Consider the following 72,089-nt stretch of genomic DNA (forward strand, 5'->3'; position numbering starts at 1 on the left):
CTATTTCAAGGTTGATGGTGGTTGAAGATCACCCCACAGATCCAGGTAAATGCAGTTCAGGGCACCCAAAAAAATTAAATCATGAGTGCTCCCCCATAAAAGATGAAACCTGTGTATGTACAATGTTCTATCCTGACTGCGGTGTGTGAAGGAACGATGGAAACAAAGCCGCCCTGGCTTTGGTCTGCAAATGACTGCCCATTGGGTGTTTCCCTGTGTGGTTGGAAGTTGTTTGGGAAGTTTGGCCCCCTTCCCAAGCAGTCAATGCAATTGCTCTGGGCTTGATTTTGCTGCTGCTCAGTGCTGGTGTGAGCTGCTGGTGATGGTGCACTGTTGTCACACATGGCTTGGGTGACAGGTGGTGTCTGAGGGCAATGATGGCCCCTTGCTACTCATATATACCTCACCAGATGGGTGCCCCTTAGTGGAGATCACACAGGTACTGATGGGCATAGTGGATGTGCTGGGTGGTAGGGAAAGGAGGTCTGATACTGGACATACTGGACATGGTACCCATGCACCTTGACCTGCATTAGATCATTTGGGGACCCCACATAATAGCCAGGAAGAGTTATGGGTGGTAGAGAACTGGCAAATGTGAGTGGATGTAACCAGGTCCCAGGGTGATGGGCCTCGCAGGGCTTTTCAATTCCGCCAAACAAGGACTGTAGGAAGAAGGATGATTAGACATGGTTTAGAGTGAGTAGCATGGATACTCATCTATTGATGTAGCTCTCCATCACATGCAAGAACTTGTAATGATGTATTCCCCCAAATAAAAATCATAAAAATCAAAATTACAGATTTCAAACACTAGCCAGGTATGGTAGTGAGTTCCTATAATACCAGTGCCTTGGCAGACTGAGAATTCCAAGTTTAAGGTCAGCCTGCACAACTTAGACCAACTCAAAAAAATGAGGTGCTTATGTGTGTAGCTCAGTGGTTATGTGCCCCTCCTTGGGTGCAATCCCCTCTACTAAAAAGTAAAGACTAAGAAATACTTTAAAGAATATACATCATAAGAAATTTTATGCAAACTTTTACCCAATGTTTATCTCAATTCACTGGGGGAGAAGGTGGGGCAGGGTAATCTCGATTGAAGTTCTCACCTTTTCTCATGTCACCGTGTAGGACAGGTGGGGGATTTGGACATTGACAAAAGTGAGGTTTTGGAGCAGGAAGGAGATGCCCTCATTTCTGTGCAGCAGCTTCAGCCCATGTGACATTTCTGCTGTAATTCTAATGAGCATGTTTTTCCTGCAGCCTCCCTGAGATCTGAGGTCTCAATGACTGAGTGAAAGTCTCTTTGAGCTGTGTGTAGAGAGGGGTGGAGGAGGACAGATGTACCTGCAGAAGAAAAAAAGGTACTGCTGCAGTTTTGACCTAAACACTCCTTGTGAGCTCTCCATTCAGTTGAGGGCAAGAAAAAAACACACAAAGAAAAAAGTGAAAGTTAAGGTTAAGATGTAAACAGTACTGGATAGAAGTCTGGAGGACAAATGATGTCTCATGAAACCCACTGGCTCTTCCTGTCTTTCCAGGTGCTCCTACTCCCACAGCTAACTAAGCAGTTTCATGCCATTCTCAGTCATAACCATCCAAACTCCACACCAAACTGATGGGGATGGCAGAGTCTGGAAATCAAGAATAGAGAAAAATATCCAAAAGGGAGAGCATAGGTTGAGTGAGTGTGGATTCCATCACATTCCTGCCAAAGAGCAGTGTCAGCCCGAGCTATAAGTAACCATATTTAGGAATCACAGCGACAGTTGTTAGTTGGAAAGAAAACCAGAAAATACAGAACCACTGCCCTCTGCTGGATAAAAAGAGACACTGCGAGGCCTGAATACTTGCAAGCTGAGAAGATGGGGCACATGAGACAGGCAGAGGTAGGGAGGGCTCACTTTTGTGTGTGCAGGCGAACAAGGAAAAGGAAAAATGGGATGAGAACAGAAAAATACCAGGGATTGGGGGAGCTGATTTAGGACAACCCACTCGGCAGAAGTGATTTCTACTTAGTTTTCTATGACTTTCTACTGATTCTGCTCAGTGGTAGTGTCCTCATAGCCCTTCCCAGAATATGCAACACCAGAAATGAGTCACAGATACCAGGTACAGGTGCTTCTCATCTGTTATTGCTACAGCTGCCACACTGAAGAGCAGGTGCTAGTGTCAAGTCTGACTGTTTCTTTATGCCAAGAATGAGGGGTGGAAAGCAGGGCTCAGTACAAGAGCAGGCAACAGTGCAATGGCCAGTTAGTGAAATTTTTGATAAAGTAAAAACAAAAGTATTTTTAAGCCAAACTAACCTGCATACCTCTTCTATTACACGTGTAGCCTGTGAAGATAGCCATGAATCTAAGGAATTAATATAGAGGATCCTGATGTCCCAAGCTCCTGCATTCTCATCCCTGATTTGTAGTTCAGACTGGTTATAACTGAAAACTGACAGGAAGAGGGAAATAGTAACTTATTTGTAACTATTACAAATACTGTCACAATCACAATATGCACAGAGACCACCACACCTTTATACAAAAAATTCTTCTACAAAGATCTGCCCAACCATTTTCTGGAAAGTCTCAGATTGATGTCACTCTTGATTTTAATGATAGTGGACAAAGTTTAGTCTTTAAACAGCTATTCTAATCCTCATTGAAAGAACGAATGGAGACTTGCTGCCAGGAGAGGGGGATTTTTTATTAGAAAAGTTTGTTGCCTTATATACAGTCTCGGAAGGGAGCTAACTGTGCTATCTGCATAATGCCAGCGAGGCATTTGCCTATAGGTCAGATAGGGCCCAGGGTGGGGGTATTGATACCTAATTGGGTGGCTAAATGCACCAGCGGGAAGCAGACTTTCAGGAAGAGAAGACTGTTGGACGCCATTTTAAGAAAAGGGGGAGGGATGGGGGAAAAATAGAAAGGGAAATAATGAGGTAAATGGAGTCAATACTCATTATTTTTTCTTTAACTTTCTGTCTTTGTCTCAACCTCTTTGCCCACAATGTACGACAAGAGGCATATTACCACTGCAGCACTCAGGTAACATTATTTTTGGGGTGCCAGTTGGGGTTCATGTCCTTGATGTCCTAAAAAAAAACTAAGCAAGATGTATAGAAGTAACAGGCAAAGTACAGAGTTAATGCAGGTGAAGGTGCAGGCAGCACTCCTTAGGGTAGAGTGGAATGGGTTGAGTGAGAGAGAGGTACAAAGTCCACAAATCTAAAGTCTAGAAATCAGTGTCTTATGCCTAACTGTAAAGCATTCGTTTCCCTATTTAAAACTGCTACCACTGATTTCCTCCCATTGGTTATTTTGTAATACTTGATTGAAATAGTGTCTAAATTCCCCCCCCCCCATTGGTTACTTTAGAGAACCTAATTAGACTACTGCTCACTTCAGCCCCATTGGTTGTTTAGGAATGCTCTACCTGACGGGGGAGTTGCTATGCTGATGTCTTTAGTGGCGGGAGTTGTCAAGGCAATGGGATTTACAGAGATGTGATAGCTCAATTCCCTCTCCTGTACTGCATTGGCATTTTTCTTGTAACCTCCCTCTGCAATCTTGGAGTACCTGAACTCCTACCTAAAAATACCATCATTCCCAAATAATTATCTACCATTCCCAAATAATTATCATTATTCTTTGGAGATTTTTTTTTTCTTTTTCTGGAGACCAATAATTCCTATAGCATATTCCTCCCAATCCTATCCCTTCTCAGTTTTCTGAGTGGCTTCTCTTGTACATAATTTTTAACTTTGGTGTATTCTGACCACAAAAAAGATGTCAAGTACATGTGCTAGTTGGGGTGTGCAGTTGAGGTCCAGGTTTTTGGTTTTGAGGGTGAAGGTAAAAGCAGCATTCTGTGGGGTAGAGTGGAGTGGGCCAAGGAAGAGAAGCTAAAGACTCCCCAGTCTGCAAATTTGTCTTACTAATTTACTTACTTGTGAGGCATTCCCTTCCCTATGCAGATCTGATCGAAGGCGTCACCCCCTCTGCTCTCATTGGCTATCTAGTAACTGACTAGAATAGTGTCCAATATTCTCCCATTGGTTATTTTAGAATGCTAAATTTGAATACTGCACACTTCTTCCTCCTAGGTCATTTTATATTGCCAAACCTGAGGCAGGAGTTGCCGTGGCGATAAGTCCTTAGTGGCGGGAGTTGTCATGGCAAAGGAACTTATGCTAAATAAGGATGACATGACTCATTTACCTGGCTTGTCATCCAGTGGCATTGTGCTGGTAACCTGCCTCACCATCCTGGAGTACCTGAACTCTAACATCTGCAAAGTAGGAAGCAGAACAAAGTGATTCCCATAATTACATTTACAATATTATATTTAAAAATGGAATATTCTTCATACTGTGAGCTCTTTCCAAAACCTACAAGGGACAAAAAAAAAAAAAAAAAAAAAAAAAAAAAAAGGACAAGGGGGCCTGTGGGCCACACTCCGATTCTTTGGGACCTGAGATAGGCTGGGTTTTACCCAGATACTGCTGGTATTTCACAGAAGCACCCTCCCGCCTGCCTGCGCTGTCCTGGGCCCAGCAGGCACAGCAAAGCCCCATCCCACTACCCTGAGAGTGCCCCCTACCTCCTGGGAGGCAGGGTGCGCACGCGCATTGCACTGGGGCAGTGGTGCGCACAGGGGGTTCTCCCGGCAACCGTCCACATGGCAGCCCTTGGGTGGTGATGGCACCTTCTATGACCTGTGGATTCCACTTGAGTAGCAGCAGACTTTCAGTTTTCACGTGGACAGAGCCATTGTGCTGGTTTTCAGCGTGAGAGGCCTGCTGCAGGGCAGCCGAACGTGCGCCAAAGAGCTCTTCCTGGACAGGATGAAGAAGGTACTGTGCAATCCAGGACAGCCTTGCTCTCTGTGACCTTTCACCCACAGGCCATACTGGGGTTAAGCTTTGTCACTGTCCCAAGACCTTCTGGACAAGCACACCTAAGTGGGGTGGGACAGCTAAAACTCTGCATTCCCCAACTCCATTGAGCCTTGTTAGGCCGGAAATTAGGCGACTGTAGGGGGCACAGCTGAGCAGCTAGAACAAAGAGCAGCCCGCCAAAGGTGACCAGATAGTTCGCAGCAAGGTGGATGGAAAGTTCCACTGACCCTTCACACCCACCTGTCACTCAACAAGACCCCCTCCCATCCTAGTCTATAAAAACCCTGGGCAGCCAGGGCCATGTGTGATTTTTTCCGGGTCCCTATACCCCGGGGGTCTGGAAATTTCACCCGAGAGCCAAATTCCAATAAAACTTGCTTCGACCACTTTTCTGTCCCATTTTATTTGGCTGCTAACTGTGCCTACTGAGACCCGCCGAGTTTATATTTGGTCCCGCTGTTGAGCCCACCGAGCCCACCTGAGCTTACAAGCCTGATAAATGAAAACTACACCATCCCAGGGTAGGAGCGCTGGGAAACATGGATTATACAGTGTTGCAACCATTTCTTATAAGGTGAACTTGGAACAACACAGGGATTGTAAATGTAAGCTCATGACCCACAGATGATGGACGCAGGAGATGGGACGCAAACATCAGATCAGCAAACTTTCCTTTAATTTGCAGCAAGGTCAATTGATCAGGCACTGTTAGGGCCCATTTTCTGGGTATGGAGATGACCTGCGGGTTACAGAAGAAGTCTGGTTTTTATACTTTCTTTGGAGAATATGGACATGTAGTTTGCACAGTCAGGGACTTAATTGTGCAGGTTAAAATTTTAATTTAGGAAGGTAGTTGCAAAAAGGTTGAAACTCATTGTTATCTGGGGAGATAGGAGCCCACATACCAAAGAATGAGTCCTCAACACATCTTCTCCATTATTGTTTTTCTTCACTGAGATCCATTGTTTCCCAGAGTTTTGCTATTTGCTGTACCTCCATTTAGGACTTTTTCAATGGGGGAAAGTCAAGGCCAGCATTCAGTATCTGCCCCTTTCCTTGTTATTTCCATTGTTATTAGAAAAGGATTTACTGAGAGGTTAATGTTTTGCTAGTTTCCACTCCCTTTCCCAAACTGAACATCTCTCTGCTTTTCTTTGGGGGCTGTCTTGTAGGAATATTATTTTCCATAACCGTACACTCGCAAAAGCTAAAGAAAATGTTACCTGCCTATTATGGGTGAAAAATGGAGGTACTGAGAAATTGAGAGATTTGCCAATGGCATTGCAATTAGTTTGTATGTTTGTGTTTGTTTGTTTTTTGGTAACAGGGATTGAACTGGGAGGTGCTTAACAACTAAGACACATCCCCAGCCCGTTTTTATATTTTATTTAGAGACAGGGTCTCACTGAGCTGCTTAAACCTTCACTAAGTTGCTGAGAATGGCTTTGAGTTCTTAATTCTCCTGTCTTAGCCTCCCCATCTGCTGGGATTACAGGTGTGTGCCACCATGCCTGGCAGCCTTGCAATTAGTAAGTAGCAAATGAAGGGCAAAATTCAGGTCTTATGTTAGACATGGGCCCCTTTATGAGACAATCCTCATCATTTTTTATGGATAGGAAGCTGATCCAAATCAATAAACCTGTTTGAGAAAGGAGCTGGATGTGGGAAGTCAAGTCTTTTACCTAATTCCTGTAGCTAAAACACCCTGTGAGATTTGCTTTCCAGGTTTGTCAGTGGGTCTTGTCCTTCTTTCCTTCCCCTTTGACTTATTTTTCTGTGATGGAACTTTTTGCTTAAAATGTCATTTTTGTAATTGTTCATTATTTTTTCTAATTTCCAGAACATAGCAAAGATGAACTTAATGAAATGAATTCATCTGTGAGACCCATGGAAAATGTATTCACTGAAGAGAGTTTGCATGGTTCTCTTTGCCATTGCCAGTTCTCACTGTAAGTGTGAATGCATTGATATTTATATTAGAAATAGCATATAGAGGGAAGCAGTCCTCTTCATCATTGGTAATGGAGTAGAATTAATTTCTACTCATAACATTTCCCTTTAGGGATCATACCAATTGCTATATATTGAAAGATATGTTGTTCAGTATTTCTCCCTGGTTCCATGGTGAAGGACAATATTTAAACAATCCCAAACTGTTGTAGAACAATATTCATATAAAACACAATGAAAACGAATACATAGAAAAATGGGATAAAAACATCCAAGACACAATGCGAATCATATGTTGGTTTGTGTGCCACTGTAAGATGTTGTGCAAGTTTCTAAAGGTTGAGTCTCAACATCTTTGCTGAGTTTTTATGACCCAGACATGGTCTATACAGCCACACCTGCAGTCAACATGTGGAAGGACATCCCTCCAGAATATGGAGACCCTCCCATAGGGTGTCTGGCCAGAACTTAGCAGGGGAGTTGTTCCTCCCAAGAGGCCTGCCTGAGCGGTTTTTGATAGTAAATTACTAGCTATTCCCCAACACTGAAAATTCCAAAGAACTTCATTTATCTATCAATATTTGGCCTTTTGAGAATTAAAACTGGAATTTAAAAAACACTACATTCACTTAAAATATTGTGAACATATTAAATGTTAGCACACATAGTACTTATAGTAAAATATATATTGATCAACAAAAAATCAGTGGAAAGAGTGGTATTGTAAACTTTTGCAAATCTTGCCATTTGGCTCATTAGAATACAGCTGGATTCCCCTCTTTCTGTATTTTATGTTCGACTTGTATCATGTTACCTGTGGTAAATTCAATTATATTCTCCTCGGTGTTCTAGAACAAAAAAGGCAAATAAAATTTGGTATTACAATAAAACAACTTTGAACCTGTGGTACCCTAGAAGCAACGCTGGTGTTCCAGGATCTGCCTTGACAATGCTGCTCTATATTATTACATTTTAACATGTTTTATTGCTCACAGCAACTTGTTTTTATATAAACATCTTTTGTTATTGGAAATATATTTTGTTCATGTGGTTATCTTCCTATGCAAGCCTTTAGTTTCTTGGTCCCCTTTTTTAAAATTTAAACTTGTAATATATAACTTGTTGAGTTTTTCCATATACTTTACTGAGGTATAATTGATTATAATAAATTCCATGCATTTCAGTTGTGCCCTAAGGAAACTTCAGCCCTCCCAGGATGATAAATGAATCCATTTCCCCCAGAGGTTTCTTGCTCCCACTTTATTACCTCCTTGTTTGCAAGAAACTGCTGCTGTGTCTTTTCTCACTATAAAATTTTAATACATTATATTATCATATGTTTTTCATATTCTTGTCTATCTTCTAGCATAATTTTGACTTTTGCATCTTGTATTAATTTCTTCCTTTTCAGTACTGATTATATCATTGTGTATATTTAAATCTGTTTATTAATTCACTTATTCACCTCTGCTATATATGCAGAATATGCATGCAGAACTGTACTTGAATTTCTCTTGGTTGATGCCCAGGACTGGAATATGTTGACCATGATGTAGGTGTACAATTTAAGAATCTGCCAAGCTCTTTACTAAAGAGATGACAACATAAACATTCTCACCAGTGTGTACAAAGTGACAGCTGTTCCACATTGTCACCAGTCAATGTGCATGGTCAATCCTTTCATTTATTGTTAATGTCTTTTCTTGAAGTGAGAATTGAGCCCAGGACCTTAAGCCTGTTAGGCAAGTGCTGTACCACTGAGATACATTCAGTCCTCTTTTTCTTTTGTACTTCATAGCACAAATAAAACAAAGTTATTAAAAATTTATTCAAGACCTATTTTACATAGAAGTCAGTCAAAACCATGATTTTTATCTCTTCTTTTAAGAGTTTTTACACTTATATTTAGATCAATGATCATTCCCACTTAATTGGGCATAGTGTGTGAGGCAAAATTTGAGACCAAATTTTTTTTTCATATGATTACAAAGTTATTCCAATACCATTTGTGGAAGATTCTTCTTTTCCCATTGACATGAATGTTTGTCAAAGCTTGCTTGACCACTTAGGTGTGAGTCTCCTTTGTCCTCTGCTATCTTCACTTGGTCTCATTGTATAACACGCTGTGATGTTTTCTGAGGTTTGCAATAAGCTTGGAACTGGGTAGTGCTGTTCCTCCAACTTCTTTTCTGCTGTTTTGATTTTTCTATGCTCTTCCTTCTTTTACTCCATTTTAGATTCAGCTTTTTCACAAGGCTTGCTGGGGTTATGTTTACAGTTATAATAAATTTAAAACAATATTAAATCTTTTCATCTATGACCATGATATATGTTTCAATTTATTTAGGTCTTTAAATTTCTCTTACCATTGTTTTATGTACATAGTTTTCAGGTTATATGTCTTGAAAAATTTTTAATAACTTTGTTTTATTTGTACTATATAGTTTTATAATCCCACCAATATGTAAAGTGATTCAATTTCTCTGCCTTGTCACCAGAATTTTTCTTTATTTCACTGATTTTATTTCACTCTGATGGATATGGATGAGTTTCTTACTGAGATTTTTATTTCTATGCTTGAAGTAGCTAATGAACATTTCTAATGTCTTTACTTTCCCTCCTGCTTTCTTGAATGAATACAGTTGATCTTCCTCTAGATATTGTATTCCATGATCACATAAAAGTGATTTATTTCTTGTAGGAGCTTATTAGTAGATTATTCTACATAGAGAGTTGTGTTGATGCTGGACACAGCTTTCTTTTTCTTCAAAATCTTATTTTATTTACTTTATTGAACTTGATAAATCTTCCAGAACTTTTTTTTCTTTTCAGTGTGATGAGTTTTCATCATGAGTTGAATCAAACTGTGTCCAATGCTTTGTTTTGCATCTACTAGATGCAAAATAATAAATGATTACATATTAACAAATTAAAATAAGAAAATTATTTATTTTAAAAGACTGATTGAACCTTATTTCCCTAGGATAATTATCACTTTGTCATGATGTATTATCCATATTTCATATTGCCATGATCAATTCATTAAATTTTTAGAGTTTTTGCATGTCTTCTTTTTTTTTTTTGGGGGGGGGGTGGGGGTCCTGGGGTTTGAACCCAGGGCCTTGTGCTTACAACTGGGTATATTTTTGCACATCAGTAATCTCGGGTACTCTGGAGGCTAAGAATAGGAGAACTGCAAGTACAAGGCCAGACTCAGCAATTTAGTGAGAACTCTCAAAGTAAAAGCCACTAGGGATGAAGTTAAGTGGTGCAGTACTTGACTACCCTGTGTCATGCAGAGGGTTTAACTTTCACTCCAATAAAAAAATAGTTTGTTAAGTTCACCAATAAATACACTTAAGCCTAGATTTAATGAAACATTTCAGTCAATTCAAATTCTTTAATAGATACAGGGCTGTTCAGGTTATTTTTCTCATGTAAGCTTTTATATTTCTTGTCTTTTAGGAAATGTGTCTATTTTATCAAAGTTGCTGAATTTGTAGGCCTAAAGTTGCATGTAATTTTTTTTTTTTAATTTCTGTATTTTTTAAAGTTCATAGGATCTCTAGTGACATTCTGGTTGCACTTTCTAAATGTATTCTCTTGTGATTAGAGAATATAGTTTGTATAATTAGAATCCTTTAGACAAAGGTTTTGTCATGAAAGTGTTCTTCCTTATATCCTGGAAACCACTAATTGTCCTGTTGTTTTGGTGGAATGTTCCAAAAATTAAATTAGGACAAGTTTGTAAATCTTAAAATTTGTATCCTTAAAAATTTTCTGTTTACTTTTTAATTGAGAGGACTCAAAAAATAATTGCATATTTTTTCTTTCCTTTTTTTTTTGCACTGGGGTTTGAACTGAGCCACATCCCTAGCCTAATTTTGTATTTTGTTTAGAGACAGGATCTCACTGAGTTTCTTAGCACCTTGCCATTGCTGAGAATGGCTTTGAACTCACAAGGCTGGCTTTGAACTCATGATCCTACTGCCTCAGCATCCCAAGCTACTGAGATTACAGGTTTTCTCTTTATTTTTTATCATTTTTTTTCTTCATGTATTTGGCAATCTTTAGGAGAGCAATGTTTAAGATCCTTTTGTGCTCGTATGGATTGAAACCTTTTTCCCTAAATGAACTTCTTTATTCTTGATATAATGGTATATACCTAGAATTCTACTTTGCCTCATAATAAGGTATCAAGAGTAGCATCCCTAGGACTGAGGGACATTGTTATATAACTCCTGACATGACACATGAGTAGGTACCTATTAAATAGGCACTTAGTGCATGGGACAGCTCTGTCCTTTAGCACCTTCTCTATATTTAGGGATGGTTCCAGCTTTCTCATATCTTCACATCCTATGCTCTGGACCACTCTGCCAGTGGTGGTGTTTCCCAGTTTATAGATGATGAAATAATCAGGTGGGATAATCCTTGCCCAGTGGAGGACCCCTGATGGAGATCCCAGAATCTGACTTCAAAATCTGTTGGTCACATTGACCTATTCATAGTTCACTGCCTGAAGTGGTGAACTATGGGCTCATGATGTGTTTCCTTGACCGAAATAAATATTTTATTCAGAAGGGGAAGTCTCACAACCATGTCTTATGATTGCTTCTCAACTGAAATTAATCTGTGTAAATCTTATTGGTCAGCAGTGAGGAGCAAAGACCAATTAATTGCCTCAAGTAGTGTCTGCTTGATCTTTGCATTCAGGAGCCAGCCAAATGTGCCCTTCTGCATAAACATCATCTGCAGTGCCCTTGGAGTTTTCCCATGTTTGCTGGATAAGGCACTGTTTCTGTGCAGTGGCTGAACTTCCTTTTTTCCAATCATGTCAACAATAAACCTTGTCAATGCTCTATCATGACTTCTCTGTCACTGTAGGCTTACACAGTGGTTTATAAAATTGCCAACACCTATAATGTCAGTTTTAGTGGTTCACACCATCATTCAAACATGTGGGCTAGGTGGCATGTGCCCATGCATAGATGAGGGACTTAGCTTCAGTGGGTGTGTTTCCAGTCCAAGATCACTCAGCTAGGAAGAACAGGACTAGAGTAGGACCCAGGCAGTCTGAGTCCACATCCAATACTTGGACCATGATTACTCCTGCTTTACTTGGGATCATAGAATAGTTATCCTTCCCAGGATGCCCTGCATCAATCCTTTTGTAGAACCTGCTGGCTTCTAAGCTTCTTCTATGTTTTGTTTTTTTTTGTTTGTTTGTTTGTTTGTTTTTTGTTTTTTATCAAACAAACTTAAAAATTCATGAAAGCATGGGGAGATAAATTTCCATGTACCTGGTCCCTGCTATAGTAGAGATCACTACTTCTGGATTACATGTTTGACAGTTTCAACATGTAGTTTTAAAGGATAAGAATGCTTTTTTTCAGTAATGCTCACTGGGGATGGCAGGTTGGCTGGATGGACAGAAAGGGAGCAAAAGGAGCATTTCACCTACTATTGTACTTTTCTGTTTAACTGGTTGCTTGAATTAACATCCCACATTGTAGTTTGTTGAGCAGTATCTTTGTTCATCCTTCTCCCCTTATTATTTATTTTTTGATGCCAGGGATTGACCTTAGGGGTGCTTAACCACTGAGCCACACCTGCAACATGTTTTATTTTTTGAGACTTGTCTGTCTTTCTAATTTGCTGAGGGCCTTACTAAGTTTCTATCACTCACTTTTTCTCTCATTAATATTTTAAAGGAAAAATACTGGGTGTTATCATCCTTACCATTCTTCTAAAACTACTGATCCTGTTCTGAACTCCTCCTGGGAATCTGTCTCAACTTTTTGGACACAGAGAAGTGCAACAGAAGCTTCCTAATAGTAATAGCATTAACAGTATTGATAACTAACATTTATTGGCACAAGTTTGTTCTAGGGTGTGCATAAATAACCATTTGTCATGGATACAAAGTTCTTGGGATAAGTCTGATTTTGAAATTGCAATTAATAAAAAAAAAAGAAATTGCAATCTTCCTGTCTCAGCCTTCTATGCTGAGCTACTGAGATTACACGTTTTTTAAATTTATTTTTAAATAAATTATATAAATACAAACTGTGTATAATTTACAGTATATGTGGTTTTGAGATGTGTATACATACATACATGTACATGCATGTAATCTTCTGAAATGATTCTTTCTGGAAGAATCTCTTTTCTAGTAGCAAAGCCTGAGCCAAGAGTACCACTGGGAAACTTTTCCACCACCTACCCTTGCCCTGACCACATGTCTTTTAGGAAATCTTTGTGGATTGGGGATTTTTCTGTTCATGCAGACTTGGCCACCGAGAAATCAAGGACTTTTTTTGTCTGGCCAGTAGTTCAATGGAGGTTTGGTGCTTGATGGTCAACAATGGAGCTGAGAGTGTCTTCAAAGATATTGTGCTTTATTTTCTCAGGTATGTATTGGCAACAGAGAACTGTAAAGTATATTTACTCTCTTTACAAAGAATGAGTTTGCTGACTCTGACAACTTGATAAAAGAAAAAAAAATCACAGCATTCAAGATAGAACAGAACTTGAAGGAGTTACTTCATGGAAACCCAAAGATGTATTGAATATTCAATAGTAAGTTGTGTGTGTGTGTGTGTGTGTGTGTGTGTGTGTGTGTGAACGCACATGCAACTGAGTCTGAGAGAGAGAAGCAAACCAACATTTCACCACACCCAAATAATAAGACATGTGACTTAAATACTGTGGGTTTCAATTATGCATTTTGCAACATCAGATTAAGGTGGCCACAAAAGTCTTCCATGGTGAATATGAGCTGCTTGAAACTAACTCATATGTTCATCAGATATCAGCTGCATACCTCCTTGTACATTTAGTTTTGTTGATTTTAGGGGTAATGAGGAGAGTGGACTTCAGCCTTCATGTGAGGTTACAGTCATAGATGCCATAAAGGGCAGAAAATTTGGTGTTCTGGATAAATATGATATGGCAGGCCAGATCACCTTTCTTCCTGGAACCTTTCTCCTTTGGCTCCATTTCTGCCCATCCAGTAAACCTGTCATCCTCTGAGCATGCAGCTCTCTTGAGACTGCGTTCTTCTAAGTTGTCTTTGCCTGTCCAGTGCTGCTATGGGGTCCTCAATGATTTTTCTCATGGGTCTGTCAGTTCTGGTCTCAGACTCTCCATCTGCATTCTTCCCCATCATCTGCATTCCACTCTGTCACCTCCAGTCATTTTCATCTTTGGGGACTTTGTGTTTTGAATGATACTTGCCATAGTGCTTGGGCTGTGAGTTGAGGGGTTCCTAAACTCTATCCTGAGCCCCACCACTTGGGAGTTGTACAAGCTAATTTCCTTTTCTTGCCATGTTTTTGTCAATAAGAGGAAATAGGTGATGATGGGACCTGCCTTGTGGAGGTTGTGTGTTGGCAGTGTACAGTGCGGAGATGCACAGTGTGTGCAAAAGCATGACTACACTGCTTTCTGCTGTAACCATGACAGCTAAGACCACTATTTATTGGGAATCCAGCATGCTAGCATTGGTGGTAACAGATCTGAGGCCTTGGGTTAGTGAAGAGTGTGACATGTGGAAGAATAGAGCCATGTGGGCAGTGACCACCTCTACAGGGGCTTATTGTACACCGAAGTCTGGTGAGTGGTGTCCACTAGCATTTACAGGGACCCCATATGAGGGCAGAAGGGACAAGCTGAAGGTCAGAGGGAGAGGTAAAACTTAGCCATATGCAACAACCTCCGGCAGAAGGACCTTGTCCTACCCCCATGTACTATAAGATTTTTCTTTCCAGTTGGTCACAAAAGACCATTTTTTAATTATTGTTTTTATAAATCAAGGGGGGAAATACCTCTCTTCACAAGATCAATAGCTTCAATAGGTGTACTTCATGGAGACAGAAGTGGAATCATAATGAGTATCAGTATCAAATACTGTTACTGCCTATCACAATATAAAGACCTTTGAAAGAAGAAACACTTCTTTTCAAAGCTTTTCAATTTTTTCATGTATTGTTTTAGATGTTGATGGGGGACTGGGGAGATAGCTCAGTTGGTATAGTGCTTGCCTCTCAAGCACAAGGCCCTGGGTTCAATCCCCAGCACCACCAAAAAAAAAAAAAAAAAAGATGTAGATGGGTATATTACCTTTATTTATGTGGTGCTGAGAATTGAACACAGTTAGGCAAGCTCTTTTACCACTGAGCCACCACCCCAGCCCTGAAACATTAACTTTTATTTGAAGGAGCTGCATTTTCTTCTTTACACCCAACCCCCATCTGCCTTGAAACACTGATCCAAAAATCAAACCACAAAATCAGCTTATCCAAAAATCAGACCTTCAATTCAATTAGTCCAAGCACTGAGGCAGGTAGAAATGGTAGTCACATAGCACTACTAAACTCACCCAATGTCAAAGAGCTAGTTAGACTGTTTCAGACTATTGAAACATTCTGATTAAACATCTTTCTTGACACTAATTATTCTAGAATTTTCCTCCCTACAACTTCTGTCCATTTGTCTCATCTCTGCCATCTGAAGGAAGAATCAATGAACTCTGTTCTTGTATACAAATTGGGAACTACTCATATCTGTGGGCCAAGAAAATGTTGAAGTACATGTCAAAAGACAACATAATCAATCATTAAACATCAAGTGGAAATAGTGCCTGTGTGTTTCATAACCCTATGAAACACAACCTTTACTTAAATTTGCTGTGCACCAATCAGAACACTGCCTTCCATTACAAAGGGGAGAAAGGCAATTTTTCCAGATGTTACACCAATTACACTGTCAGACACATTGGAACCTCAGTGTCATCACACATGCTTCTCAAACATTCAATAAAACATAGTCACTTCAGTACTCATTCTTCACAGAACACCATAAATTACAAAATAACTCCAAAAATGCTATGTCTCCTGATGTCAGAAAATTGGTACCAGCACAAAACCTTATGTATGACAGAGACCAAATATACTAGAAGTAATGCTTTTATATACTTGAGTGCACTAGATAGATTTTCTACCTAATCAGGTAACTATAAAAAGAATAGCAAGGAATGAAAAAAAGCATGAAAAGTTTTAAAGGTAGAGATAAATTTTATACTTTATAATATAGCTAAAATTAAAATAACTACTAATAACTTAAGATTTCTTCAAATTATACCAGAACAAGAATTTTTTTTGACTTGAAGCTTCTCAGAAAAGTAAGGATATATTGCTACCAAAGCTCTCCTAAAGAACCTATAAACTTTTAAGTTGTACATACAATAATTAATGAACATGTTTTCTACTATTAATTATAGTAATGAGTTAACTTATTTCCTCTTCAGTCTGTACCTAAATAATTATATAATTTATATTGATAGCACATATTGATATCTGCCACAATACTAACAAAGTGGCAGTATTCTGATTTGACTTGTATTAATCATCTTCCACTGGAAATACATTTTCAGTCGTCATATTTTCTGATGAAAAGTCATGTTTCCTGATATACATATTCACTCCCTAACCCTAACCCTAACACAACTCCAAATCTAATTCTAACTTGAAATTTGCTCCTATACCTAATCTTCAACTTACATAAGTGCATATATTGAAATAAGAATAGTTATGAGTGTTTTGACTTATACCTTCAATTAACAAAGATATATTTGCATACATATAATTATATATTCACATATATATTTATACATGCATTCCCAAGGCTAAAAACATATCTATTTATTTCTCACATTAAAAGATTCCTTATTTCAAAACATATATACATTTGTATACTTATTTTCAAATGGAAATGTTTATGAATATTCATGTTTCACTATATATATACATATATATATATAGTCAATCCCTAAACATATGCAGAAAACAATAAAAAATGTAATACTGGGCTGGGGAGATATTTCAGTTGGTAGAGTGCTTGTCTTGCAAGCATAAGGTCCTGCATTCAATCTCCAGCACCATGAAAAAAAACCACATTATTTCGGTTCATGTGTATGTTTCTTGCACATATGATATTATGCCTTCAATTATATCCATGTAGCCTCAACTGAAAAAAGTGTGTATGATTCTTATGATTATTCATGTTTCCTCACATACATAATCATTCCCTAACTCTAATCCTACCCCAACTCAACAATTAATATTAATCTTTTTATCCCTATAACTAAAACTAATTTTACATGTGTATTTTGATATATATTCAATTATCAATAGTATATCTGCAAATGAATTTTTTCTATATTCATATGATATGTTCATGCATCCCATAATAAAAAATGTGTAAATGCATGGCTCATCTTATTCTCTTTCCTTTTTCATAACATATGTTTATATGCGTATTGCTTCTATTTTTTAACTCAAACTTTCTCATGACTATTTCTATTTATTCATTCTCTAAACCGAATTTTTAACCCTACTTAAAATTTAATGCTACACTGAACATTATCCCTATAGCAAAACCTAATTTTACAAATAGCATATATAGTCATATGTTTATTTATCTGAATTTTAACATATACTCAATTATTCATGGTACATTTGCATATATAAGTAAAATTTATTAATATGATATATCCATGCATCCACAAAGAAAGTAAAAGTGTGTTCATATGACTCACAATATACCTTTCCCTGTTCCAGAATCTATATTTTTGTAAGTTTTCATATCTTTGTTCCCAGGTATATCCTTATGAATAATTTTGTTTCCTGATATAAATATTCAGTTCCTCACCCTAACCTTAAAACAACCCAGTACATACTACTAAACCTAAACTTAACCTGATACCTAAGCCTACTTTTACATACAAGCATATATAGTGATATATGTATTGGTCTGTATTTTGATTTATATATTGAATTGTCAATGGTGTGTTTGCATATATATTAGGACATATTCATTGATATGCTATATCCATGCATCCCAAGTTAAAAAATGTGTACTTATATTACATTATACCCTTCCCCTTTTTCAGATTATATGTATGTTCATACATTTTCATACATATTTTCATGCCTACATTCTTGTGAATTCATGTTTCCCAATACTCATATTCATAAATTAACCCTAACCTAACCCTGACTATAAGTAACTCTAAACTTACTCCATAGCTAACAATAACTTACACAAAATCATGTAGGTTAGTATGCCTTATATTTTCAATTATCAGTGGTATATTTGCATATATAACTGTATATATTCATTTATTCAATATACCCACACATTTCAATTTTAAAAATAGTGTCCACATGACTCACATTATACTCTTTACTATTTCAGAACATATTTTTATGTTTTCATTCATATTTTCACAGGATTTTATCTACAATAATATTACTCTTTATTTACATTTAAATCTTATCACACATTTATTTACACATTTTACACAAATGGAGTAAAACTTTTGTTTCTCTAGTTGTACATGAAGTAGTCACATTTGCATAATTATACATGTACATAGGGTAATGATGTTTGCTTCATTCTATTAGATTTTTCTTTCCCCCACCTCTTTCTCACCCTTCATTTTCCTCTATACTATCCATCCTACCTTTGTTCTTGCCTCCCCTCCATACTGCATTATGTATCACCATTCACTTATCAGAGAAATCATTCAGTCTTTGGTTTTTGGGGATTGACTTTTTTCACTTAGCATAATATTCTTCAACTCCATCCATTTACCTGCAAATGCCATAATTTATTTGTCTTTATGCCTGAATGATATTCCATTGTGTATACATACCATAGTTTTTTATCCATTCATTTATTGAGGAACATCTAGGTTGGTTCCACAATCTAGCTATTGTGAATTGAGCTTCTATAAACATTGATGTAGCTACATGACTGTAGTATGCTGATTTTAAGTCCTTTGGGTATAGACCAAGAAGTGGGATAGCTGGGTCAAATGGTGGTTCCATTCCAAGTTTTCTAAGAAATCTCCATACTGTTTTCCAAAGTGTGCACCAATTTGAAACCCCACCAGCAATGTATGAGTGTATCTTTTTCCCCACATCCTTGCCAACACCTGTTGTTGCTTGTATTCTTGATAATAGTCATTCTAATTGGGGTGAGGTGGAATCATAGGATAGTTTTGATTTGCATTTCTCTTACTACTAGAGATGTTGAACTTTTTTTATAAATCTCTTGATTGCTTGAAGATCCTCTTCTGTGAAGTGTCTGTTCATTTTCTTAGTCCATTTATTGATTGGTTTATTTGTATCCTTGGTGTAAAGTTTTTTGAGTTCTTTGTAGATTCTGGAGATTAGAACTCTATCTAAAGTGTGTGTGGCAAACATTTTCTCCCACTCTATAGACTTTCTGACATTGTTGACTGTTTCCTTTGCTGAGAAAAAAAATTAGTTTGAATCTCTCCCAATTATTCATTCCTGCTTTTATTTCTTGTGCTTTGGGAGTCATGTTAAGGAAGTCTGGTCCTAAACTGACATGATGAAGATTTGGACCTACTTTTTCTTCTAGTAGGTGTAGGGTTTCTGGTCTAATTCCTGGGTCTTTGATTCATTTTGTGTTGAGTTTTGTACAGGGTGAGAGAGAGAGAGATGGGTTTAGTCTTATTTTGCTGCATATGGATTTCCAGTTTTCCCAGCAGGATTTGTTGAAGAGGATTTTTTTTTTTCTCCGCTGTATGTTTTTGGCACTTTTATCTAGTATGAGATATCTGTATTTATGTGGGTTTGTCTCTGTGTCCTCTATTCTGAACCATTGGTCTACCTATCTATTTTTTTCTCTTTTTTTGCCAATGCTGTTTTTGTTACTATTGCTCTGTACTGTAGTTGAAGGTTTGGTATTTTGATACCACCTGTTTCACACTTCCTGTTAAGGATTGCTATAGCTATTCTGGGTCTCTTTTTCTTCCAAATAAATTTCATGATGCTTTCTCTATTTCTCTGTGGTACATTACTGGGATTTTAATTGGATGGCATTGAATTTTTTTTTTCAGAGAAAACAAAAGCTTTATTAAAGTGTAAGTTTTTAAAACAAAGTTTTAGAAACTTTAAACAATTCAAAATAAATTCTATCATATTTGAAAACACATAAAACTGGAAAGAAAAATATTCCATTCAATTGCTACCTGGCACACTTTGAGAGTCACACTTTCTACCCAACCACAACAGGATATTAATTCCTAACCTGCTTTTTAAGCAGCAGAAATATGGCATATTAGTCAAAATATTCCATTCCAAAACAATCAGTGAAAGCAGCAATAGCTGACGTCTGTGGTTCTCTTTGCTGCCATCTGACATTTATAAAATAAGCAAACATCTCTTCTTTCTATAACTCAAGAGAAATCAGAAAACAAATACTTGTAAATTTCTACTACGTTAAGATGTCCTTAAGTTCTCCAGTGTAGGGAGACATCCCACACGACTGATAGCTTTCTTTGCAATAGAGCTCAGGACCTTGCCGCTTCAATCCTGCCAACACAGGTCCCCAGCATTTCACTTTTAACACTGCTGATCCTAAGACACAGGATCATACTGTATGGGCTCGTTAGTGTTGCCCTGGACAGAAAATCTTAACTTAGCATCTGTGTTGGACAGTAAGGAATCTTCTCTACCTCCACATAAATTCCACCTTTACCCCCTGTGGATGATTCATTCCACCCACACAACAGTTCTGACACATTACTGACCTTCAGCATCATGCCAGCTTGCTCATAAGCTTTGGCAGCATGAAAAAGAGCGCTGTTGTTTTCATGGGCAACAGCTTCCCTCAGGCAGGCATCTTTTGCTTGCTCAAACTGTTTGGCATTTTTGAAAGCAACAGCTGCTTTTCCATATTCAGAGGCGGCACTGTCATAGTCTGGCTTCCATTTTAAAAAACCAGTTTTCAGGTACTTCTCCGCCTTGGCCAGGTGCTCCAGCCCCTCCTTGATCTTCTGGGCCGCCATCGCCGCCCCGCTAATGCCAGACGCCCACAGAGCTGCCGCTTCCGCAGCCGGAGGCGCCGCGGGGGCCGCCAGGATGGCCTGGATGGCATTGAATTTGTATAGCACTTTGGGTAGTATGGCCATTTTGACAATATTAATTCTGCCTATCCAAGAGCATGGGAGATCTTTCCACCTAAGATTTTCTAAGATTTTCTTTAACTTCTTTAGTGTTCTGTAGTTCCCATTGTAGAGGTCTTTCACCTCTTTTGTTAGATTGATTCCCAAGTATTTGATTTTTTGAAGCTATTGTAAATTGGGTAGTTTTCTAATTTCTGTCAGAGGATTCATCACTTATGAATAAAAATGCATTAGATTTGATATTATATTAGTGTTGATATTATATCCTGCTACTTTATTGAATTGATATATGATATCTAGAAGTTTTCTGGTGGAATTTTTGGGCTCTAAATATAGAATCATGTCATTGGTGAATGGTGATAGTTTGAGTTCTTCTTTTTCTCTTCATATCCCTTTAATTTATTTTCTCTGTATGATTTTTCTGGCTGGAGTTTCAAGAACAGCGTTGAATAGAAGTTGTGAAAAGGAGCATCCCTTCCTTCTTCAGTTTGAAGGCATACTACAGTTGAAAAAACATATATATATATATACTCAGTATACACTTCAAATTTCAGAAGATATGTTTATATATTATTTTATACATATTTTCACCTCTACATTTTTATGAATATTTATTTTACTCTACGTACATATTTATTCCCTATACAACAAAAAATTTAACACTAACTATTTTTGTTTGCTTTATTCACACTGTGGATCAAACTCAGGGGCACTCAACCACCGATCCATATCCCCAAAGATATTTTACATTTTATTTAGAAACAGAGTCTCACTGAGTTGCTTAGTACATCATTGTTGCTGAATCTGGCTTTGATTTCTTGATGTTCCTGCCTCAGCCTCTCAAGCTGCTGGGATTACAGATGTGTGCCACTGAACACATTATCAAAAGTTAACACTCACTGTAATGTTAACACTATAAGTAAACCTAATTTCACATAAAAGTGTGTATACTAATGTGAGTGTTTACAGGTATTTTGACTTAAATGTCAAATTATTGATGCCATATTTGCACATACATTCTTATATATTCAGTTTTGTGTTATATTCATGTAGCCCCAACTTAAAAATGTACATTATTATTATTCAAAAAATTTTGAAATTGTTATACTTCAAGGTTTTTAGCACTTTTGCTTTTTGCTAATTCATTCAAATTCAAATCAGACTGTTCTCACCGACAACAGAGTGGAAGCATACAGATTAGAGATGCTTGCTGAAACTGCTCCTGTTAAGCACTTAATAAGTGTTTTTGGCCAGTACATTCAAAAATCATTTCAGGAACAATTTCTCAATGTCTACTTGAAATCCACTGGTGAAACTTTTTCAGAAAACACAATTTAACAGAATAACCAGTTGCCAATATCAAAAATGCTTTGAAATGAAACTATTGCTTCCACTGCTTGAAAGCACATTTGTTTTGTAAAATTTATCCAAATTCAAAACACAGTGTTCCCATTCCAACCAGAGTGAGGGCATACAGTTTGCAGCTGCTTGCTGAAACTACACTGTTAAGCACACCTATGGTGTTCCAGCACATTCAAAATATAGTGTAGGTGAAATATTCAAGTGGGACTCATAAGAGTGGTTTTGCTTCTATTACAACCAACTTCTTGGAGCAGAGTAAAACTTTGAAGAGGATCAGTTTCTCAAGTCTCAAAGAAATCTATTGGTGAAACACTTTCAGAAAACTCAGTTTAACAGCATGTATGTTTTACCAATGTTACAAATGCTTTGAAATAAAACCATTTCTTCTGGTGTTTGAAAGTGCTCTTACTTTGATCTACCACATTCCCTTTTATACCACTATTTTCTCAATGCAAACAAAGTGAGTGCAGACAGAATGAAGCTTCTTACTGAAACTTCTCCTCTTAGGCACTTCTAAGCTGTAGTGAAACAATGCATTCCAGGATATTTCAGGAGCAATGTAGGAACAAAGGTAACAAGATATCCCTTGTACCCAGGAGCATTGTCTTCTGAGACCATGATGGCACTACAGAGAACATCAATTGCCCAGTTTATTAAAATCCACTTGTGAAACTTTTCTGAACTGTCACTTCATATGCAGTTGCTGCTTCAAATTAAGTGAAATTGTTATACATTGTGGTTTTGCACACTTTTTCTTTGTGTTATTCATCCAAATTCGAACCACATTTTTCTCACTGACAACAGAGTGGGAGCATACAGGTTGGAGCTGCTTGCTGAAACTGCTCCTGTTAAGCACTTATTATTTTTGGCCAATACATTCAAAAATCACTTCAAGCCCAAAATACACACTGGGCTCACAAGAGAGCTCTTGCTTCTATTAGGCTCAATTTCTCAGAGCAGAGTGCATCTTTGTAAAGGAACAATTTTTCAAAGTCTCATTGAAATCCACGGATTAAACATTTTTAAAAAACACAATTTAACAGCATATACCAGTGCAATGGAACAAATGCTATGAAATTAAACTATTGGTTCTGATGCTTGATTGAAAGTGCTCTCCCTTAGTGCTATCTCATCCAAATTCAAACCAGAGCAGTGTTCTCATCCAGATCAGAGTGAGGGCACGCAGGTCGAAGCTTCTTTCTGAAACTTCTCCTGTTTGGAAATACTGTGCTGTCTTCAAACAGCACAAAGCATGTTTCAAACCCAATGTAAGAACAGAGGTAGCAAGTGGTTCCTTGTACATGGGAGCACCATTTTCAGGGAACATGGTGGGACTGCAGAGAACATCAATTTTGCAGGGATTCATTGAAATCCATTTGTGACACATTTTCAGAAAACTCATTTCAAGTGCCATTCCCCTTCAAATGAACTGCCTGTTTCAATGTTACAAACTCTTTGAATTGAAAGCAGGAAAACTTGTGTTCAAAAGTACATTTGCGTTGTGCTTATTCATCCAAATTCAATTGAGAGTGTTCTGAATGAGAACAGAGTGAGAGCATACAGGTTGAAGCTGCTTCCTGAAACTACACTGGTAAGCACACCTATGGTGATCTCAGCTAGCACATTCAAAAAAGATTTCTGGCAAAATATACAAATGAGACTCATAAGAGTTCTTCTGTTTCTATTAGAACCAACATTTTGAAGCAGAGTTAAACTTTAAAGAGGATCACTTTTTGAAAGTGAAATCCACTGATAAAACATTTCCAGAAAATTCAATCTAACAGCATATACCAGAAACCAATGGTACAAATGCTTTGAAATGAAAATGTTTCTTCTGGTTCCTGAAAGTGCTCTTAGATTGTGCTACCACCTCCAAATTCAAACCACCGTGTTCTCATTGCAAACACAGTGAGTGCATAGTGAATGAAGGTTCTTGATGAAACTTCTTCTAACCTGTAATCAAAGAGCCCATTCCACGATAATTTAGGCCCAATGTAGAAAAAAGTAACAAGATATTCCTTGTACCCAGGAGCAAATTTTTCTGGAACCATGGTTTGAGTTAAGAGAACAGTGGTAACCTAATATAAGCCAAAAGTTTACTGAGATCTGTCTCTGTTCCAAATCCTGAGGGACACAAATAAAAAAGAATTCAATATTGCATCCTCATCTGGACTGTTCATGACATCATTGGCCAAGAGATTTGTATTTCACTGGCTTACAGTAATACAAGTCCCTGGCTTCTGATTTCTTCCATAAAAGGTTCCATAAAGTAATTGTGAGCCACTATATGCAAACCTGTACAACTCTAGGCATCAGCAAAAGAACAGATTCTAAGACTGTTGTTAGTCAGGTGGAGCTATTTTATTAAAAACTTATAGCATGCTTCCACAACCTGTGAAAGCTAAAGGCAAGATTACAGAAATTTAATATTATCTTCTTTTTGATTCAATGTGGCCTGTATATGCATACTGAATCAAGGACAAAAATGAGTTTGGTTCTACACCTTCCATTTTTATTTCTTTTTTTCTGGCTTATGACATCATTAGTAAGCATGGCAGCAAAATAATCTGAGAGACAAGAGAGCATCAATCTGTTAGTTGGAATTTTGTGATCAGCAGCAACTAAAATTATATAACTTTTTAATGTCTTGAATAATTTCCCATTTTTAAATGTTTGCTCATCCTGATTATGGGATTGAAGAAAATCATGTGATAAACATGGTTCCATTGAATAGCAGAATGATAATATATGACTAATACTGAAAATCTGTGACTGGCTCTGCAGGCAGCCTGGGGTCATGGTGGGATCAGCTGGCCAAGACTGAGGAGGAGGGCAGGAGGGATAGAGGAATTCTCAGTCCCTCACACAGCCCTGGGCTGTTCCCAGCATCTTAATCTGAAACACTGTGCCAAAGTCACAGTCTTGTAGAATATGTAAGTAAACTGAGCATAACACCTCCAATACAGTATAATTAGTACTCCATCAGGTATTGGGGCAGTGCTAGGGATCACAGCACAGAAGCAGTTAACTATTGAGAAGTGTGAAGGAAGAAAGGGAGTTGAAAAGTCTCAGTTTGATCACAAGGAATGTATTTCCTATCCTCATGCACAAAAGATTGCTAATAGAACTCCCTATTACACATTCCTAAGCACTATCTCCTTTATAAGAGAGTAGGAAAGACAGGTCCATTAATTTAAAAGCAGCACTCCAGTTCTATAAAAGTTCATTAATCACAACATCATTTCCTTGACTGATTACTTAGTTTTATTCTATAGCAACTTTTCTACTACCCAGTGCTCTTGGGACACATCTTTATCAACATAATATTGTACAGTTATTGAAGACACCAGAAGCCAAAGTCATGCAGCAATATACTACATCCACTTTTTTAATGGTGTAAATCATTCAGAGGGAGAAAGCATTAATTCTACACATTGTGGTTTATTAATCAACATTTTGTGTAATTTAGGCAGTGAAAAATTGATTTTAAAAAGATAAAATTATGATATGCTTACAAATAATGTTAAACTTGAAAGATGATAAAAACATATTACTTAAATCATTAATTAATGAAAGAACAAGTATGATGTTATAAACAGTTCAATGATCTTCAAAGTTCCAAAACTTACAAAAGTTGAATTGGAAATGCTGAAATTAATTCACAGAGAGATATAAGTCTTGCCTTTCCTACTAGGGTAGAAATGCAGACTGATCCACCAGACACAATTTAGATCTATGGACAGGTATTAGGTATATGTTATCTTTTACCTTCAGCTTATAAACTTGAAAAACAGCTAAAAGGTTAGAGCCCTATTACAGTGAGATAAGCATGAAGCATAACAAGATGCTTACTTCTCTGTGGGGGTCCTCTCTGCCACAGTCCCATGTGGATGAGAGAAGTGTGAACTGCCAGAGTTGGATATTGGCTGTACATTACTCAATTACCCCAAAAACTTATCTACTCAATGAACACACAAGAGCCAATATTCTTTTTAAATGAGAGAGATCATGATGGGTCTGACCATACCAGCTCTTGGCTCTTACAACAACTCACCCAACTCTCCTTTACTTATAATATGCAGGTAAAGGGGACAAGGACTGGAAGGAGCTTCTGTAATGAACAGAATAGAGTGGAGTTGGGGGAGCCATTCTCTTAAGGGGGAATATTCTGGAAGGAGACAGAACCACCCCATGCAGCACTGCATGCTTCCTGACAGTTCCTAGAAGCCAAGCATCTGTGTCCCATGGCTCAACCTAGCCTGATTCTGCTAAATAATGATGACTTCTCACATCTCCCCCTTTTTAATATTTTAAAATTCAAATGATGGGCAGTTATGTTGAGGCTCCACATATTGATGCTGAGAGTTGCTGTGAGGTCCCGGCTCTTGGTTCTGAAAACTGTTCTGAGGTCCTGGCTCTTGGTTCTGAGAGTATGGCAACCTATTGTCATGACAAAAAAGAGTCAATAGCAAACATATCATATCAATATTATACCATTCAATTTAGTAAATATCTGATCAACCAGAAATGCAGAGTCCATGAGATCAATTCTTTTGAATATCCTTAATGTAGTGATGTGGTTTTACAAAATCCAGGCTATTATATCATTTTATGTCAAATGTCCATTAGATGATATCTAATTATCTCTTAGTCCCATTGGGAAGTATGATATTTAGTTGTAACAACATACATGCTTACAGTCATTATGGCATTTAAGCCTTTGTTTAAATTTGAGAGCAAAAGGCTCATTACTGATATTTGTAATAGTAGTTGCTAAAGCATTTAATTTAATCTCAATCATTTTATTAATACTTAACTTTCAGAGGTCATAGTATCTTAACAGAAAAAATCATGCTCCTAGATATAGCGAATGTGGGAACAGATAGGAACCTAAAAGATTATATTAAAATATATATGAACCAAATTATCATAAAAGAAATAACTGTTAGAATATAAATGTAAATTATTCATCTTTCTAGTGTAATATCAATCAGTTTGTTGGATTCCAATTTGGTGTTTATTAAATGGTTAACAGCAGTGCAAAGTAATATCCAAATAATAGAGAATAGTCCAAATTACATGGAGTTTCAAAAATCATGTTTGTACATTTAATCTTATTTTGTATACTGAAAATAGTTTTAAAGAGTTCAATTATTTGCCTCATTTCTTAGAACTTTCATAGCATTAAAGATTTAGATTAAATATGGTTGTTTGCAAATTATTTTTAGAATTAAAAGTGACACATTTAGTGGCAATGTTGCCAAGTAAGGCCTTTCTGGCTTTGAATCTTCTAAAGATATTTTGATATAACTGTCTTTCATCAATTTTTGAAGGTCAATCCAAAAACATCCATCACCTTTAAAATATGTAGCATTGTCAAGACATTTGTCTATTTTATCCATTTAGCAAAGATAGCAGATTCTATTGCAGAACAATTAAGGAAGTAAGATATTGGTGAACATTTCATAAAAATGACTGTATATAAAAAAGTCCCATTCTAATAATTGTTTGAACATAATCCAAAGTTCCAAGGGCCAGTATAATTGGTTGTCCTAGGTACTCCTTACCCTGTCTTTTTCTTATAGGCTACATCTACATAACCAGAGTGTATCATGGAACCAGCATATAGATAATGTTCCATTACAGCCAGTAGAGTCAAATCCATTCACATGGATGGGTGTAATGTGAGTTTCTACAAAACCCTCCATCATTTGAATATCATCAGTAAATATTGGGATTGATTCTCCAGTCCACATTTTTGGATGTATTAAAGATGAATCTGAGAAATGGGCCCAACATATTTCCCATAAATTTCACTTACCTGAGAGCTCAATAAAGCTAACATATAAATATTGTGGTTGGAGATTTAAAATCTTATTGTAAAATCTGATGCATTCTATTGCTCCATATATCACTCAGCAGCAGTGAAATTCCTAATATAATTTTTAGAAAATATTTTTTGAAATTAAGTAGGTTTACATAGTGATCTGTTCCCCCTTTATATTTTTAATTTTCTTAAATTAAATTGTAGGGAAAAACTACTATAAACTGGAGTATTACTAACTTTAAATTGTAGACAATGGCCTAGCATTGCACACATAATTAAACTATAAGAAGTGACCTGGGCTGGGGATATAGTTCAGTTGATAGAGTGCCTGTCTCTCATGCAGAAGGCCCTGGGTTCAATTCCCAGCATCCCCCAAAAGAGAAAAAAAAAGTAGTGACTTAATAAACATTTCTATTTGACCAGAAAGTTTAATAAAGTTGCATATTGTTAAAGTCAATGTTGTTAAGTTGAAAAGGGCATTACAAGAAGGGAAGGTCCAGTTTCCACCAAATATAGGATTTGATTTTGTCTGTAACTGTGGACTGAGTTAAAAGTCTATAAAATGCAGTCAGTAGAGACATTGAAAATTAGTCTAGTGACCTATTTGTTTTATACGTAATGGTCTTATTTTTCTAAATTAACTCAGGATAGCATTTTAATACATCATTTAAAAATCTTAAAAATTTATATCTTTGATCCAACAATTATATTTTAAGGGTTCTATGGAAAGGTAATCTTCATGTATAAAGATATTGTTGTATGAATATGTTAAATAACCTTGTTTTAAAGTAGTAAAAATAGTCCAAATGTCCAACATAAAGTTTTGGTTAAATGAAATTCATGAAAAAAACCTGGAATTAAAAGTATTGCTGTAAAAGCATACTATAGTAGTGTGCAATCTAATACAATTTTATAAGCTTTAAAATGAACAATATAATTGTGTATTGCAAAATATGTATATCTCTGAACTTAACTATAGAAAGTAGTTTAGAAAATTTAATAAATGTTAATAATAATTGCTGGAATCTCCAAAACATTTTTTTTATGTGTACTAAATTTTTTCTAAGTGGGTCTCTTGACAAAATATAGGGAAGATACCATAATCCTGAAACCATCTTTAGCCTCTTTACCTGAATATTATTTTATTTTATATTAATCTTTGGATTAATATAAATTAAGTAGTACAATCTAATATCACATCTGAAACATAAACAGACATGCCAAGACCTTCCATCCCCTCTTGGGGGAAGGTGTCAAAATACTTCCCATATGTTTAGACTTTAAATAAGCCAGTATCTTCTGAATGTTCTCTGAAAACATAGTTAAGTTTACTTTTTAATGTAGAGAGTAATACAAAATCTGTAAACTTATATTTATTTAATTTTAAAATATTAAATGGTATAATTCATTTTTAATTAAATTGCTATTATTATATAAGTTTGTAAGAGACCATTATTGAGAAGATTTTAGTTTGGGGAACATTAGCTTAATAACATATCACTGTAAATCTAATATTTTAAAAACTTCTTTATCTGGAAAACAAGAATATAATAATTTGGAATGGAAAGTTGTATTTTAAAATAAGTTATTGTTAAACCAAATTGTATAAACCATAATATATGTGAAATTAACTTTTTTTAAAATAGTAGAAATTCAACAAGCGTAAGAAATTATTTTATTAGGATGAGAAATTAATGTTAAAGTATTTTCTTTTTCTTCTCTCCTTCAGTAACAAGCTCCAATGAATAGGGGTTTGTGAAAAGATCTTGTCTATATTTGTGTAAGGCCCCAAAAAAGGAAACCCCAACTCTGTCCCATGGATGGACGGCAACCCCAATCAACCGCAGGAGGCGTCACTTGATGCAAATCGCAAGAGGTGTTTATTCCAGCCCGCTGGGACCCAACTCGAGGAGTCGAGTCCGTAGGTTTATAAAGGCAGAAACCACACATCGGGAGGGGTCGCACATGAAAGGGAAATGGGGACAAAGCTGCCGGGAAATTTCAAAGGGGGTGTGGGTTTGCTGATAACATACAACATGTTTCACAATGTTTTACAACAGGGCGTAGATTCTGGTCAATAGTTTCTGGTAATCATTCTGTTTGATCACTATCTGGCTATCTGGCTCAATTTACCCTTTTATTCTCTGTTTGGGGCTGTTTCTTGGAACAGCTTTAAGGGCTTTGTTCCCATTCCTGGGAGGGTGACCTTAGGGAGTTGAGATGACTGGGAGGGTGACCTTAGGGAGTTAAGATGACTGGGAGGGTGACCTCAGACAGCTTAAAAAAATGTCCATTCTTTCATTTGTAACCATCCTTTATAATAAGAAACAGTAGAATTTAAAGAATAAAAACTTTTATTCTTTTATTTTTAGCTGATTGTGTTAATTATTTATAGCCAATTTAATTTTATGTACCCAATTTAAATATATATATAGCTAATTTTATATAGCCAATTTAATTACATATAAATATTTCAAAAATTATTTTGCACAAATGTTGTTTTAATTTATTCAACATGCTATAGTCTTCTATTTTTATCAGGTTAAAAAAAAAGTTTTAGGCACTTACATATTTTACCTGATACTTTAAGTGCTAGTATTTTGTTCTCAATGAGAAAAGAGAGAATAAAGGAATTTTAGACCTTTTATTAACCAAATTACAAACATGTCTAATGTTCATATATATTTTAGTTAGGAATATCTGATGTTTTTACACTTAGTAGGTGATGTTCCAATCAATGATCTTTTAGCATCCCATCCTTGTAAATCGATTAAGTATCTCCTGTAATAAAAGCATAGATAATTAATTTTATTCTCCTCAAATTTATTTATTCTTAATTGCAAAAGTCAAGATATCAAAGTGTAAATAATAATATTAGTAATTTCTTTCCATTTAAATAAAACATTAAAAACAAGAAATTTATATCTTAAATATTATAGAATATAACAATTTCTTATTTATTTGACCACCTGAAAAAATGTGAATTAAAAGGCTTTTTACCTAGAAATGTAAGAAAATAAATATAAAAAGCCTTTTATTTTTTAGATATTTACCCAATATGAATTAAATTTCATTAATTCACATGAATTAAGGTTATATAAATCCATTTTTATTTTAATTTTAAACTGTGAGCATGCTCCTTGAACTGTAAGTGTTATGCCCAGCGGCTCAAGACCCCACAAAGACCACCAGAGACCACGATCAATGCAAGCAACAAAGTGTCATTTATTGGCAAGCTCGAGCCTGGTCCTCTGAGCACACGGTAACCCGGTGATGCTAAGAGGCCCCGAGCCTTTGTTCAACAGGCCTATTTATAATGAAAGGCGAAAAGTTTTACAGTGTTCTTTTTAATTGGCTGACATAAAATTATATATATGATGTTATTTTAAGTTCTGAGTCTCCGAGAGGAGTGTTATCATTATCTTTTAAGTTTGCCTTGGCACCGGCAAGGTCAGCTGCCTGTCCTTTACGGATAAGAGGTGAAGATTCTTTGCAGCTTTTATGAGGGGTTTGAGGGCAATTAGGGAAGAGGCTTTTGTTTACACAGGTGCGGGCTCTTTCTATCTTTACATTCCCCCCTTTCCAAGAACATTTAGAGAGCCCATCTTGGGTCTCTCTAGTTTTAACCCTTACTGCTTCCTGGGCTGATATTGGGCCCTCAGCATCATTAGTTGTACCGTATTTATTCTATGTTTAACAAAAGCAATTAACCTATTGATTATACAAGGTCCTATAGTTACAGCTAGTAGCAACAATATTAGGGGTCCCACTATAGCAGACACTAGAGTAGTTAACCAAGGGGAAAAATTGAACCAAGATTCAAACCAGTTCTGAGGAGCTTCTCGTTCTTTCTTTCTGTTTGTGAGTCCTTCTCTGACTTTTGCCATATTATCCTTGATTGTCCCAGAGTGATCTATATAAAAACAACATTCTTCCCCTAGGGCAACACATAAGCTCCTTGTTGTAAAAATATAAAGTCTAAACCTCTTCTATTCTGTAAGACCACTTCAGCTAGGGAAGTTAAAGATTGCTCTAAATGAGAGATTGAATCTTCTAAACGCTCTATGTCCGCATCTATTGCTGCTCTTAGATTAGAATAGTGTTGGCTCTGAGTGATTAAGGATGCTACTCCAGTTCCTAATCCTCCCAGGCTAGCTCCGAGCAGCAGACTGAGAGTTAGAGAAGTAATAGGCTCCTGTTTTTGTCGAATGGGGCTCTGTTTCGTGCCCCATCCTTGTTCAATCATAGTCATAAAACTCTGGTGCTCATGGTAAATTTGCCGCGGAACCAATCTGACTAGAACACAGTAATTCTTTGACCATTTTAACACACTCCAGTGGACACAGGGGGTGAGTCCAGAGGAGCAAGCCCACCAGGTATCATTGTGGGGTATTATAAAAGAGTTTTCTGCCTGAGGTTGGATTCCCCAAGTCGAGTGACAGAGGGATCGGCTGGCATGGGGCACTTTTCCTAAACAGAGCCTTTGCCCGGACACTTGCTCTAGGGTTAGGGACTGTTTGGATCGCCAACGACAGTCCTGGAGGCTGGTGGAGATAGTAACATGCGCTTGTACTGCTACTTCCTCATAATACGGGGGAACAGTGTCATAGTAGAGCCAGCAGGACCGGGTCATATTAGGGTGGGTGGCATTGAGCACCATGAAGGACCAAGACAAAAGACTCAGAAGGGGATGAACTTCTGTTTGAATTGGATTTACAATCAACTGTTTGTGGGGTTGTGTGATTCTTAAGTAGGGGGCACTTAAGGAGTGGGTGGTTGGTCGTGAGGTAACTGATTTAATAATTTTTGGACCTCGGGTAGGGGGGATGACCGGAATTCTTCGGGCTGGGGGGCGTAAAACTTGGTTATGCCCTAATGACTGGGTGAATGGCTTTATAATCATCCGAACAGTGAACACAACCCCTAAATCAGGTCCCTCAGCATAGAGGCGTAACCCCCATGACCGGGTTCTTGTCCATTGTTTGTCCCGCCTCCCCTTATCAGTGAAGGTGATTAACAGGGGGTTACAATTACTGCTACATGAGGCTTTTTCACCTCGCTTGACTTCAATTAAATCACGAGAGGCTTTTATCCAATAAGCCTGCCCTGTGGTTTCACATCCCCATTTAGCACAGAAATAAGATTCTTCCCCTCCACATTCTTTCTGATGAGAATAACCAGGACACACATAGAAGGGGAGATGCTGGAGTTCCTCCCTCCCACGAGTATAAACACAGTTAAATCTCCTTGTTCTCCCACTTACTGTATCTGAAAGGGCCCGTTTACTTAGGTGTAATTCTTCATTAACGCTAATAGTGCCTGTTCCCACAGTAAAAGCCCCATTTGCTAAAGTGCAAAGGTCTACTTGCAGGTCAGGCCACCATGTCCATAAAGGGTGGTATTCAGTCACAGTCAGGCTGGGAACTCTTGCCGCCGGGTTGGTTACTTCCCAGGTGATTTCATAAGGCTGATGTGGGCTGAGGTTGGTGGCTCCAAAAACTGGAGCCACAGCCGTGGTTGTGGCCAGGGCAAAATAACAAAGCAAAAGTAAGAACATAATCACAGTCAGTGGCGGCAAAGCTTGATCTTTAGTGGGTTATTTTTGGACCTCTCCACTCTCCACGTTGAGTCGTCTAGGGCAGGAAGCACAATGTCAGCAAGGGGTTCAGTCGGCTTAACGTGGGTGTGATGAATCCAGGAGACGACGCCGTCGACTTTGAGAGTGGTGGGTGTAGTCAGAATGACCATGTAGGGGCCCTTCCACCGAGGCTCCAGGTTACTCTGTCGGTGTCGCTTCACTAGGACCCAGTCCCCCGGGTGGAAGTTGTGAGGAACAGGAGGCGGGCCTGACTCGTACAGGCCTCTGAGCTTTGGCCAAACTTCTCTGTGGGCCCTCTGCAGGGCCTGGAGGGAAAATAAAAAGTTCAAAATCATCTACATTTTCTTCTTTTAGGAGCCGCTCAGTCAGATCAGGGAGTATTGGAGGTGGGGTCCCAAACATGATTTCATCAGGGGTGAGTTCCATCTTGTAGGGAGAATTACGCACCCGATATAGGGCATAGGGAAGGAGAGCTACCCAGTTACCGCCAGTCTCCATGGTTAATTTAGTTAAGGTCTCTTTTAAAGTTCTGTTCATTCTCTCTACCTGTCCTGAGCTTTGGGGTCGATAAGCACAATGTGGTTTCCAATTTGCCCCAAGTACTGTAGCCAGCCCCTGACTTACCTGGGAAGTAAACGCTGGCCCATTGTCCGACCCTATCATTACAGGAAATCCATACCTTGGCAGGAGGTCTTCTAAAATCTTTTTAGCCACTATTTGCGCTGTTTCTCGCTTGGTGGGAAAGGCTTCGACCCATCCTGAAAAAGTATCTACAAAGACTAATAGATATTTATACCCATATTTTCCAGGTTTTACTTCAGTGAAATCAACTTCCCAATATGCCCCCGGCCTATCTCCCCTTAATCTATTTCCTGATTCCCACTTACTATATCCTGCATTTGTTAACTTACAAATCCTGCAACTTTTGACAATCTGTTCTATCTTATTCTGCACACCTTTAATTCTAATTCCTGCTTGCTGCATCAAGTCCTGTTATTTTCTTGTCCCCAGGTGGGTGGTCTGGTGGAGCCTGCACAACACTTTCTGTCCCAACAGTTCTGGAAGTATTATCCGGCTTTCAGAGTCTTTCCACCATCCGTCTAAGCATTGAGCTTTTGGCTGCTGGCGAATCCATGATAAGTCCTCTTCTGTGTAGGTTGGGTCTTTTGGAAGGGTTCGTGGGCCAGAGTCTGGGAGTTGAGCAACCATAATCAAGTCTCTCTGAAGGGCTATCTCTCGTGCCATCTTATCTGCTAAACAATTGCCCCTAGATACTGGATCAGTTGGTTTTTGATGCCCAGGGCAGTGTACGATAGCCAATTTCTTGGGTAACCAAAGGGCGTCTATCAGGGACACAATTTCTTCCTTGTTTTTAATAGATTTCCCTTCTGCTGTTAGCATTCCCCTTTCTCTGTAAATAGCCCCATGAATATGGGCAGTTGCAAAGGCATAACGGCTGTCCGTGTATACAGTCAATTTTTTGCCTTCTCCCATCGTCAGAGCCTTAGTCATAGCTATTAATTCTGCCTTCTGGGCAGAGGTGCCTATTGGTAGGGGCTCAGCCCAGATCACCTCTGTCTCAGTTACTACTGCTGCGCCCGCATACCTTTGACCCTGATGTAAAAAGCTGCTCCCATCCGTGAACCACACTGCATGTGCATCAAGCAGCGGATGATCTTGCAGGTCTTCTCTAAGCCCATGAACCTGGGCTAGGACTTCTGAGCAGTCATGTACGGGTGTGTCCAGGTCAGGGTCAGGCAGCAGCGTAGCAGGATTGAGAGCTGAGGGTGCCTGAAAAATAATCCTGGGAGGGTGAAGCAATAGGCTCTGATAATGTGTGAGCCGAGCATTACTGAGCCATCCATCTGGAGGTTGTCTCAGGATTCCCTCAATAGCATGTGGAGTAATCACATGTAATTCTTGTCCCATAGTCAATTTATCAGTATCTTTTACCATTAGGGCTGTGGCAGCAATCATACGTAGGCATGGGGGCCAGCCTGCAGCCACCAGGTCCAGTTTTTTTGACAGGTATGCTACTGGTCTCCTCCAGGGGCCGAGGTATTGAGTCAAGACTCCTTTTGCTATCCCTTTACTTTCATCTATATAGAAAAAGAACGGTTTAATAACATCGGGGAGTCCCAGGGCCGGGGCTGACAAGAGGGCATCCTTGATTTGTTGAAATGCTTTATCTGCCTCTATTGTCCAATTAAAGGGCTGCTTGTCTTTTGTGGCCTGGTACAGTGGTTTGGCTAATTCTGCAAACCCTGGAATCCATAGTCGACAGAAGCCAGCTGACCCAAGGAATTCCCTTACTTGACGTGGGGACTGAGGCTTTGGGATTCTTAGAACAGTTTCTTTTCGGGCTTGAGTTAACCATCGTTTTCCTCCCTTTAAGAGATAGCCCAAGTACGTTACCTCAGGTCTGCAGATTTGGGCCTTCTTTGCTGATGCCCGATATCCCAGGTTGCCCAGTGTCTGGAGTAAATTTTCTGTTCCTCGGATGCATTCATCCCAGTTTTCAGCGGCTACAAGGAGATCATCTACATATTGTAACAAGGTTAGGTTGGGATGATTTTTCCTAAACTCACCCAAGTCCTCATGTAGAGCTTCATCAAACAAGGTGGGAGAATTTTTGAATCCCTGCGGCAATCTTGTCCAGGTGAGTTGTCCATTGATACCCATATCAATGTCCGTCCATTCAAAGGCAAATAGCTCTTGGCTTTTTGGAGCTAGAGACAAGTTGAAAAAGGCATCTTTTAAATCCAGCACCGTATACCATTGTTTGTAAGGAGGAAGCGCACTCAGAAGTGTATAGGAATTAGGCACAGTAGGGTGTATGTCCGCCACCCTTTTGTTTACCTCTCTTAGGTCCTGTACTGGGAGGTACTCGTTTGAGTTGGGCTTTCGTATTGGAAGCAGGGGGGTGTTCCATGCCGACCGGCAAGGTCGTAGTATCCCTTGGTTCAGCAGTCGCCTGATGTGGGGGGTTATTCCTGTCCGTGCCTCCCTGGTCATGGGGTATTGTTTAACCCTAACGGGGTTAGCTCCTGATTTTGTCTCTATATAGAGGGCAGGCCGATGTTTAGCTAGCCCAATTCCTCCAGTCCCTGCCCAAGCGTCTGGGAACCGCTGTACCCAGTCTTTAATGTTTTTATCAGGGGATTGCGGCTGCTGGTGTAGCCGATACTCATCCTCCAAAGTAAGAGTTAGCATAGGTAACAACTTTCCTTGTCCATCTGTTACCTGGGTGCCTTCGGGATGAAAATGAATTTGGGCCCCGATTTTGGTTAATAAATCTCTTCCCAGCAAGGGATAGGAGCTGTCAGGTATGACTAAGAATGAGTGGGACACTTTTCCCGTTCCCAAGTCTACTGTTCTTTTGGTCATCCAGGGGCACTTTTTAATCCCTGTAGCCCCTTGTACCCACGAGGTGCTTGTTGAAATCTTTCCTTGAGGGTCAGTCAAAGCTGAATATTGAGCTCCTGTATCCACCAAAAACTGCACTGGAGTCCCCTCCACTTTCAGAGTTACCCTGGGTTCGGGGAGGGGTTCCGAACTCCGTCGCCCCTAATCGTGCATTTCATCTCGGGTGACCAGGACCGATGATCTCCTAGTCGTTCCTCTACCATCTCTAGATCTGTGGTTTCTTTTTTTAGGGCATTCTCTAGCCCAATGACCTTCCTCTTTACAGTAGGCGCACTGATTCTGACCCAGCTCATGTGCCCTGGAGTCCCCAGGTGGTGGCCGATTGCTCGGGAGTCTGTTTCTTTCTTTCTCTGTCCTCCCGCCCTGCACTGCTACTGCTAATGCTTTAGTCATTTCCCTAGTAGCCCTAAGCTGTTTTTCTTCTGGTGCATCTCTGTTGTTGAATACCCGCTGGGCTATTCTCATTAAGTCTTGAATACTTCTCCCTTCTAAATCCTCTATTCTCTGTAACTTACGCCTTATATCCGGTGCTGCCTGGTTAACAAAACTCATCACTACTGCTGCCTGATTCTCGGGTGACTCTGGATCCATAGGAGTGTACTGTCTAAATGCTTCCATTAATCTTTCTAAATAAGCTGAGGGTGATTCCTGCCTTTCTTGCATTACTGAGTATACCTTGGCCAAATTGGTGGGGTTACGAGCTGCAGCCCGGAGACCCCCCATTAGAGTCTGGCGATAAACCCGGAGCCTCTCCCTACCTTCAGCCGTATTGTAGTCCCATTCATCTTGTGGCGGCCTGGACAAGGGGAAAGAAGCATTAATTATGTCAGGGTTTACAGTGGGCTGTCCGTCGTCCCCTGGGACCAACTTTCTGGCTTCCATCTGGATTCTTTCACGCTCCTAGGTCGTAAACAGGATCCGGAGTAGCTGCTGACAGTCATCCCAAGTAGGCTGATGAGTAAACATGACACTATCTAAAAGGGAAATTAAGTCTTTAGGATTGTCTGAAAACTTAGCATTTTGATTCTTCCAATTATATAAATCGTTCGTAGAGAAGGGCCAATATTGAAGCCGGGTATTGCCAGCGTTGTCTGACGGCCCAGTTTCTCGGAGCGGCAGAGCGTAGAATCTGGAGCTTCTGGTTGGGAGGGGTAGGCTGCCCGCTGAACTCGGCCTCGTGTTCTCCTTGCTGGCCCTCCCCAGCCAGTTCTTTCTTCTTCATTTCCGGCTGCAGCAGCTTCTCTTTCTTCTGCAGCCTCCTGTCCTGGGTCCTGAGGAGGAATAGGGGCTTGCATATACGGAGGGGGGTTAGAGAAAAGGTGGTCTGAATCTTCCTCTGGGAGAATGGGGTGAGGAGCTGTGGGCTTTTCTGAGGAGCCTAACTGCTTTAGGGCAAGCATTTCAGTTGTGGGGGAGGGCGGTGGCGGTAGGAAGGGAGAAAGCCAGGTTGGAGGGTCACTGTCTACTAAGCTTTCCCAGGTCAGAATATATGGAATTTGATCTGGGTAGCCAATTTTCCCTGATTGGAAGACTTTTTCTTTGACTTTTCGGATGGTTGGAAGGTTGAAGGTTCCCTCTGGGGGCCATCCCACTTGGAAGGTGGGCCATTCCGACCTGCAAAGGGTTACAAATTTTTTTTTATTGATCTCAGCTGACAAATTGTGTGCTCTGGCTTGAGCCTCCCCAAAGTGGCTGACTACTATGGCCAAAGGGGTACTGTGAGTTTGGCCCATTTCTACAGCAATTAGATATCCCACTATGAAGAGGAGGAGAAATGTAAAGGTTAGATAAAAAAGAAATTGAATCAGACGACGCCGGCGTGGGTTGGAGATGTCGTTACAGCAGAGAGCCTCCGCTGGTTGTCTATCCGGTTGAAATCCTGTTTCCTGTATAATTCCAAAAGGACGAAGTGAATTTGACCATTGGTTAGTATTTCTCCTCTCCATCCGGAGATTTATAGACCCGTCTTCCTCCAGATTGGAGATGAGAAGTTTAAGAATGAGAAACAGAACAGTAGTGGACTAACACACCGAAGAATTTTAATAGGAGGCAAGAGTAAAGACCATACAGGACAATACACAAATGCACAGACAGACATATATATATTGCACGATAGATTACAATTGGCTAGTTGGTATTTTGTTGACAAAAACAAAAGTCCAGATGCAACACAAAGGTTGCTCAGATGCAGCACAAAGGCCGCCCAGACGTGACAAAGTCGCCCAGATGCAGCACACAGGCTGCCCAGATGGGTCGAGGGGACGTCTCCCGAGACCCTGCTGGGGTCCTATAGCGCGTCCGCCAAGACTTTGCCAGCCCAGAACCAGAACCTGCAGGCAATCCAGACAGAAATACGGCAATGCCTTACTCACCGGCCAATGATGTCACTTATGACTCTATGATCAGGTGTCTAGGTGGGTTTGGGGTATCCCGGGCGATCCCCCATATGTTATGCCCAGCGGCTTGAGACCCCACAAAGACCACCAGAGACCACGATCAATGCAAGCAACAAAGAGTCATTTATTGGCAAGCTCGAGCCTGGTCCTCTGCGCACACGGTAACCCGGTGATGCTAAGAGGCCCCGAGCCTTTGTTCAACAGGCCTATTTATAATAAAAGGCGAAAAGTTTTACAGTGTTCTTTTTAATTGGCTGACAAAAAATTATATATATGATGTTATTTTAAGTTCTGAGTCTCCGAGAGGAGTGTTATCATTATCTTTTAAGTTTGCCTTGGCACCGGCAAGGTCAGCTGCCTGGCCTTTACGGATAAGAGGTGAAGATTCTTTGCAGCTTTTATGAGGGGTTTGAGGGCAATTAGGGAAGAGGCTTTTGTTTACACAGGTGCGGGCTCTTTCTATCTTTACATAAGTAAATATTGAAATCATGTAAATGTAATCATAGTGAAGCCAGAATTAAGGACAGGTAGTTAGTGTAGAAATAGGGATTCAGGTCAATTCGAGGAAATGAAGCCATGAAGCCATCTGTCTCTGGAAGTTGGAGACTGCCCCTGGAAAAATGGAATGTCAAGGATCTCCTGAGCCCATTGATTACCAAATTTACCTGCCTTTATCAAGGACTGCAAGCAGGGAGCTGCTCATTAATGCCCCCTGGGCCCTTACCTGCCTGAATCACCTTGGCCCTCCCCCTGCCCATGGCTTTTTACTTAATGCAAAACCAGGCCTAGTCATGTAGGCAGGAAGGAGAGATAAGGGGGGAGAGAACTGGAGAACAAAAGAGAATTTACTCTATAAAAGATGTAGGGTGCACTCACTTCTTGGGACTTTAGAACATCAGCCATGGCCCCCTTCTTCCTGCCGGGAGAAGTCTGTATTATTACCTTTAAATAAAACCTGCTTAATATGCTTGCCTTTGTTGGAGACCTCTGCCCTGTAGGGCCCGCAGTGGTGGCTGGCCTCGCCCTAAGATGGCGCTGAGAAGCCCAACTGCAAAGAAAAACAACTTTAAGGAAGTGCTTTCTATTGGCTGACTGATCTCCTCCCCGTCCGTGCTTAGCTCGTGATCAGTACATGTCCTCATTACCCACCATTAAGTCTCCACGAGCCAAACGCCTGACCCATTAAGGTGATTGGCTGTTATATCCCATAAAGCTGCGTACTTTGCATGGCGGAGGAGAGGAAGAGCAAGGCAAGGAGGGCAGGCAGCAGCTGCGGGATGAGAGAAGAGGAGAGGTGGCCACGGCGCGACGAGAGAGGGAGAAAAGCGGCAGCTGCACGAGAGAAAAGGAGAGAGAGAGAGAGAGCTGCGCGACAAGAGAAGAAGAAGGCAGTGGTGGAGGAGGAGGAAGAACCAGGCACTTGGCTCAGAAGCTCTCCCATAAAAATAAAGACCTTAAAACTTCATTTGAGAGCTGAGTCTTCATTGTACTCGCTGGACGAGACAAGTGGTGCCAAAACCCAGGACCCCTCGCACCGCCACAAAAGAGGTAAGTAATATCCAGGTAAAACACCTGTTAAAACTAAACAAGTCAAGTAAAATAAGTTAAGAAAGGTTAAAGCAGTATACAGGACGCTGGGTGAAGTAACCCCCAGTGGACTGGCCAGGTATTAAGATTTTGTGTGCTTGTTGTTTGTCAAGAGTTCATGTCTTTGGTTGTATTGTATTGTTGCAGAGCGCTACTGTTTTTAGTTGTTGTAGTGTGACTTAGCATTGTAGTGTGGGTAGCATTTAAAGCTTTAGAAAATGGGTGGCGAAACATCACAGATCAGAATGGAGGGTCCGCTTAGAGACTTATTAAAAGCAAATGGAACACCTCTAAAAACAAAGACTGCAAGGCTTTTCCTCAGAACAATAGAGGAAGCTGTGCCATGGTTTTTAGATGAGGGACTCTTAAATATACCACAGTGGGATCACTTGGGAGAGGATCTAAGAAATAGGGAAAAAGTGGAACCATTGCCGGTGGGCATGAGCGAAATTTGGAAGTTGATTCGCGGGTGCTTAACTGACCCGAGGCCAACGTTTAAAGATACACTATGCCGGGGACCAGCCCAAGCAGCAGAGTCCAGGGGTCCTTGATGGCCTGAAATGTAAAAGCCCCGAGTGATTAGGCGGCGCAGCGTCGGCGATGGACAGCAACCACACAGACTCAGGTCAATGTTAGGTTGCTGACAAGTTTATTGAATTCTTCTTACAGTTTATATACCCTTACACTTTTCATTAAAAAATATTTATGACTTCATATGAAGAAGAAAGTTCTTAGAAGTTTAGATAACAGAAGTTAGGTCTGCACAGTTGGCCAATTAGCGCCATCTGGCACATTCATCTTACTTGACATTTTCCCACAATGAACTATCCTTGACTCGAAACTTACAAAAGCAAGTTGATGTATACCATTTGTTTTTCCTTGAAGTTTAACTTCTATTTGATTTCTTACTGCTAAGATTAATTATAACTTCTAGTAATTTGTTATTAATTTTTCATGACTATAATTACATGTCTATGCTATGTTAAATCATATTATACTATTAAGAACCAAGTTATTATCTTTAGAGTAAAAAATCTTCATCTAAAAGAACTAAAACTTTTCTTTTGAACTAAATATAATGTATTTCTGTGGGAGGCTCATTACTTTGCAGAAGAAACCAGATGTAATAAATATGTTGATCACTGAAGCTAAGAGAATCACTTATATGTAACTAGATGTCTGGGAATCTTGTAAAAGTTAACAAAAACATCACAAGACATATTGCTTCAGAATGTCCACCATTCCCTATAGGAATATTAGTGCTTTGTGTAAACAAATGAACTTTATTTTACTGGAATTGGGTTGACTCATATGAACTGTTTGTGTTCCCATCATCCTTCAACCGAAGAACTTTATTAAACATGATTAATCCGCGTAATATTGTGAGTTCTGGTGAAAAACAAAAAAGGAAGAGAGATTAACACTCTGAGGAAGGGGCTCCAGCTTTACTCAACTTACGACGAGTCCTTGCTATCGTCTTCCAGGGAAGGCCTTGGCAGCACCCAACTTATGACGAGTCCTTGCTATCATCCTCCAGAGGAAGATTACCAACCTCTGGCATGGGTCTTTATGCGCCAGGCACACTTCCCTGGCATGAGTTTTATGTGCTAGGCGCCCCCGCAGTTCCCCCTTTTTTGTTTTGAAGATCAAAAAGACCTTTTTGAATTTGAAGGCCCTTAAAAACCTTTGTTAAGAGTCGAAGGATAACTGGAAGACAAAAAATTAACATAAAGATACAAAATCCAATTAGAGCAAATTGTAAAATAGTGTTAAAAAGGGTACTATTAGTAATAGTTTTTTTAATATTATTAAAAATATCCATTGGAAGGTTGGCATCTGGAGCAATAGCGAGGTGTGCTTGGCTTATATCCTTTATTTTATGTTGTAAATCTAAAATATCCGGAGCTAAGTTAGTATTATTCCAAATTCCTTTAAGATGATTTTGAACCTCAGACCAACGAGTAATATTATCAGCCTCTAAAGGGGTAACACAAATCCATTTGTAATTAGCATGACATCTAGTGGTCATTCTAGTCTGAATATTTTGAATTTTATTTCCTATAAAGAGAACTGCTTCCTCAAGAGCATTAATTCGAATTTCTAGCTTTTTATCAATTTGTTCCTGAGTGGCCAAGGCTACAGAAACATTATGTGAAAGATCATTAACATGAGAAGCAGTATGAATTTCCTGTACTAAAGCAGTGGTTGAAATTGCTAATGCCGTGATGATACTGATTAAAGCTGTAATTCCCAAGATTAACGTTGCTACAAAACGTTTTGGTCTCATTAATTCATTTAGATTTTTTAAGATTTCAGTCCCTGGATCATCGTACCAAGTTTCCTTTAAAGTTACAGGTAAAATAACATAAGAAGGCTGATGTACAATAAAAAACACCTTTAAATCCTTATCAAATGTAGAGTTAATACAATTAGTTAATACACAGTTTTTACACCGTATATCATAAGCATCATCGTTTTTTATGATTTTAACATTTGAAATGGAACCTAATAAAATAGCATGTGGAGCATTAATACAAGCTCTAACATTATAAGATTCAACTTTAGTAGTTTCTGGTCTATTTAATTTTACTATATCAATAGCTGCAAGCAATCTATATAAGTCTGGAAAATATGAATGTTTACCATGCTTAAGAATAGACTGAAAAGTTGGAGTTACCCAACAGGGAGTAAACCACCTATGTAAGGGCTCTCCAAATCCTAACTCCTTTGATCCAGAAAAAGTATATATTCCATCTGACTTTTGATTTTCCTCAAGTATTTTTGGTTTATAGTCGGTCCAGGGAGAAGATACAGAAAAATCTTTAATTAAAGTGTGAGAATCCCTTGGATTAAATACCACAGCTGATTGTGAAAATCCACAAGTGATCCATTTGGGAAAATCAATATTAATATCTATAGTATTCCAATAAACATCTGGATGTTGAGTTTTTGGTTCACATTTTTTAACCATTTCGGGAAGACTTTCATTTATATAAGTTTCATTGTAATTATTATAACCAATTGAGACCATTTCTAAAGTCCAAATATATCTTTTAATTGGATCAGACTTGGGAGAGTCAGTCAAATAAGTTCTATAACTGAGGGGAAGACATCCCAATGGCAAATGTATATTATCCAGAGAAAAACATAAAGGAGTTTCCTCCGTTAATCCATGAAAATTGACTGTGTTTGTCATCTTATGAGGAATAAAGGAATCAGATATGCCTCCCATGAGTTCTGGATGACTAGTAAATATTTTTACATTGGACCGACTCCATGAACTTACATGAAGTAATGGAGGGTTAGGAAAATAGGTCCAATAGGCCTTTTCAGAGTTAATTTGAATATTCAAGGCATGTACAGGCATTACCTGAACAGCAAGCAATGAAAGCATAGCCAGAAAAACCAGTTCAGGTGTTTTAGCTCTACCAGAATTAGTCACCATACGTTCAGCCTCAGAAGTTAAGCGTTTTAATTGTCCCCATGATGGAAAGGGAGAATGACGAGTGGAGTGAGCTTGGGGAAGATGTAATCCGTTTAACCTCCGTGTTAAAACATCATCCGGGATCGAACTGGTCGGGTAAGGTGTTTGAGAATTCCTCTTCCTTCTCGAGTGACGTCTTTTGTTCGTCTCCATTGGCATTGATGTGTCTAATCAATCTATCAGGAATCCACAGTGGTGTTTCTGCATCCTGTGGAAAAACACAAGCATAACCTCGACCGGATGTTAAAAGAACATCAGGTCCTTTCCATTGTCCTGTAAGTAAGTCTTTCCATTTGACCATAACAATTGGATTGGGGCTTTGTTGTTCCCAATGTCTCATCATAGAAGTTATTCCTTGTTTATCAGCATTTAAATGATTAAGAACAAAAAGAGCATGTTGTAGAATATGATGAGGGGAAGAATATTTTAATTCCCCCTCTTTAAGTTTATTAATCTGTTGTTTTAGACGTTGATGACTCCTTTCTACAATAGCTTGTCCTTGAGGATTATATGGAATACCTGTAGAATGGCTAATATTAAAACGTGAACAAAAATCTTTAAATGCTTTTGAGGTATAAGCTGGAGCATTGTCAGTTTTAATCTTTTTAGGCATGCCTAACATAGCAAAACATAGGAATAGATGTTGAATGACATCTTTATAAGCTTCTCCTGTCCGAGCGGAAGCTACAATAACATGAGAAAAGGTATCAACCGTAACATGTACAAATGACAATTTCCCAAATTCTATGATATGAGTAACATCCATTTGCCATAAAACGTTAGGGAGTAAGCCTCTTGGATTAACCCCCAACTGTGGAGAAGAGAAATATTGAGGACAAACATGACAAGAACGAACAATCTGTCTAGCTTCTTCCCTGGAAATATGAAACTGCTTTTGTAGAGCAGAAGCATTTTGATGATGATTCTTATGTGAAAGAATGGCTTCTTCTTTAACTGTTAAAATAAAAGGTTTAGTCAATAAGTCAGCTTGAGCATTCCCTTCAGCTAAAGGTCCGGGTAATTTAGAATGTCCTCGAATATGACCTATAAAAAAAGGTAAATGTCTTTCTTGAATTAATTTTTGTAAGAGAGAAAGTTTAGGCGCTATAGTTGAGGAATCTGAAATGGATGCAGTTTCGATAACAGGAAACAATTTCACAATGTAAAGTGAATCAGTATAAAGATTAAATGATTGACTAACATTATTAAAAGCATAAATAACTGCTTCTAATTCAGCTCTCTGTGCTGAAGTCTCTGTTGTCCATTGAACAATGGATTGAGTGCCAATTAAAGTTACAGCCTTGCCATTTGAGGATCCATCTGTAAAAATTGTAATAGCATTAGATAAAGGGAAAGAAGAGGTCCATTTTGGAAAAATAATGTTAGTTTCCTGTAAAAAAATGTAAAATAGGATCATTTGGTAAATGAAAAGAAATTTTTCCCAGAAAATTACAGAAAGCTACAGTCCAATTGTCATCAATTTGCATTAAATGCTCAAATTGCTCCCTAGTATAAGGAATAATAATTTCATGCATTTCCTGAGCAAATAATTCTTTACTTCTTTGTCTAGCTTTAAGTACTAATAAAGCAACCATAGTAGGATAAGCGAGAAGAATCTTCTTTCCAGTAACGGGTAAATGAATCCATTCAATAGGATCATTTTGCCACAAACATCCAGTTGGAGTATGCTTAGTTTTTAAAACAATAAAATACCATGGTAAGGTATAATTAATTTGTTGTAAATAATGATGAGAAATGGCCTGTTCAACAACACGTAAAGCCTCTTTTGCTTGATCAGTTAAAGTCCTAGGGGAAGTTGGGTCAGAATCTCCTTTTAGTATTTCAAACAATGGCTTTAGATCCCCTGTAGACAATTTTAAATAAGGTCTGATCCAATTAATATCTCCTAGAAGTTTTTGAAAATCATTTAAAGTTTGTAATTTATCTTGTCTAATTTGTAATTTTTGAGACATAATCTTATCAGTTTTAATGTTCTTCCCAAATAATTAAATGGAGGTTCATGTTGAATTTTTTCAGGGGCGACTACAAGACCCCAAGTTTGTAAGGTTGTAATAACAGTCTCTAAAATCTGTTTTAAAATATCCATAAGGGGATGAGCAAGTAAAATATCATCCATATAATGAATCATATAACAATCTGGGTAGGCTTCTCGACAAGCTATCAGGGCTTGATCTACAAACTTCTGACATAAAGTTGGACTATTTTTCATTCCTTGAGGCAATACTTTCCAATGATATCTTTGATAAGGTCTTTGTAAATTAGGAGAAGGCAGACTAAAAGCAAATCTCCATCTGTCTTGTTGAGCCAGAGGAATAGTAAAAAAGCAATCTTGTAAATCAATAACAATGATATGATATCCTTTAGGAACAGCTGCTGGAGATGGGAGACCAGGCTGTAATGCTCCCATAGTTTCCATAGTATTATTAACAGCTCTGAGATCCTGCAAAAGTCTCCATTTTCCTGATTTCTTTTTTATAACAAAAATAGGAGTATTCCAAGGACTAGTGGAAGGTTCTATGTGTCCCAGAGCAAGTTGTTCTTTAACTAATTGAGTAGCTGCAGCTAATTTTTCTTTAGACAGGGGCCACTGTTCCACCCACACTGGCATGTTGTTTTTCCAGATTATCGGGTCAGCCTGCCTGGTAACAGAGGCCAGAAGTCTGATTCATCAGTCAATGTAATATTTAACTGTTCCATTAAGTCTCTACCCCACAACGTAAAAGGGAGGGAGGGAACCACATATGGCTGAAAAGTCCCTGTTTTATTTTTATCCTCCCAATGAAGTATTTCTGTGCTTTTAGCTACGTTAGATGCAAGTCCCAAGCCCACTAGCGTAGATGGTGATTTAGTAGTCGGCCACGAAGGAGGCCAGTCATGGGCTGCAGTGCAGGTAACATCAGCTCCAGTATCTAACAGTCCTTTAAACTTTTTACCATTAACTTTAATAACTTTCATAGGTCTTTGTTCTGATATTTTTTGAATCCAAGCTACTGTATTGGTAGAGCCAAAGCCATCAGTTCTTTGTCCTTGTAAAACTGGATTAGGTAACCTTAAATGTGGTAATAACAACAATTGAGCTATTCTCTGTTGAGGAAAAATCTGAATTGTTTTTGTAGGAGGAGAAACCATAATCTTAATTTCTCCTTGATAGTCAGAGTCTATAACACCAGGAATAACTTGTAATCCTAGTTTTGCCATGGAACTGCGCCCGATAATGAGGCCCATATGTCCTTCTGGGAGGGGACCATAAACTCCTGTAGGTATTAAGGACACTTCTGATTCTGATGTTAAAATTAAATGTTCAGAGGAAGGTAAATCTAACCCTGCACTCCCTGGGGTCCCTCTGGCCAGGTCATTGACTGTTGTTTTACAAACGGGTTGGTAGCTCCCCAATTGTTTTTCGGGGCCTGGGGAGGGCCCCATAACCCGTTTTTTGGCTGAAAATTATCTATTGGCGTCACAGGGACAGTTTCTTGATTAGACCCTGTAACAGTAAGTATTGATCCATCCTTATGGAATCTGGAGCGACACTCTCGGGCCCAATGAAATCCCTTCTGACATCGGGGACAAATAGTTTTTGGAGTTCCAGCATTAAGTGTAGGTTTATTTTGTGGTTGAGAATTGATATTAGGCGGCCGAGAGGGACATTCCCTACTAAAATGACCTAACTGGCCACAAGAAAAACAATTTCCTGGAGTGCGAGAAGACCTTGGCTGATTTCCTTGAGTGTTTTGGGGTTTTCCCTGATTGATATCTTTTAAATATTGGGCGTAAGTTTTTCCTTGAAAAGCAGCTGCCATAATCATCCCTTGAATATGAGCTGGACTCGTGTCCATGCAAGTTTTTATATAGTCAGATAATGTCCCTGTCCTTCTAATAGGTCTTAAGAGGGCCTGACAAGTAGGATTAGCATTTTCAAATGCTAATTGTTTTAACAATATTTCGGCAGCCTCAGGATTAGTAATTATTTTTGAAATATTTTCCTCCAATTTGGCCAAGAAATCTTCATATGGTTCCATACCTCCTTGTTTAATATTACTTAAAAAGGATGTTTTTGTATCAGGGGACGGAAGGCGTCTCCAGGCAGCTACAGCCAATTTTGAGACTTCCTCCAACACTTTTCTTGGTAATTTAATTTGTTCAGCTGGGGAAGCCCAATCATCAGTTCCTAACACTTGCCCCAGTAATATTCTATTTCTATCTCTAAGACCTTTATCCAATTGAGATTGTAAAGTCATTTTTGCCTGTTCTTCGTATTCGGTTTTCCATAGTAAATAATGCCCGGGAGTTAAGCAAGAACGAGCAGTTTGTTGCCAATCAAAAGGCGTAAGCCACTGAGAGCCAATGTTTTCTACTAACTGGAGGACATAAGGGGATGTTGGTCCTAAATCTTTCACAGCTGTTCTTAACTCTTTAATTATCTTAAATGACAAAGGTTCCCATTGAGGTTCTCCTCCTTCATCAATAGCCCAAATTACTGGGCAACAAAGACTAATATCTCCAGCTTTTTGTGCCTCTGCCACAGCCCCTAGAAACCCTATTTTTGCTACTGAATTTTGTTTAGATGATTTTTGCTTATGAGTAACAGGAGCCACAAAAGGAGGATAATCCTCATTATGATATCTAAAAGCAGCCTCCTCCAAATCTTCCTGATCTGAGGGTGACAGTTGATCAGGGTCATTACCTTCTTGAATTTCCTCATTATCATCCTCATCAGTATCACGATTTCCTTCCTGTGTTTCTTGATTATCTTCAGCTGAAACTGCTATAACCTGATCATTGGCTGGCTCCTGATCACTAAATGGAGATAACAATAATTTTCGTTCCAATTGCTCTGCAGGTGGTTTTGTATCAAAACAATCTCTAAATAAGCCCCATAATGTAAAGGCATCCTTAGGAACTCTCTCATTTCCATACAACTTATAATAACTTTTCATATCACGACCCACCTGCTTCCATATTTTTAAATCAAGAGCACCTCTGTCTGGAAACCATGGAGAACATTCCTGTGTAAACTGAAAAAAGTGATGTAATTGTGCAGAACTTACTGTAACACCTCTTTTCTTTAATAAATGCTTTGCTATATCAAGAAATAAAGTTCTCTCCTTAGATGCTGTATTACCCATTTTTTCCAATCCCTGCCCTTTCTTTCTCAGTCTCTGTTACTGAGGGGACCGCGGCTCCCCGGGCAGTATCCTAGCTGCCAACCGCCTGAAAAAGAAAAGAAAAGAATAAGACACTTACCAATCAGGTCCCTGTTCGGGCGCCAAACTGCCGGGGACCAGCCCAAGCAGCAGAGTCCAGGGGTCCTTGATGGCCTGAAATGTAAAAGCCCCGAGTGATTAGGCGGCGCAGCGTCGGCGATGGACAGCAACCACACAGACTCAGGTCAATGTTAGGTTGCTGACAAGTTTATTGAATTCTTCTTACAGTTTATATACCCTTACACTTTTCATTAAAAAATATTTATGACTTCATATGAAGAAGAAAGTTCTTAGAAGTTTAGATAACAGAAGTTAGGTCTGCACAGTTGGCCAATTAGCGCCATCTGGCACATTCATCTTACTTGACATTTTCCCACAATGAACTATCCTTGACTCGAAACTTACAAAAGCAAGTTGATGTATACCATTTGTTTTTCCTTGAAGTTTAACTTCTATTTGATTTCTTACTGCTAAGATTAATTATAACTTCTAGTAATTTGTTATTAATTTTTCATGACTATAATTACATGTCTATGCTATGTTAAATCATATTATACTATTAAGAACCAAGTTATTATCTTTAGAGTAAAAAATCTTCATCTAAAAGAACTAAAACTTTTCTTTTGAACTAAATATAATGTATTTCTGTGGGAGGCTCATTACTTTGCAGAAGAAACCAGATGTAATAAATATGTTGATCACTGAAGCTAAGAGAATCACTTATATGTAACTAGATGTCTGGGAATCTTGTAAAAGTTAACAAAAACATCACAAGACATATTGCTTCAGAATGTCCACCATTCCCTATAGGAATATTAGTGCTTTGTGTAAACAAATGAACTTTATTTTACTGGAATTGAGTTGACTCATATGAACTGTTTGTGTTCCCATCATCCTTCAACCGAAGAACTTTATTAAACATGATTAATCCGCGTAATATTGTGAGTTCTGGTGAAAAACAAAAAAGGAAGAGAGATTAACACTCTGAGGAAGGGGCTCCAGCTTTACTCAACTTACGACGAGTCCTTGCTATCGTCTTCCAGGGAAGGCCTTGGCAGCACCCAACTTATGACGAGTCCTTGCTATCATCCTCCAGAGGAAGATTACCAACCTCTGGCATGGGTCTTTATGCGCCAGGCACACTTCCCTGGCATGAGTTTTATGTGCTAGGCGCCCCCGCAACACTAGAAAAAGGAGAAGACATTTTAGAGGAGAAAAAAGAGGAACAGGAAAAAAGAACACAAGGGATGCAAGGGCTAAACACTGAGAGAGGAGGACCCCCAGGATCATGTTTCTATTGTAAACAACAAGGACACTTTAAAAAACAATGTCCCCAGTTAAAACAGCAAGACAGACCCCAGAGAAGGCCTAAACCTGGAGTCTGCCCAAGATGTAGAAAGGGATATCATTGGGCTAGTGAATGTAGATCTATGATAAATGTAGATGGTAACCCCATCCTTCCTCATGGAAGTTCAAAAAACGAGGATGGGGCCCACAACCCCAGGGCCTGGCACAAATGTATGGGGTGATTCAAAAAGTGGCCAGGACACATTATCCAGTGACAGACCAAGGAGAGCAACACCAGGAAGTACAGGACTGGACCTCTGTTCTACCACCAGAGCAATACTAATGCCAGAAATGGGAGTACAAGTCATACCTGTTGACTTTAAGGGTCCCCTACCTGAGAACACCATAGGACTATTATTAGGCAGAAGCTCCAGTGCACTCAAAGGATTAATGATAGTTCCAGGAGTCATAGATCAAGATTATACAGGAGAAATTAAAGTGCTTGCTTCATCACCTCAGGGCATTATTTCCATTTCTCCGGGAGACCGAATAGCTCAGCTTTGTATACTACCTAGTCTTCATGGCTCATTCCCATCACAACAACGTTTTAGGGGAGATAAGGGTATGGGATCTACAGGTATCGATTTGGCCTGCCTTACTATGGAACTAAAACACAGACCTATGTTAAAATTAATTGTAAAAGGAAAAATTATAAATGGATTGTTAGACACAGGAACAGACACAAGTATCGTAGCAGAAAAAGACTGGCCAAAGGATTGGCCCACACAAAAGGCAAATCAAACATTGAGAGGATTAGGTATTGCCACAGAACCAAAAAGAGCTCCATGTGGCTACAATGGAAAAGCCCAGAAGGTCAAGAAGGACTTTTCCAACCATATGTCTTAGAACAAATCCCAGTGACACTATGGGGTAGAGATATTTTAAATCAAATGGGGATGAAAATAACCACAGAAGGAATATACAGTGAACAAGCACAAAACATAATGAAAAAACAAGGGCACAAGTAGGGAAAGGGCTTAGGAATCAATGAACAAGGCATAACAGAATCAATATCAATTAAACAAAAAGGTGATAGACAGGGATTGGGTTTTTCCTCAGGGCCACTGATGAAATAATTAAAATAAAATGGAATATAGAAAAACCAATCTGGGTCCCTCAGTGGCCCCTAAATACAGAAAAACTTAAAGTGGCCCAGGAATTAGTACAAGAACAATTAAAGGCAGGGCATATAAGGCCCTCCACATCACCTTGGAATAACCCCACATTTGTTATAAAAAAGAAATCAGGTAAATGGAGATTATTACATGACCTAAGAGCCATCAATGCCATAATGCAATCCATGGGGCCAATTCAGTTAGGCCTACCAGTCTTATCAGCATTACCAAAGGACTGGAAATCAATAATATTAGATATAAAGGATTGTTTTTTCTCTATTCCTCTCCACCCTGACAACATAGAAAAGTTTGCTTTTATGGTCCTCTCCATTAATCATGGATAGCCTGATGCCAGATATGAATGGAAAGTCCTACCCCAAGGGATGGCCAATAGTCCAATCATATGTCAAATTTACATAAATAGTGCTTTAATACCAATCAGAAATAAGTACCCAGATATAATTATATACCATTATATGGATGATGTATTACTTTGCCACCCAGAAGAAACAATACTAGATAAGGTATTTACTGATCTAATCAGTCATTTAAAGACAAGAGGACTTATTATAGCACCTGAAAAGATACAAAGACAACAAGTTCAAGAATTTTTAGGCGCTAAAATAAACAGCACAATCATTACACCCCTAAAAACTTCTCTTAGACTCGACCATCTTAATACCTTAAATGATTTTCAAAGGTTATTAGGTAATATTAATTGGATAAGGCCTTACCTTAGATTAACTACTCAAGATTTAGGACCATTATTTAATATCTTAAAGGGAGATGCTCATCCTTCTTCACCCAGAAAAATTACAGAGGAGGCCAGAAAAACCCTAGATGTAGTACAAAAAATACTAGACGAGGCACAGGTTGATCGTATAGATCTGTTGGCATCTCTATCACTCATAGTACTTCCAAATAATTTAGTCCCTATAGGAGTCCTCTGGCAACAAGGACCTTTAATGTGGATACATTTACCCTACTCTCCAGGAAAAACAATATTTACTTATCCTGAAGCAATGGCACAAATAATATTCAAGGCATTAAAATCAGCCATCATAGTATTTGGAAAAACTCCAGACAAGATAATAACCCCATATAATTCAGAACAAATTTCTTACTTAAGCAATAATAACAATGATTGGGCAATTCTTATGTTCACAACTGCTTCCCAATTTGACAATCATTATCCAAAACATCCATATATACAATTTTATCTAAGAAATCCTGTGATTTAAATAAAAATTACAAAAAGGGAACCTATAAGACAAGCAGTGGTAGTGTTTACTGATGGTTCCAATAATGGTACTGGAGCATATTTTCATAAAGACACAAACATTTCTTTTTCCAAAGGCTTCTGCACAGCAAATAGAATTGTTAACAATAGAACAAACATTAAAAGATTTTCATAAAGTTCTTGTAAATATTCTGTTGGATAGCCATTACGCTGTTAATGCAGTTCAACAACTGGAAGACGCCTGTTTAATCAACAAAAATTCCACCATATCCAACATACTCTTAGCATTACAAAAACTCATTTGGAGTTTTGCCAGGTCCGTTAACACAGGGCAATAATATAGCTGATCTAGCCACAAGGGATCCTCATGTTTTTTCTATAATAGAAGAAGCACAAAACTTCCATAATAAATTTCATGTAAATTCTAAAACCTTACAAATAAAATTCAATATAACCAAAGAACAAGCCCGAACCATTGTAAAAAACTGTAATAATTGTGTAACATACATAAATTCACCTAATAATAGCATTAATCCAAAAGGCTTATTGCCCAACCATCTATGGCAGATGGATGTAACACATATTCCAGAGTTTGGAAATCTCAAATTTGTTCATGTAACTATTGATACCTACTCAGGGGTTATATTTGCTTCATTACTTAGTGGAGAAAAAATAAAAGACGTAATATCACATTGCTTACAGGCCTTTGCGACTTGGGGAAAGCCTAAACAATATAAGACAGACAATGGGCCTGCATATATTTCTGCATCATTTAAAAATTTCTTAAGTACCTTTGATATTTCCCATTCCACTGGAATTCCATACAATCCTATGGGACAAAGAATCATTGAAAGAGCCAATCAAACACTAAAGGCTGTTTTAAATAAACAAAAAGGGGGAATAGGAGACACATACAGGTCTCCTACAGATAAACTAAACATAGCATTATTTACTTTAAATTTTCTAAATTTGGACAAAGATGGAAAAAACAGCCGCAGATAGACACGAAAATCCTACAGCGGCTCCAAAGTTCCTTGTACAATGGAAGGATGCACTCAGTGGACAATGGAGAGGCCCGGATCCAGTGTTATTCTGGAGTCGAGGCTCCATATGTGTTTTCCCACAGGGTGAAAAAACACCAGTCTGGATCCCAGAGAGATTAACAAGACCCGCATCTAAGACGTCATCATCCTTTACCATTAACTAATACCTCTTCTAGTCTTCCACCTATTTTCAGTACCAATGCTTCGACAGGATTGCCTGCAATTCCCTTTGATTCACAGACCATTCTTTTAATGCTACATCTTTTTCTTTACCAGGATGATGTTCAGTTAGGAATGAAACATGTCAATCCTTATGATAACTGGCTTCTGCTTTCTAACACAAAAGGATATACTAATATACAGTCATTTTTCAGCCTTCTGGGAGTGGAACAAAAATTGTGCCAGTAGAACTCCTCTAATTGGGACAATTCTTCTTTCCTATCTGCTACTCAGTTTCTTACCTGTAATAGAAGCATAACCTTTCCTCCCGCTCCAGTTTGTGTGTCACCCCCTTTCATGTTTCTATTAACTAACCATAGTACTACCGGCCTAAATTGTTCTGATGCTAACGTAACTTGTTTCCTTTCACAATTTTGGAATGCCTCCCAGTTTTCTGTTGCAGTAACCAGTCTCCATAACTGATGAAGAGCTGCCTATGATTTTGTCTAGAAACAAAAGAGACTTCGGCATTACAGCAGCAGTGGTTACAGCGGTGGCTGTGTCTGCTGCTGCAGCTGCGGTAGCAGCGTCAACAGCATTAGCTACTACAATACAAATAGCACAAGCTGTCAATAATATAGCTGAAAGAGCCGCCTCAGCTTTACAAACACAAAAGGTCATCGATGCCCACTTAAAGGCTGGCATAACTGATCTTATACTCCTGATAATCTTACCACTCAATTATGATTAGAGACTGAAACATGGGCAGACATCATGGCTCTTGGAATACTTATGGTACTGGGTTTGGACTAATGATCTGATGCCTTATGCACGTAGGACGCCAACAACAGGGAGAATGTCAGACCATCAAAATGGCACTTATGGCACTTAAAACTGGCACATCTCCCCAGGTGTGGCTAAATATGCTGGATCGGTAGCCAATGACAGGTAAGCAAACAGAGACATATGTCAACCTAAGACAAGTCCTCATCCCAAGATGGGTGAGATACCAATGACGGGTAAGAATATGTTCTGCTGTTATGCAACCTAAGACAGGCATGATCCCGGGAATCCAGAGTCACAGATAGGCTCATGGGGGCCCATACCAACCTAAGACAGGGTTCTGACACCTGGAGGTCAGAATTCCGATGACGGGTAAGGATGGTGCTCGCCACATGAGCTATCATGATGACCTGATTCTAAGCCATTAATTAAACAGAAAGGGGAAGATGTTGGAGACCGCTGCCCTGTAGGGCCCACAGTGGTGGCTGGCCTCGCCCTAAGATGGCGCCGAGAAGCCCAATTGCAAAGAAAAACAACTTTAAGGAAGTGCTTTCTATTGGCTGACTGATCTCCTCCCCGTCCGTGCTTAGCTCGTGATCAGTACATGTCCTCATTACCCACCATTAAGTCTCCACAAGCCAAACGCCTGACCCATTAAGGTGATTGGCTGTTATATCCCATAAAGCTGCATACTTTGTGCAGCAGAGGGGAGGAAGAGCAAGGCAAGGAGGGCAGGCAGCAGCTGCGGGATGAGAGAAGAGGAGAGGCGGCCACAGCGCGACGAGAGAGGAAGAAGAGAAGCGGCAGCTGCACAAGAGAAAAGAAGGAGAGAGAGAAAGCTGCGCGACAAGAGAAGAAGAAGAAGAAGAAGACAGCGGTGGTGGAGGAGGAGGAAGAACCAGGCACTCGGCTCAGAAGCTCTCCCATAAAAATAAAGACCTTAAAACTTCATTTGAGAGCCAAGTCTTCATTGTACTCGTTGGACAAGACAGCCTTGGCATGCTTCTCTAGTGTTCAATCTTCAACATTAGAAGAAGCAGAACTCGTCACTGGTAAATGGCGGTATCAATAGTGTGTACGCATTTGTAGATCAGTCAAAAAGGAAATTTTTATAATTAATTGTAAGTGAAATATATAGCAGTGAATGTGCATTAAACATTGATTTAATTTGTGTAAGAATTTAAGATTTAAAAAGAAAAAAATCAAAATAATTTGGATCTCTGACTTTTGTCCTGATAATTGTTTTCACCTTTAAAATCATTCCTAAAAAACAAAAGATTTGCCAGAAGCACAATCAGAAGATCTTTTATGAAGTTTTGAAAATCTTTTGTTTCACTTTTTAAAATTGTTTTGTTGGACCTGAGTTGTCTCCTAGTGAGCCTGTGGGTTTCTGCATTTACATTTCAATTTAAGCCTTCATTGAGACGAGTAAGGAACTAAAAGAAAGATTATTGTTTCCAGCAAAATTTTGATGAGAAGGGCATTTTAACCTTTATTTTTAGTACAGGTTTGGATGACAAAGAAAATTATGAGACCTTATTTTCTATTACTTTTGAGAATGAAGTTACTATGCTAATCTCTGTAAGACCCCAAAAAAGGAGACCCCAACTTTGTCCCATGGATTGACGGCAACCCCAATCAACTGCAGGAGGCGTCACTTGATGCAAACAGCAAGAGGCTTTTATTCCAGCACGCTGGGACCCAACTCATGACTCACGCAGGAGTTGAGGAGTCGAGTCCCTAGCAGAAAATCTTACAAGTTTATAAAGGCAGAAACCACACATCGGGAGGGGTCGCACATGAAAGGGAAAAAAGGGGAACAAAGCCGCCGGGAAATTCCAAAAGGGGGTCTGGGTTTGCTGATAACATACAACATGTTTCCACAATGTTTTACAACAGGGCGTAGATTCTGGTCAACAGTTTCTGGTAATCTTATATCCTATATATCTTAACTGTTTGAGTACTATCTTGCTCAAATTACTCTTTTACTCTCTGTTTGGGGCTGTTTCCTGGAACAGCTTTAAGGGCTTTGTTCCCATCACTGGGAGGGAGACCTTAGGGAGTTGAGATAGCTTAAAAAAGTCCATTCTTTCAATCTCCTTACTGAGATATGCCATTGACTATTGGCCTGATTTGTCTGTGCCTGTCTATCCAGTACTTTTGAGTGAATGTTTAGGGTTTTTTTCTCTCAGTGACAAACAGGTTATATCTTCTTCCTTAGGTAAGCTTAGAACAGGGGCTTGAAGTAAAGCCCCTTTTTGATATTCTAAAAACCTTCAGTATGTATTGGTTCTCATACCAGGGCAGTTGCTCCTTGGTGTAGTTTTTTAAGGAGTCTGTAAAGAGGCTTAGCTAATTTCCTATACCCAGGAATCCAAGGCCTTCAGTAGTATCCAGTTATCCCTAGAAGCTTCTGTAATGGCCTTGATATATGTCTTCTGTGGTAGCACATAAAAAATGTCATCTTCAAATTGGGGAAAAATTACAAATGTTTTATCTATGAATTTTGTTAAGTCCTTAGCTAGGGGTTTTTCTAGAGATGAGGACTATCTCCAAATTCTTGTGGCAACACTGTCTAGGTTAGTTGTTACAAGTTTGAATTTTTTTTTTTTTTCTGGCCCCTGCTGAATTTGTCTGGGGTCTAGAGATTTTTCTCTCTTGGCAGGTGATTTTATGTTCTTTGTGCACATTCACTTATTTGAGCATAAGTTTGTAAATCATAAGTCAATTGTTGTCCCAAATCAGCAAATTGTCCTGGTCAGCATGTCCAAGGTAGTCTGAACTCCATTCAATTTAACTTCCCTAAGAGCAAGATGACATACTGGAGCAGGACTTTTCAAATGTAAATTATAGAGGTTCTATGCTAACTCATCATCCTCTACATCTGAATGCCTTCCAGTTCTCTGAATAGAAACTTTGCTCCCTCTAACAGGTGTTCACAGAAACATGCATGGGGCTAGTTTCTGAAACTTTTTCATTTTTATTAACTAACAATTCCCCAGAACACAAAGATGTTTTGGAGGATAAATATTTCTGAATTTTAGATTTAAGTTATTAATAGCCTTTCTAAGACCAGTGATTAATTCTCCCAAGGTCCATAAGTCAACATCTCGGTTCAAATAAAAGTAACTTTCTTTTATAATCCAAATTAAATTTCCGTAGCCTGTCACTAAAAAATAGCCGATGCTATTTTTCCTCTCTTCAAGACACTTGGCCCTGAGGGACTCTGCTTGAGTAGGGAGCAGTCATGTTCTGTAAGCTTCCATCCTTCCTGCAGGGAGCAGAAACCATGTTGTTTCTGGAGGGCTGGAAGCCATGGCAGGAACACACATATTTAAACTAGGAAACTCGCAGAGTAATTTCCCCTTCTTAAGTTAGAGATTTTTCCCTGAATCTTTGCTTCTGAGGATTCTAAACTTTTACACTTATCTAAGCCAAGTTAGGTTTCGGTCTCATACAGTCACAGTGATGCAGGCAGACCTGCCTGATCAAGACTGCATTATCTAAAGCTACTAGGTCTCCATTTACATTTCAAGGACTGTAGGAGTTGCATTCTTTCCACTGAATTTTCACTTTGACTAAGTATTGAATATAGCTGAATAGATCTATTTTTATTTCTATCTCTGTAGAAAGCAAATTCTCCAGTCTTAGCATCACGCAATTTCCATTTCCTTTCTTACTACTAAACTTATTCACATGCGTGTACTTCCCATGGAAAGGGGTCAACACCTTACCTTTTTTCTTTCTTCTAAAATCCTCTTGAATAGCCCCAGTTCAGGTTTCAAATGTGGGGTCCTCTCTGCTATGTCCCATGTGGATAAGAAAAGGATGAACTGCTGCAAGAGGATGTTGGCTGGACATCACTCAATTACCCAGAAAACTTATCTACTCAATAAACACACAAAAGCTGTTACGTCAGAAATTAGGCGATTGTAGGGGGCAAAGTTGAGCAGCCAGAACAAAGACCAGCCCACCAAAGGTGACCAGAAACTTCTCAGCAAGGTGGATGGAAAGTTCCACTGACCCTTCACATCCACATGCCACTCAACAGGACCCCCTCCCATCCCAGTCTACAAAAACCCTGGGCAGCCAGGTCCATTTGCGATTTTCTCCAGGTCCCTATACCCCTGGGGGTCTGGGATTCCCCCCCCCAGCCAAATTCCAATAAAGCTTGCTTGGCCACTTTCTGTCCCATTTTATTTGACCACTAACTGTGCCCTCCAAGACCTGCCAAGTTTACATTTGGTCCCATCATTGAGCCCGCCAAGCCCATCCAAGCTTACAAAAGCCAATATTCTTTTTAAATGAGAAGGGTCATGATGGGTCTGACTATACGAGCTCTTGGCTCTTAAACAACTTGTCCAACTCTCACTTATTTATAATATACAGGCAAAGGGGACAAAGACTGTGAGGAGAATCTTCTGTGATAGACAAGATAGGGTGGAGTTAGGGGTGCCATTCTCCTAAGGGGAAATATACCAGAAGGAGACAGGGAACCACTCCCATGCAGCACCACATGCTTCCTGGCAGTTCCTAGAAGCCGGGCATCTGTGTCCCATGGCTCAACCTAGTCTGATTCTGCTAAATAAGGATGGCTTCCCAGACTTTCCTACTGAGTACACCCAACAATCTTTTGATATTTTTCAGTCTTTTGTGACTTAACCTTGTCAATTATTCTCACTGTGACTCCACTGTACTGAAGGAAGGCCTCTGCTTTTTGTTAAAGAAGCATTGGAATACCTTATTTCTGCAAGCATTACACTTCTAAAAGAGTAAAATCAAGTCATGGATATCTGTACATGCACAAATACACACTTTACACATATCTGTATATTTGATAATTTCTGGATCCTATTAAAATTGCTTTTGATGAATTATCAATTTACAGTTATTTATCAACTATAAAGTGAGAACAGTGGATAATATAAAAACACCAGCTTGCCATATATGTGAAAGGAGTACCAATGAAACACATTTGGAATGAAATTGACCTGAGAATGTGGTGGGGAGCACAGCACATGTTCCCAGAACAGATCTGGAAGTCTCAACTGCTACGATTGGATTCTCCAAGTGACAGTATTCCTGTCTTTCTACTGGTAAAGATGCACTTTAATTTTAACAAATTCTTATGAGACCTGGTTTAGAGTATTGTGAAATGCTGCAGAATTCATCTATGCTAATACATTGTATTTGTTTCAGGGAAGAATTTCTGACAACATATTTTCTGTATTTTTTTTAATCTTTAGATTTTCATTGAGTGATGGAGAAAATGAATGAAAAATAATAATTTTCTATGTTCATTTTTACCTGTTTCTGAGTCCTCAATCTGCAAGGTAGCACGTGAACTGAAACTCTAGCCTATGTGATCTGTATTCTTGGTTTAACCCTTTTTTTTCATGGTTTCCTATAGACAGTGAAGATTGCCTGTATTTGCAAATTTGTAATGAACTGACTTGCTTAAGGAGCACACCTTTCTTTTCTGAGGCTATTAGAAAAGCTGCCAAGAACCAATGTCATTGTTGAAGTCATCTCTTTGCAGTTCTAAAAAATCACAAAACATTCCTCCATCAATAAATTTGCATCTTGTAATTTTGCCATGTGTGTTGCACCAAGCACATTTTGTCCTAATACATCCTTCAGTTCAGAAATGGAAGTCAATTTACAGAAAAGGTAATGGTGTTTTTCATTTTCATAACTTGATAAATGGAATATTTATCAATATTTTGACACTGAAAATCATGGTATTCTGGAAGAAAATGTTTTAGATCACTGTAGAGTAAAATTATACTTAAATTTGAGTTATAACTTTGAGTTTACAAAATATGATGTGTTCTATCCTATTTGGTAGAATATATGAAAAGGATGTGAAACAGAAAAGTGTCATTAGTTGTTTCAAAACACCTTTTTTTTCCTTTGAGGACACTAACCAGTGTGACTGCCTCAAACCAAGGAATGATATAAAGTAATTGTTTAAAATAAACCCTAAGAAATTTGGAGTCAGATAAGCCAAAGTTGAATTCCCAGACTTACTTCTGCCTCTATCCAGATGTACAAGATTTGCAATTAAAAATTGGAGGTGGAAATGAGTTATAACTTGAATGCACACCCCCACAATACCTGTAAAAAAGGGGTTCAGAACAAAATTCCCTTTGTGTGCAACATTTCTCATGTCCCTTGGCCTCAGTTACTAAGTCAAGAGGAACAGAAGTTACCAGTATATCTCATGCAGGTACAAATATTCCTAATAAACATGGCCCAAAATTACTACCAGTTATTGAAGTGTAATGGAAGTTAATGTATGGATAGACTAGTCAGTACAAACACATTTTCTTTCTAGATGTGTCTTCATAGTACACACACAGGACAGTCTTCTCAAGTTTATGACACAGTGCACAATGAAGTTTTTGCATAGTCATAAAGAAGCATGGAATTTCCTTTTTTGTTTGTAAATGAGTTGAGGTGGAGAACACCATGCTAAGTTAAATAAGCCTGGCTCAAGATAGAGGTTAAATTTTCTTTCATATGTTGATGTTGCAAAGGAAAGAAAAAATGGTGGTGACCTTCATGAAAATATTAGGGAGATCAATAGAGTAGAGAAAAGGTGTAGAGAGGAACAGAGCATGGGATGAAGTGAGGCAGTACTGGGGAATGAAACCTAAAAAATAATGCTGTGTTCACATATGAATGAGATAAATCTTGCTTATATTTACATAAAAAAATTCTTGATAATTTTATTCAGTGTACTGAATAGAAACATTTCACTTAAAATTAGTGACTATTAGAGCTCTTGAAATGATAACAAAATAATGATTATAGTGTGTTAGTAATTTAAAATGCTTACTATCTTCTGGGCATTGTGCTAAGCAAGTCATATACATAATCCCATATTATTATCTCTTTGCTGGCAGTGTCACTCTTGAATAATCCAGAATGTTTCCAGTGATCTGTATAATTTAAAGTCAAATGTTTCTATGAAGTATTGCAATATATTCTAATGCTAACTCTTAGAATATAGAAAGTTATCATACATAGAGCATAATGCAATATTGATGGAATTTCATGATGTTCTTTTGATCATGTTTTTTTGAAAATGAATAAGTGACTATGAAGTATGTCATTAAAATAAAAAATAAATCTACTAATAAAACATTAATATGAAGTATATATGTAAAAGTAGGTAGATAGTGTAAGGAAAAATGCAGCTCAGCTCGGGACCCACAGTGACTCTGGCTCTTAAATCTGACAGAGTGGGTGCTCCATACACCTGGTCTGAGTTGTGGTCCAACAACAGCACCAAGAAATCCACAATGGACACAGGACCTCACGCAAGAGACTTTATTATGCAAACAACTAGAGTGTCCACTCTGGGGCTGGAAAGAAGTGAAAGAGAAAGATGGCATGGAAGCTTCTCCAAGATATTGGAATCTCCTAGACTGGAAGAAACCAATAGCGGAGGAGAACACTTGCAAGCTGACAGATGAACCAATAGATAGCTAGGATGTTCAGACTGACAAGCTAGGATGTAACATGGGAAGCAGGAAATGACTGTAGCATAGGCCGGAAATTCCTGCAAAGTAAGGGGCGGGCAGAGCAACTTTCTGACTGGCAAGTTAGGAAGAGGAAGAGGTGGGAGATTAGCTTTGTATTACAGATAGTAACTACTTACAGAAGTTTCAAACTTCATTACAAGCTCTTATTAAATACTCTGGGACATGTCTTAGTTACCTTGATAAATAAGTTTTGTGTACTGCTGTTCTAAATGCTATTTTTTTCAACCCTAAAAAGTACTGTAATGTGTAAATACTTAGACCAATTTGCATTACATGCCTGCACCATAAGGAATGGAAGAGTAAGCGTTCTTGAAGTGACATTCAGGTTTAAGACTAGAAGATAATTGCATCTGTATACCTAAAAATTGCCAGGATTAAAATACAAAAGGACTGTAAAAGAGGATGCAATTGCTTGAAGAATAAGAGGACAAAAGTCACGCCATGGGAAGATCTCCAGGGCTCAGAATTTCTAGTCTGTAAATTAATTTTTGCACCTATTTCTGTGTTTTCAATCCTCTTCATTCTTTCTTCTGATAATTGCCTGTGGACATAAACTTCAGAGAGGGAGGCATAAATCAAGCATACCAGCCCCAGTGCTCTTGAGACACTAATTTACATAATTAGTAAAACCATAAGATATCTTTTTCATATGGACATGCTAGATAATAGTAAGAATGATGCAGCATATATATAGTGCTTCTCCCTAATGTATAAATGATATTAGCTGCTAAGTTCTATGTATTTTCTCTTTACAAATCCCTTTTATATGTAGGGCAAATTCTTTAAATTATAAGTTGAGTACAGCAGAGAACAAGGATTTCAAAAAGTTAAAAGAATATTTTTGGCATTGTGTAAAGTTAGAATACCTTTAAATGTAGAATTCAGTGGTGAGTTCTAAAATAGGAAAGGAGGATCCGCTGATTTCAAATGACCTTTTGAAAATGGAGATGCAATCTCTTGTGCAAGAGCTTGCCCAGCTAGATCTGAATTTCCTAACTAAACATATACTAAACCTGCTAGGTAGCATGTTTCACAGAAGGCCCCCTCCTTGGTGGGGTCTTTAAAACACATTAGTGAACATGTTTTACTGCTAGCTACTTTAGGAATATGAACTGTAGTATTCATTACCTGTATTCTGAAATAATACCACACTAAGAAAAACTGAGCTAGCTAGAGTGTACTGTGCTGAAGCTAAGAAACTGTATACTCTGGGTTTGATGGAAGTCACCAGCATTGGCTGTGCCTGGTGTCAGGTGAAGTTAATTTAGGTGTGCCAGTAATTTCAATGTGATGACATTTTAAAGCTCTGAACTCAATTATGATCACATAGCTTGAAAACATAAATTTTAAATTAATACTTATTTAATGTTTCTTGAGCCTTGTCTCCCTTGGTCTTTCATAAATGCCTTCTTTCATGTTTTACTACATGAAAACAGATTGCTGTATTTCTGGTTAACTCTTCTATTACTTTTAAAAATTTTATTTCACTTATCAGTAATTTTTGCTCAATGATTTAGTCTGTGAGAAAAGATTTGAGTCATTTTGTAAATTGGAATCTGTGGATTAAATTATTCTGTTATATTTCTATTCACCAGAGTTAAAGAAACATATTTTTTCATATTTCTCTGTATCATTACAAGCTCCATTAAAATATTAAGCGTTAAATATTATCAAGTTAATATATTGTTTTCTTCCTAAACTTCTGAAGAACACATGGTTTCTAATTCATTAACTTACACAAAGTATATTTTTCATTTAGTTTGCCTGTGAACATTGTGTACTGTGAAGTGGTATTGAAATGTATAATTAATAAGAAAACAAAATTTGCTGAGAATTATGTAGATGTACAACCAGTTTTCTTCCTGGAACATATTTTCATGAATCATCTAGATGGTAAGTTTTGTGATTATTGTTTATACTATTTAATTTTCCATATTTGTTTTACTAGACTTATAAGGAAAACTAGGATAACTTTAGGATGATAATCACTTTTATGGTTCAAACATTTAAATTTTTATTTACTCAATTAAGAAAATTTTATTTAGAGACATCTGTAGATTTATGTATAGTTCTGTTAAAAAAAGAGAGACATCCTCTGCCCACTTTTTATAGAACCCCCCAGTAGGTCACATTGTGACTTTAAAGATGATATAGCTGAAGTAAAGACAATTTCCATCACAAGGACACCTCATGCTGACCTCTGAATCACATATATTTTCCCCTGGTGATCTCCCCACTACTCATGGTCACCATTAAGTCATTTCTGTTTTCATGAATTTATCATTTCAAGAATGCTTTAAAAATAGAAATGCACTATGTAATCTTTACTGATTTAAAAAATAATGTACAGAGAAACAACATGTATCCCATTTGTTTACAATGAAAAATTTTTAAAAATTAAAAAATAATGTAATTATTTGATGGTTCACTCAGTTTGCAGTGAATATCAGGAGAGCTACCACATCTAGAAGCATCCCATTTAAAGAGCTAAATACAACTAGCAGGAAATGGGAGGAGGGAAACACAGGCCATATGATGCTCACAGGTAGAAGGGAAACCAGGAAACTGAAGGACACAGCTGTTACAATTTTCTTAGTTGATGTGTCAGCAAACATGTTTCTCAATGAACCAGATAGCAAACTGCTAAGGTTTTCAAGTTCCCTGGTCCCTTCCACAACTCTTCAACCCTGCCCATAGAGTCAGAAAGGAATCTCAGCTAAGATTTAAACAAATCAGTGAGGTATTTTAATAAAATTTTAACTGAATAAACACAAGGCAGACAGAGGGTAGGGACACTGGTAGATATATTTTTGGGGTGGTTTTTTGAATAGTAGTAGTAGTAAAAAAAGAAGTGGAAAAGTACTAGTAATTGTGATTTGCCATGTTCTGCTTAAAACAAAACTTCATTCTTGTAGGACAGCAGAAAGAACAAGATATGGATGGACAGTTAGCAAAGCATACTCAGAACTGAATCAGAGGCAAAAATTAAATTGAAGCCTTTGAGAATTGAGCCTGTGCTTTCAAACATGTCCTTATTGCCTCTAAAAAGTTAACCTCTGGGCTGGGGAGATAGCTCAGTCAGTAGAGTGCTTACCTTGCAAGTACAAGGCCCTGGATTCGATCCCCAGCACTGAAAAAAAAAAAAAAAAAAAGTTTACCTCAATATCCAGAAAGTTGGGATATGGAAGATTGTTGACCTGTAATCTACTCAGACATACTGAGATTCCATAGAAAGAGACCAAGTTTTGGAAGGCTAAGACTTTCTAAAACTCACAGTTGTAGAACACAAAGATGAAATCTGTCTCTGAGTTTCTGTGCACCACCATATACAAGCTTACAGTATTAAGAGTAGCATATTTGACATCTGCAGAACACTTATGAGTTGCTTACATTGTCTCATTATTCTTCAGAGCACCCCTATGATAAATACAATATTGACTTCTCTGATCTCATATTATATGTAAGAAATAAAGCCCCCAAAATAAGTGATTTTTGAAAGATCATACAAACAAGAGGAGGTAGAGCTGAGATGTGAACACTGGTCTGTTGTCTGAGCCTAGGCTCTGCACCACTAGACTGTAGTGACAGTAGATTCCTGTTTATTTCACTGCACTTTAGGGCATGAGGTAGGTACATCAGATCTCTAGGGAATACTCAGAAGTCTCTCAAGTTTTAAAATATCCATATGCTGAACTTGGCATGCACAGCATCAAACAGGAAATAAGCAGTGACTGTGTTGTTACCATAATGATCATCTATGGTCTTAAAGCTCTTAATACACTGCCTGCCCCAGGAAAAGCTATACATAGTTCCTAAAGGACTTTGCCTCTCACAACCATCCAACCTTTGGGAATAAAATGTTTTCTCATAGTGTTAGCAGGTTTCATGTTTCTCCTCCCATTCCTTCTAAGCTCTTGAATAACTGCAGATTCACAAGCAGTTTTAAGTAATAATAATTCACAAATCCTGTGTCCCCTTGAAACAATCTCCTGAAATGATAACAGTCTGTAAAATCACCACTGGACACCTAACCAGAAGGCTACACTGAAAAAGTCAAGGCAGAGAATTTTCATGGCTTCAAGTCACCCTTGATCTACCCTTCTACAATCCACTCAACATTGGCACTCCCCTCCTTCACTAATCCCAAGTAACCTATCATTTGCTTATTTCAATAATGTTCTATAAATGGAATCAAAAGCAAGTTCTTTTAGTAGTGATAATGATACATTACAAAGAGAAATGCTTTGAGAAGAAATGGAGTTCCCTTCACACAATATTTCAGCCTTGCTTAGCATTTTTAGGATAGTTAGCTAATCTTAGATTTTTTTATTTTTTTTTACTTTCCATACTTTCTTTTAGATGCAGAACCTTTGGCAGTAGTGAAGAAAAGACACAACAGGACAAGTTTTATAATGCCCAGGAGCTATAAAAAGGCAGGATGATGAAACACTTTAGTTTGCCCAGGGATCAAGAAAATATTCGCTGGTAAGTGAGAATATCAAGGACAATCTAAACTGAGCTGGTTACCATATACTCACCACACAACCCCTAGACGCATGGTCTAAACAGTCTTTCTTCCACATAACTTTTTGGTGATATATGAATCCCTCAATACATCAGAAATTTCTAATAGAGTAATTTCACAATAAAGCAAAAAAAAAAAAAAAAAAAAGGGGGGGATAAGTCCCAAGCATAAATCCTATTCTTAAACATTTTATTTAATTAAAAATGTCAAAAGGAAGAAAGGTATGTATGAAACAAGTTTCAGCTCTATTCTCTACCTAAACTTCCACACTTGGAGACAAAAATATGGAAGTTCATTTCTCTGATGTGAGATATTTTATTTCCATTACAAATCATACTCTAAAAATCAGTATCATTTTACTTGAGACTCACACAAGGGTCAAAGACTTTTAACCCTCTAATAAGTTTTAAAATACTGGAACAACATAATCTAATTATTTAATTATCAAATTAACACTGTCACATCTAATTATCAAAATCTGAAGTAAAATCAATGTGTGTACCAATTGATGCATACTCTTGCATCCATGTAGTTACACACACTTGCAGGTAGATTACACAGCTTTAACATATTAGCATAAGACACATGTGGAGAACACAGAACAAAACATTTTATGTTGCTGCTGTCTATGGAGACTGTGAGTGTAGGACCCTTCCTTCAGCAGACATAATCAACACCATCCTATCTGATCAGCACAAGAAAGATAATCTGGATTACGAGTACTTTTTTTTTTTTTTTTTGTCTGCTAAAACAGGGCCTTGATATGGACCAACAACATCTAGGGGTGTTGTCAACAAAAATAGGTTTTACCTTCAAGGTTATTGTGTCAGGCAAGGAAAAGAAGCAAGAAGGTGTGCTTCTCACTCCCAGTTCCTGAACAAGAAATATACCAGGAATTTCTGGTAAACTTGTGATTCTCCTGCCTCAGTCCCCCAAGTGACTGGGATTACAGATATGTGCCACCAAGCCTGGCTCAGATAATACCTTTAAAACTTGCATAAGTTACAACTCATCTCACAGCATTCATTTTAGTACTACTTCATCAGTTTAATTTCAACATAGCACTATGAAGAATTTGGACTCTTGTTCACAAAAGGATTAAGGCAATAAGTTTTACACCTACAGATCCTGAGGGTAATCAAATACACAAAATAAAATTTTGCTTTCTTATAGTTGCTTGAACTAACAGGAGAATATTTTCATCATTGCCCCTACCTTTGTTGTAAAAACTCAAAAAAGTAATAATAGAGCAGGCCCTCCCCCTGATCCCCAGGGGATACATTCCAAGACCTTCAATGGATATCTGAAAACATGAACACTACCAAACTCCCCACAGTGATTTTTACTAGTTAGACACAGAGTACTGGAGTTAAATCATCCTTCAAGTTTTATGCCCTGATACCTCCTTTTCATCACTCTCCATATGCTTGGGGCCATTATTAAGTAAAACAGGCTTATTTGAATACCAACATGTGATACTGAAGCAATCTGATAACATAAAGGTAACATATACAATATGCAGACACCAGACAAAAACATGAATCATGTCCTTAGAGGGATGGAAGATTTCTTCCTGAGAGTCTGTCATGTGCCCAAGGCCTCATGCTGTGATGTGTCATAATCAGGATTTGAACCCATGCATTCTGATGTTCAATTTCACATTCTAAGCTACCATTTTGATCATTACCTCTTTTCAATGTTTACTTATTATATATTCCTAAAGTGGTTAAGAGGAATAGTAAGATAACAAAATTGTGCTAAATCAGGGACATTTTTCATGAACAATTAAAAATTAGTATTTTTACTTTAAATTTAATCACAAGATGGTATTCAAAAATTCTATGAGTGCCATGATTCTTTGTTTCTGCACAAGATCAAGATATGACTAAACTGTTCTCAGGGCATACAAAATGTATTCAAATTCATAAAGAGTAAGGCCATGGATGTTGTCAAAGGACCAGACACTGTATATTACTTCTGTATTAAATGTTCAAAATGAACAAATTATTGAAACAAAGTTTCATGGTTTCTGGAGCTAGAGAAGATTTATAAATTGGAATGACTACAAATGGGTACAGCGTTTTCTTTCAGAGAAATGCTGGCATCACAACACCAGAGAGCAGGCGCAAATTACCCTTTGCCATATTGCCACCCTTGTAGGAAAGTGGAGATGAACCATGTCACAAGCATTCACAAAATTGACCAGAAGGTCCCATTCAAGGTCTGAGGTTCATCCCAAGATTCACTTCTATCATACTTTGGCTTTAAATCACCTGGTCATTTTCTATCCCTATCCAGTTATCCACAGCATCTGTTTGATAAGGCTTCCTCTATTTTCCTTCATAGTATGCCATGAAGAATGAGAGTGATCATGCAGACAGCTAAGAAACATGACTCCACATTATTTGCATGGGTTGCATATCTCCCACCCCTACTTTCACATCCCATTCTCCTAAGAAACTGCCAGCCCCATCCAGTCCTTATCAGTGCCCCTATCAAACAAAAAGATGTTTTTTTATGTTAGACAGTCACAAGACTGCTGTGCACCCACTTCACAAATAAAAAGTGGAATTCCCAAAACATTAAATTAGGATTTTCTGGAATCAGAAAATGAGTGAAGCAAACCACTGGGCCTCAAGGTCACTCTTCTCACTCTAACCCAGTATTCTTTCCATATTCATTCAGCTCCAACACACTTCCCTTCACTCTGAGACAGTGATGTGCCTCATCCACTTCCAAGGGCTCTACCTCAGTGAGCACCCATCCTGTATATGAGCTTCCAAATACATCAGCTGTTTTATTAAACTTTGAGTGGCCTATCTTTATCTCTTTAACATACTTGACCCTGCCCATGCCCAAATTATTTCTTCTTCCCAGTTTATAAACTTCTAGCAGATCTGACCATGAAGAGTTCCAATGCCCTGGCAAGGGACGCACATCAGCTTGAGCTCTAATTATAGCTCTTTTCTTGGGCTCCTTTTCTAGCAATGAGAAAACAGCCTCTCTTCACCTTCTTTATGTATGAGAATAAATTGGTGGCCAATATTTCTCCCCAAACTCCTGGGATAAGAAGAGATAAGACCAGATCACCATGATGAAGTATTCTAAGTGCCAGTGCAGACTGAATAATAGTGATCCTTGACTCTTCCTTGGACATGGCAGGCATCCTGAAGCATTATCAGAACTTGTGCTTAAGGGTCATGCCTAGGTCTACATCCAAATACATAAACTTGCAAAGTCTTCCCAAATCCCTGGTACAACATGTCCCTGACCAGAATCAAAACACATTTGCCTTTATGGTAATTTGGAGCTTTAAGAGTTGAGTTTCATAGATTACATGAGCATAATTAGCTACTTCTTAAATGAGTGATAAGTGAATGAACAAATGATGAAATGACCTCTATATGATGCTGAAAATACAAACATAAGGTGGTAAAAACTCACTCATATTTTACTGGGTAATGAATTGCACATGAGATGCACACTTGTGATGCATCTCTAATTACCCAGTCAATATTAGAATGGTTTGAGTCTCCCAAGTACATTGTCACTGTAGAAGAAGGGCAGGGGAGAGCAAATGGGGCACAGTTCCTAACACTCTCCAGAGCTAGGCAGCACTAAGCAAAGGATAAAAATTTATTTTGCAAAAACCACATAACAACAAAGTTCTGAAACAGATAAGGAGCAGGTGACAATAAATATTAATGTACACTCGTGTCTAATTAGAGTGTAGTCAGAAGTGGGCATAAAATCAATAATCTCACTACATGATGTTTATTTGAAAGTATGTTTTCCCACCTATAATTTTATTCAAAAAATAAATGCTTGCAGTCATATCTCCAAGAACATAGGAAGGCAGCTATTACTGCCTTCATTTGAGGTATCACAATATCTCAGCTTTGATGAGGATAGTTATCTGACTTCCCAAGTTCACAGAGCCACTATTTCAGGACTGAGATTAAAGATTTTTGTTCAGTGTACTTTATCCAACATCACCTTTCTAGAAGCCATATGCTATCTCATATTTATTTATTTATTCAAGAAATACTTATCTACTCATATGACAAATATTCACTGCTTACCATGGACAATCACTGGGGTTAAGTTGCTGGGTCATTTCTTTGCCTCCAGGTATTACAGTTATGCAACTAATCCAGGAATAAAATGGGCATAGACAGATACTAAAGCCATAAAGAGTACTTATTTTATAGTACATAATATATGCACTTAAAATGTCTCTTGCTTATGATTGTTGCCATTTCAAAATGTTACATGGACACAAATTTAAGAGTTCAGAACAACAAAGGTATGATTCAATTAACAAATTCCAGGATTGGCAACTCCAGAATTTATTGTTCATTAAAACTCTAATCTTATTATCCTAGTTCAGTTTAATTAAAGCATTTAGTTGTAATTAAGAGAAACTGACTGAAGATATATAATAGTCTAATATTTATTTAAAAATGCCTAATTGTCACTAGATCTGTGCATGTAAAATAAAGTGGCATTTTTAATTCAAAAGAAAAGTTCATACAGATTATTAAACTGTTGTCATTAAACACTACATTGTCA

At 38.3% G+C, this 72,089-nt stretch overlaps 1 protein-coding gene and 2 long non-coding RNA genes across 4 annotated transcripts; 1 reads left to right on the forward strand and 2 right to left on the reverse strand.

The window, feature by feature from the left end:
• Positions 1-4,632: 4,632 nt before the first annotated feature.
• Positions 4,633-13,352, forward strand: LOC306669182. Its single transcript, XR_013766049.1, has 3 exons — positions 4,633-4,852; positions 6,738-6,846; positions 13,261-13,352. It is a non-coding gene; the product is annotated as an uncharacterized lncRNA (long non-coding RNA).
• A 6,434-nt stretch (positions 13,353-19,786) lies between these two features.
• LOC306669587 (gamma-soluble NSF attachment protein-like) lies at positions 19,787-20,803 on the reverse strand. Of its 2 annotated transcripts, none has more exons than XM_079153650.1 (2): positions 20,475-20,803; positions 19,787-20,301 (listed from the first exon to the last, which is right to left on the reverse strand). In XM_079153650.1, the coding sequence occupies exons 1-2, from the start codon at positions 20,730-20,732 to the stop codon at positions 20,287-20,289; spliced, it is 273 nt and encodes a 90-aa protein (XP_079009776.1). In that variant the 5' UTR covers positions 20,733-20,803; the 3' UTR covers positions 19,787-20,286. The 2 variants fall into 2 exon arrangements, with proteins under 2 accessions (XP_079009776.1, XP_079009775.1); XM_079153649.1 differs by having other exon boundaries at positions 19,787-20,343.
• Positions 20,804-26,174: 5,371 nt separating this feature from the next.
• On the reverse strand, positions 26,175-59,281 carry LOC306669085. The gene is made up of 3 exons (XR_013766021.1): positions 59,177-59,281; positions 30,752-30,819; positions 26,175-26,651 (listed from the first exon to the last, which is right to left on the reverse strand). It is a non-coding gene; the product is annotated as an uncharacterized lncRNA (long non-coding RNA).
• Between the last annotated feature and the right edge of the window lie 12,808 nt (positions 59,282-72,089).

Source organism: Sciurus vulgaris (assembly GCF_902686455.1).
Source record: "Sciurus vulgaris genome assembly, chromosome: 9".
NCBI lineage: Eukaryota > Metazoa > Chordata > Mammalia > Rodentia > Sciuridae > Sciurus > Sciurus vulgaris.

Bases quoted from the DNA above. Each gene is read 5' to 3' on its own strand.
- LOC306669587 (XM_079153649.1), bottom strand. From the start codon at position 20,732: ATGGCGGCCCAGAAGATCAAGGAGGGGCTGGAGCACCTGGCCAAGGCG. The intron at 20,344-20,474 runs GTCAGTAATGTG...TTTTCTGTCCAG, and splicing joins AAGCTGGCATGATGCTGAAG to GGCAACACTAACGAGCCCAT.